At 36.5% G+C, this 72089-nt stretch overlaps 2 protein-coding genes across 3 annotated transcripts; one reads left to right on the top strand and one right to left on the bottom strand.

Moving 5' to 3' along the window:
* Nucleotides 1–24237: 24237 nt before the first annotated feature.
* On the top strand, nucleotides 24238–39866 carry LOC110925309 (trafficking protein particle complex subunit 8). Of its 2 annotated transcripts, none has more exons than XM_022169265.2 (28): nucleotides 24238–24520; nucleotides 25698–25792; nucleotides 27214–27313; nucleotides 27431–27535; nucleotides 27604–27766; nucleotides 28733–28853; nucleotides 29380–29442; nucleotides 29537–29617; nucleotides 30134–30228; nucleotides 30318–30468; nucleotides 32540–32626; nucleotides 32711–32836; nucleotides 32935–33063; nucleotides 33880–33977; nucleotides 34078–34201; nucleotides 34295–34402; nucleotides 34544–34685; nucleotides 35306–35410; nucleotides 35710–35770; nucleotides 35873–35948; nucleotides 36167–36349; nucleotides 36475–36585; nucleotides 37220–37384; nucleotides 37467–37625; nucleotides 38351–38584; nucleotides 38673–38813; nucleotides 38908–39023; nucleotides 39209–39866. In XM_022169265.2, the coding sequence occupies exons 1-28, from the start codon at nucleotides 24358–24360 to the stop codon at nucleotides 39684–39686; spliced, it is 3780 nt and encodes a 1259-aa protein (XP_022024957.1). In that variant the 5' UTR covers nucleotides 24238–24357; the 3' UTR covers nucleotides 39687–39866. The 2 variants fall into 2 exon arrangements, with proteins under 2 accessions (XP_022024957.1, XP_022024964.1); XM_022169272.2 differs by having other exon boundaries at nucleotides 24260–24520; nucleotides 32711–32830.
* Nucleotides 39867–64155: 24289 nt separating this feature from the next.
* On the bottom strand, nucleotides 64156–66621 carry LOC110898951. Its single transcript, XM_022145808.1, has 2 exons — nucleotides 66427–66621; nucleotides 64156–66345 (listed from the first exon to the last, which is right to left on the bottom strand). The coding sequence occupies exons 1-2, from the start codon at nucleotides 66619–66621 to the stop codon at nucleotides 64156–64158; spliced, it is 2385 nt and encodes a 794-aa protein (XP_022001500.1).
* Nucleotides 66622–72089: the final 5468 nt, after the last annotated feature.

The raw sequence follows: 72089 nt of genomic DNA, 5'->3' as shown, positions 1-72089 counted from the left end.
TTGTCAATATTTTTATGTTCCGGGTAAAGTCCGATTGTTCGGTTGGATACTGATCCGTTAAAGTGCTTAATAAGCATTTAAAGTGTCCTTAATGTTATTTTTAGTGACACAATGAATTCCCGACACTTTGAAAAGTGTCTAGTATTATTTTTCCATGTTTTTGAACTTTACTAGTTAGCTTAAATGCTGAATTTTGTATTAAAGTGCAGAATTTTGTGTTTAAAACATGTTTTAGGCACATCCGGTCACTATAACTAATGCCTAGTGACGCAGTTCTATAATCCTCATTTCCCTACACTCCCTACTAGTGTAGTGATCTATTCTCGGCTCATACTGGCCTTAGAGACAGTGTCTGTCTGGTGCTGGCTATGTCAGCACGTTTACTGGGTTATCCGTTCATTGTGCTACTGTGCTATTGTGCATCAAGTTTGTCACTATAGTTCGGTGTGAATAAATGGAGTGACAGTTAATAAAGTATGATGCAAGTACATGTATGTATCGGAAATCACATAGCAGTTTAACCACAACTGTAAGCAAGCACAGTAATTAAGTATTAATTAAATATTAATTAATTCGTACGGATACCTGGTTTGGTGAGGGTTGTCACATAACGCGTCTGACCTGTTTCTTTTAGGTGATCTCTTAATACTTTATTTGGTCGACCCGTTACCATAAAAGTACCTAAATTGAGTAATTGACCCGTATCATGTTATAAGCATTTGTGTAACCCAACCAATCCATCTAACACTTGTTTTAGTTAAGTTTTATCTTGTACTTGTTTGACCCGTTATCCACATGCTTAAACGTTTTGATACTTTTCCACTTGTCGACTCGTTTGGCCCATTGACACTTTTAACACATAGGTCAGACAAACTCAAATCTTTTGGAATGAAGTTTCGAACTTATGAGTTTCAAACAGACCTGGCCTGAATATGTAAATTCGAAGTATACACTTTTAATGAAATCCATAAAAGAACAGATTCAATGGGCACCCCTAATTTAAACAACTAAAGTTTGGACACATGATACGATTATGAGATAAGTATAACATTATATTAACAAACTAATCAAATATGGCTTCAAATTTTTTATACCAAAACAATCACACCTTTATTTCATATTTGCTTACAGCAATTTTGAAAGCATACATAAGTTAGATATCCACTTCTACCAAGGCCACGCTGTCAGGCGATGATTGTTGATCAAATACATAACTAAACGATCAAACATATTGGAGAATGAATACTTAAAAAAACCCTAGTTTTCAAAACGCAGATAGAGCGATCGAACATACCTGGTTGTGATCGAAATTTCGCTTGGAATCGGCAGTTGATTTGCTTGGATGGTGGTCGCCAGAAGAGAAGATGAGAAGATGCAAGGAACGTGTTAAGTACGTGGGTATTTAGGTCTTTGTTTCTCATTCAGCGATTGTTTTAAAACTGAATCGGTCAGAGGCCCATGAACCATTAAGAGGTGTTCACTTAACAAACCAAACACTCTTAACTCTTACCTATTCAGATGTAGCCTCTTAATGGAATCATTAAGAGGCTACCAAACAGCCCCTAAATTATGGTTAACCTATGTGAATAAAAAAAATTTGTTTGACATGTGTCATATACAAAAGTTATATATTACTGAAAATCAATCTTATTAGACCATGTGTAGTGGTTAAGCCAAATAATGCCTCCACCATGGGGCGTTTTGCGACACGTGGCAGTCCAGTCAGCATGGAGCATTATTGCAAAACTGGCGTAGTGGGAATAATGCCCACCATAGGGCGTTTTGCGACACATGGCAGTCCCTTTTTTTAATTTAAAACATAAAAAAACTTCATTAATTAAAATAAAAATTACACTACTTGAAATAAAAATAAAAAAAACCCGAAAAAAAAAACAGAAAATAAAAAAACCAAAAAAAATAAAGTTAAAAAAAATAAGATGATCTAGAGTCCATATTTTTCTCGAAATTTTTGGCGATGCATTTGCGCAAGGGTCAACGCATCGCCTTAGAGGTGGTCGATCGGTTTGGACAAAAACTCAATGTCCTTTTCCATTTGCCTCGCCTCTTGCATCTCGTTAAACTTTTTTGTTTCGGCCACTCGTTCTTTCGTAATCTCATAACGTTGGTGGCCGAGGTCGCGAATGTCTTGGAGACGACGGTTCATCTCCTCGAAATCTTCCTTCAATTCGAGATCGGAAGACGACTCCAACGTTTTTTTCCCGGTTCGCTTATCCTTTCTTCTACCGGGCGGTCGGGTAAACTCTTCTTCAAGTTCCTCGTCAACGTCCACCCCCTCATTTAGATCGACATTGCGGGCATCCGATGTCGGTGTTTCAGGGTCAACGGAGGATGATGTTTTTGACCGTTTAGCTCGATGTCTACTACTAGACGTCATGGTACCTACTAGCGCCCACTTTGAACTTTTTCGTAGTAGATCCCAACACTTATAGTACGGGAAATGGCATTTCGTTTTCTCGAACTCGTCCAAAGTCTTCGTTAAAACCCCGACGTCACCTTCACCGCTCGAGCGATTATCGTAGTTACATTGGTACACTTCTTGGAAGGCATGACACTTGTTGTTGATGTCGGTCCATTTGCTAGAAATGGAATCTTTGTCCCGATGTTCGCCTTGACCCCACGTGCTATAAAGAGTGCACAAACCCTATCCCAAAAAATGAGGCCCTTTTGAAAGTTTGCTACAAATTGAAAAAATAAAAGTAAAAATATAAGTTGTATGTTAAAAATAAAAGTAAAAATATAAGTAAAAAATAAAATATAAAAGTTACTAGTTTCGTGGTCCTCCGAAACGTCGAGCCACGCCCGAGTCAACGTGAATTCCTTCTCCTTCGTCCATTTAAGGTGAGTTTTTGTACGTCGATGTTTGTCCTTTTCCTTCTTCTTATGCGACCTTCTGCCGCGTTTCGATTTCTCTGGCACCGGTTCGGGTTGCGTCTCCTGCACGACATCGACATCGACATCGGGTTCGGCTTGTTGTTGTGAAGGTTGCGACCCGCCGCTTGACCATAGCCGAAGGTGGGAGGCATTAACGGAGTGGCGCCACTCAAGTAAGCCGCGTACGTTAAAACGCTCGGGTCCAAGTCTTGAAGGTTATACGGGTGTTGCTGTTGGGTTGTGTTCGGGTTCATGGGTCTTGCGGGGACACCAAAGGGGGGTCGGAATGGATGCATATTTGTATAAAATATAGAAGAAGCAGGAGAGAAAGTGTGATTTTTTTATAAAAAATAGGAAGAAGTGGGTATTATTTATATAGTGGGTAAATTTTAGAATTAAAAAAAAAAATAAAATTATTAAACATTTGACCGTTCTCAACGGTCATCTCTTGGCCCAAAGCAATTTTCAGCGTTTTTTTTAAAACGCCAAGTTCAATTTTTTTATCAAAAATCACGCCAAATAACGCCTACCATAATGGGGGGGCCGTTTTTGGGCCTTTTTTCCAATTTTTTTTAAAAAATACCGCCCCACTACGGGTGGTCTTATTTGAACTGTCGTTTACGTTACGTTGAAAAGGTTGATTTAAAATTTTTATTTAAGTACATTTTCATAATATGTGGTCGTGGATATTCAAATAATGTCCATTTTCAAATATTTCTTGAAGTTTCGAAGACAGCCTAAACTCGAAAGTCTTGAGAATTTAATAAAATCCACCGAAAGAAATTTAACACTCGAGAAAACTAATAAATAATACAACACATCTTTACGAGACAAATTCCAGCTATAAAGTTCGAGAATATGTGATGTAATATTTTAAGACTTCTTTTGTACCGAGAATATGTGCTCTAATATTTTAAGACTTCTTTTGTAAAAGCATGTATATAATTTTAAGTCTTTTTGTTCAAGAATCTGTGTAACAAGTAATATCACGTGTGCTAACAACAAACCGCAAGTAAAAGCATGTATATAATTTTAAGTCTTTGTTCAAGAATATGTGTAACAAGTAATATCACGTGTGCGAACAACAAACCGTAAATTAAATTGAATTTATACCGTACAATCATAACGTATTATATGTGACCTGACTTATACACAGGAAATGTATAAACTTAGATGTGTTATCAAAATGTATTAAAGAAAACTTACATGTGTTATCAAAATGTATTAGTTATTGTGACAACTCGTATTTTCGAGATCGTTTCCTTTATATTAAATGCCTTCGTGAACTGTTTTAAGTTGTATTTATATGTTCGTTGTGTGAAGTAATAAGTTGTTGTGTGAAGTAATAAGTTGAAGAGTTTTTTCCCAAACTAGTGTAGATACAAAAAATATTTACCTATTTTGGTACTTTAAAAAATATTTACCTATTTGGCTACTTTTCTATATCTCTTTAATTTTTTTACCTAATTTATACTTTTCTTTTTTTACCTATTTAACTGGAATCTGTGAAAGTGCAAACTAGTAGAAAAACTAGAATCGAAGAACTTTAAACTGGGAAAAAAGTAAATATTTTTTGTATCTACACTAGTTTGGGAAAAAAGTCATAAGTTGAATGATTCTATTTGGTTTATTGTTTACTATATGTTGTGAGTTATTAAATAATTACGTTTTAATATACTTAGTCGCACAAACCTCTGGGTCGCACACTACGCCATTGACTGCATATATCCTTCTCTTGTTGTTAACATGTCTCGGCCCAAACCCTCCCCATTTGTGCAGTGAGACACGGCCCAAACGAAGCCCAAAGGCTGGGCCCTAGCTCACGAATGTATCGAATACAAACACATGATTGGTGTATAATCCTCGTAATCGCCAAAAACACAAACATAACACAAAACCCTAGCTCTTTCCTACCTCTCATTCGAACCCGACGACAGCCCTCTCCCCTTCTCGAATTTCTTCTTAGCTCTATCTTGCATTCCTGTTAGTATGTTACCATTGTTTAATTATACATGGAGATGACTTCATGATCGATACATGATTGTTGTTATTGATTATGTTCTCACATGATGATATGTGTTAGGATTTGCATGATAATAGAACTCTTGATGGTTAGTTAAGTGATCATGTAAATCGCTATGAGAGTTGTGGTTTTATTAAGATGAAACAGCTTCGGATTCGGGTTGGTGGTTATCGATTTCAGGATGTTGATGAAACGATGATCTGTGTTATGTGATGTTAATAGGAAAATCGATTTCGATTAGCGGTTAGTTGATGATTAAGAATTTTTGAAACAACTATGTTAATTGATTCGGTTTGAATGTCGTTCAAGTAATGAATTAGGACTCATAAGAATTAATGAAAATGTTGGTGACTGCTTGATTTCATCGTGCAAACATGAATGTATTAACGGATATAGTTTATAATTGTTATGTATATATTTAGAGATAGATATTGTATTTGTTCCAGATTTATCTCTTTCCTTATTTAGTGCTAGGGTTTGTTTATTCTTTGGATCCTTTATATACGATCCTCTCCTATGTATGATCATTCATTCAGATTAATAAAGTTTCTGCACTTTTATGGTATCAGAGCCTCGGCTCTCTACCAAATCGCTGTTGCTTCTTTTTTTCGGTTCCCTACCCAGCTTCGGCTGATAACCCTGCAACATCTCTTTCAATCCCTGCCGTCGCAATCCCCTGTTCTCGAACACTACCATGGACGGCGATGGCAAAACTGCTCAACCAGACTCCTCCCAATCTGCCATCAAATCCAACCTACACCCCGCCTACTCGGTTACCAACATACAAAGCAAAATCCGAACCTTGGATGGCAAGAAAGTTACATACAGTGCCTGGATAAAACTTTTTCGGTTACATGCTACGGCATATCAAGTTCTCAATCACATCTCAGATTAATAAAGTTTCTGCACTTTTAGAATGTGTAAACTGATTTCCATGATTTACGGTAATAATTAAACCGACCGCACACTAGTGAGTCGTACAAACTAAACTACATGCTGAACAATTATTTGACGCACAGAAGTCGACCGCACATTAAGCTAGTTGCACACTCCTATATAATACACATGAAACTGCACATTGTACAAACTAATATTACATGACCGCACACTATAATGGGCTGCACACTCTCACGTGCGTCGCACACCATATTGGGTCGCACACTTCAATCGGACTATTGGACTAGTAAGGACTTGGGCCACACACTGGGCTATATTGAAGTTGGGCCGCACCTCCAATGGGTCGCACACTCGAGAGGTAGCCGCACACTCTCGAATGTGGGTCAACAGCTAATGGGCCGCACACTAGTGGGCTCGTACACTCGTATGAGAGTCACACACATATAACGGGCCCTTATGATTGGGTCGTACCCCTTAAACTGGATATCTTTGGGCCTTCGATGTAAACTTATGTGCCGACTGTTATGCAATACGTGTTACGTGATGACCATGCCAGTATGGAACGTGTTAGAATACGTTTAGAACAATACGTGTGTTATATGAGCATGAACCTGACTTGTATGGTAACCATAATAGGACGTGGTTGACCACGTTAGCTCAACCGACCTTTATCTGCCAAGCTAAACTAAGGTGAGTTCACACTTTTTATAAAAGCATGTATTGCCGGTGGATTGGGAACGGAAATAACAACAATTATCTCCTTGTGTGGGATACGGGCAACCTTGTCTCCTTGTGTGGGACAACATGTTAATTTACTATTTATACTACATGTCTTAAGCGAACTAGACGGAACTCTATCTGAAAGTCCCTACACATTTTATACTGATTAATCGTCGGGCCAATGGCGAACGGGATATTAATTGAATAGCGCTATTAGGTTTAACAAACCTCACACCGTGCCGCAGAGGAGAGGCATGAACTAGTATGCCTAGGCACTAGTCAATGACGATAGACATTGACACGGGGCACTAAACATAACCATAGTTAGTTTCGGTATGGCAACGGGTTTAGTAGCTTAGAAAGGTGGGGTATCTCCATATGACATGTTTATAAAAACAGAGTAATTTAACAAACTTATGTTTTTGGAACAAAACTAAACAACTATGAACTCGCCAACATTTTGTTGATACGTTACAACATGCTTTGCAGGTCGTTAGGTACTTTGCTGGAGCTTGCATGGGGGAATGGTCGTTGTGGGAACTGAACCATTGTGGGGTTCATCATAAACACTATGAGATTCTAAACTTTTACTTTGGTTTTGAACTTAATGCTTCCGCTGTTAACTTAGACTTGTTTTGAACTTTTAGACACTAATCGTATTGATTGTGTTGGGTTTTATTTACTTTATTAAATTGTTCAATATGATTGGTGGCATGATCCTGGTCAGTCACGCGCCTCGAGGTATTACCCCACATGTGGAATTTGAGGGTGTGACAGATTGGTATCAGATCTATTGGTTATAATGGTGAACTAGGTTTTAAAAAGGGAAAATCTTTTTGAGAAAAAACCAGACTATAACCTGCTAAGTGCTCAACGATCCACAACGACACTTCGCTCCACGTGCAAGGCTCAACAATTTAGGTGGTATGATTTATGTTTATATGCCTACTTGATAGTTACTTGGTGTGTTGCTTATGGTATGCTTAGTTCTTAGGGTTGTAGTAGCAAGGTATCTATTAGCCCTAATGTGCTCTCGTGATCACTCGATTGCTTACTTGGAACCGTATGTGCTTTGGTCTAAACTCCCTTTTGTCATTCTTTTCATACCCCTACATCATCGTTCTCACTTGTGTTTTCTGGATGTGAAGATCATGAGTGGACGTGGCGGAGGACGTGGTAGTGGTATCAACTTGACTCAGGACCAGTTGACGCCCCTGATTAATGCTCGGGTTGCTGAGGCTTTAGCAGCCCAACCAGGAGGTAAACCTACCTTTCCGAACCATCTTATGATGTCTAGATCCTACTCTTGTGTCACTTTGCCACCTTAGCTCACTGAACCTATTCTACGTGACAAGTCAACCTGCTCAACCTCGAGCATGCACATTCAAGACTTTTATGGATTGCAGACCTAGCTCTTTCAACGACACTGAAGGGGCCGTGGGTCTTCTTCACTGGTTTGAGAAGATTGAGTCCGTTTTCGAGATGTGTGAATGCCCTGTCCACAATAGGGTGAAGTATGCTACAAGAACACTCGAAGGAAGTGCGCATTCCTGGTGGAACGCACATGTGCAGATGCTAGGATTGGCGGCTGCTAATGCCACTCCTTGGAACGAGTTTAATGATTTGATCAAAGAGGAATATTCCACAGGGATGATATTCACAAGCGTGAGGTGGAATTCTACAATCTGAAGATGGTGGGGGTCTGGGATAGAAGCATATACAAAGAGATCGAACGACTTGGCAGCACTTTGTCCAGGGGCGGACCCACCCCCATGCCAAGGTGAGCGGGCGCACCCCCGGGAAAAAAAAATTAGTGTTATTATCCGACCAAAATCCCGTCCGCACCCCTTGGATTTTTTCGTCCGCACCCCTTGGAATTTTTCGTCCGTACACCTTAGGTAAAAAATATTATGGATTATATTAAAAAAAATTAGTAAAGTCTGATTTAAAAAAAACTGCCTATATTATATAAACTTATACTACCTAAACCCAAACCAAACCCATTATATAAACTTAACTCATCTAAGTTAAAACTAAAACAGTTAAAGTAAACCCAAAACCCCTTCGATTCCTCTCCCACCCTCCCTCTGTGCGACTGTGCGTGCTCTCTGCCTCCTGTCCTGCCAGAGATCTTCATCAGCCAACACAGCAACAACACTGCAGCAGGCCGATATCAGCCGGAATCCGACATAAACGTGACTGGAATCCGCTCCAAACCAACCGGACACCGACAAACGGTAAGTTTTTATGTTTTTTATATGATTTTCTTGATATTATATGAGAAAAGGGGTAATAAAAAACTTAAATAGGTATGAAAAATCGTATGTTTTGATGTTGCGTATGGTCATGGATCACTTTATTTGTGATAGGAATCATGAGTAGGAATGTTATGGCGCAATTTCTCAAGAGGAAAGTGGTTGTACCACTTTTTTTGCCGAATTCTTCTAATTATAGACCAATGTATGTTTTAGATAAGTTTTTTTTGTTATTTTATTTAATGATTAAGAGAAATAGAAGTAGGGAGGGTTTAAACTTTGATGCTTTTTTGTTTGTTAATGTGATAGGAAGGTAGGAACTATGGTTTGATTGTTTGAAAATTGAAATTTACCCGACCCGACCCGATCTGATCCGACCCGCTATGAAACTTTGTTTGTTTGTGTTTACTTGTTTTACATGAACCGACCTGATCCGACCTGCTATGAACTGAATTTTTTTATATAGCTAGGGGTCTAAAATCTTTAAAAAATTTCTGCACCCCCAGGAAAAAAATCCTGGGTCCGCCACTCACTTTGTCCCAACATGGCTGATCCCGCTTATAAGCGCATCGAGCTCTACATCAAGGGTTTAGTACCGGAGATAGAGAGCATGGTAACTTCAGCAAACCTTCCCACGATTCAACGTGTTTTATGACTGGCGCACCGCCTCACTGATCAGACAGTCGAGCAGGGCAAGCTGCCCAAGCGGGTTAGTGCTACCACTGATGCACCAAGCGAAAACAAACGTAAGTGGGATGGAAACTCAGGTAAGGCTTCTAGCTCCTCGCAACCCCAGTCACAGCAGAGAAAGATCGACGACAACAAAAGCCCCAATTAACAGGCTGCGACCAATCAAAATCAGGGTGGGTACAAGGGAAATCACCCTAAGTGCAATCGTTGTAACTTGCATCACAGTGGATTCATGCGATAAGAACCGCTGTCAAAGGTGCAACAAGCCAGGACATGCAGCAAAGGATTGTATGAAATGGGAGTGGGAAAATTGTCCAACTGGGTGACGCGGGCAACACACCAGTGGATATCATAAACAACCGGCTATGATGCTTGAAGCGGTTGCATCACAAGATCTTTGGATTTGGCATGAATTCTTTTGGGGTAAATTACTTTTTGAGTCCTTGTGTTTTAAGGGTTTTAACCACTTGAGTCCAAAATCAAAATGTTTAATGCCCTGAGTCCCTATAGCCACTTTTCTTAACCATTTGAGTCCAAATTTCTAACTCCATCCACCAAGTCTGTTAACTATGAGGGTAATTTGATCATTTACACACAAAGTACAACTCTTATATGCACAAGTGTATAAGAAACAAGTGTCTAATGCATAAACTTCTAATATATAACATATATAAAAATAATTACATATATATATAATAAAACACACACCTATACACACACAACCATCATCCCCATCACTGCCACCACCATCCCCACCACCGCCACCTCCAAACACCCACCACAATCGTCATGTCCCTAACAATAAAATCACAAAAGCTCAATAATCTGTTTAATCACACATCCAAACACCTTAATTAGCATCTCATTTCACATACATTCCTAAACATTTCACAATCAAATCAGAATAATGAAACATAATTGTTTGTACTAACTACTAACCAATATCACATTCAGTTCTAATAGCAAGCACAATAGCCAAATACTTAGTATCAGATCCTTTTTTCTTCAACCTTCACCTGCGCATCGACGACACAACCTTCCCTACACTCTCCGAAACAACCGATGTGATGTCATACTCTCCAACACCTCATTCGAATCAACATCCTCTGTGTTCAGCTCAATAAACTCCTGCAGACCAATGAATCCGTCACCGTCAGCGTCCACAGAGTTGATCATGTTCTCCAGTTCGTCATCTGTTGTAGTTCTGTCTCGATCTGGATGCGAGAATTGTTGACAGACGGTGAAACGACGTCGTTGTGGCTGTTGTCAGTGCCGTATTTCTTTTTTCGGTGGAATAAGTTCTTCAGTCCCATGGATGTGACGCTTGAAAGATGAATTTGTGAAATTTGAACGATTTGAGATGAATTTGAAGCAATTTACAATAAATTTGAGTCGATTGTGATGAATTTGAACGATTGGAAGGACTTGGATTTGGGGATCTGGGGATATATAAAAGAGAGAGAGAAATCTACGAATAATTTATCTTTTTATTGTTTTAACTGAATGGAGTTAGAAATTTGGACTCAAATGGTTAAGAAAAGTGGCTATAGGGACTCGGGGCGTTAAATATTTTGATTTTGGACTCAAGTGGTTAAAACCACTAAAACACAGAGACTCAAAAAGTAATTTACCAATTCTTTTGTATGCCTACTGCAAATAACGATTTAAATATTCTTAACCAATCCAACATTTTCATCGGCAATATAAATGGTATTGGACCGAAGGCTTATATTTTTGAAACCGGTGCAGAGTACAAATACGTTTATTACCTAACAGGTGGTATTTACCCGGATTATGTCGTGTTTGTAAAATCATTTACAAGGGGTACAACGTTAGACGAAGAGAAAACTAAGTTTAATGGTGCTCAAATGGCGGCACGAAAAGACGTCGAATGAGCATTTGGTGTTTTGTAGAAAAATGGCACATTTTGAAGATGCCGTGTAAGATTATGTAAAACCTAGAATTCGAAATGTGATGTATGTATGCGTTATTTTACATAACATGATTTTGGAGGATGAGGGACGCGCAATTTACGAGTACTATGAGAAGGGAAGTCAACCAAATAGTGTAAAAATAAGTGACAAAGAGAGAGAAGCGAACACAAATGATCTTTATGACAATGTTACACATCAGAACTTTTGAGCAAATTTGATTAAACACGTTTGGAGCGTTCCACACGAAATGACGCTGACGAAGACAATAATTAAAGGTTTATATAATTTCTCTTTTAACTTTATGTCATTTTGTTTTAACTTTATGTATTTTATTTTAAGTTTACTAGGTTAGAACCTCGTGTATTACACGGGTTGAATAAGTGTAATTTTATGTACTAAATGGTAATACAACATATCTTTAAAAATCTCGTTTATTATACGGGTTAAACAAATATAATTTCATATATTAAATAATAAAAAATTATATTCAGTTGAACAAATATAATTTCATATATTAAGTAATAAAAAAATTATATTCATCTCATAAATTGTTTATATGTTGGGTTAATCTTAATTAAATATTAAAAAAATATAAAGATTTAAAGTTGGAGATTGATGATACCGAGAGGTATAGTTAAGTTTTGAATTAATATTTATGGGCTTAGTTTAATTGTTCTCTTATAGGCGGATTTATCCATTAGTATACATAAAAAAATATACTTTTAGTGTGATCATATGATTCATATTTACTAAGCTCTATTTATCGATTATATTCTATTTAATTAATACGTTGTGCATACTAATACTAATTGTAAATCAAATAAAAATTAACAAATATTTGATATGAACTTTGATTTAAAAATTTGGTATTGTTTTAGAAACGATATTTGAATTCTGATACGAAGAAGCTATATAAGTATGTAAGATGTCTTATAGTAATTACTATCGTTAATTATGACTTAGGATATAAACAAATATCTTTTCTTTTAGAATTCTAATGCAATATATATATATATATATATATATATATATATATATATATATATATATATAGTGGAGGGTTCAAATGAGAAGAAATTCTTTGTAAGAATAAAAAAGAAGAAATTTCAACCAATAGAAATACTTCATTAGACTTTATTTAATATTTGTACTTAATGTAACTATAAGGGTATATTAGTAAACTTACATACATCATTAATTGGTAGTTTCATCTTTAATAACTAACTATATTAAATTTGTAACTTATTTTTAAGATATATATTTTTCACAAAAAATAAAAATAAAATTTCATTTATAGTGTAGGATAAATACGAAGCGTGTAGGATAAATTACGAGTTGTGTAGGATAAATTTCAATATGTGTAGGATAACTTTTGATGTGTGTAGGCAAAAATATTTAGTGTGGAGGATTATAGTCTTAATGACTAATTAATTAGTCAAACATAACAATAAATGAGATGAGAAAAAAACTATTTAATATTTTACAATTATACCATTTTATTCTTTTTCTTCTCAATAAAATTTTCTTCTCAAATGAACCTTCCCCTATATATATATATATATATACATATCAATTATAATCCTCAATATGCAATTTAAGATCATGTTCCGTATATTTATAAATGGAGATTAATTATGTAACTTTTCAATTTATGACACGTTAAACGGAGAACTTATGAAAGATGAAAAGTATATTTTTTTTGAATGGCTAACATTACTCTCCCACTACTATATTTAAAAATAACTCACCTTGCTTGGGATTGAACCCAAGACCTCTCACTAAGGTTAAACGTAGTGGGGCGCGACCAAGGGCCATAGCGCCGCTATGGCGCCGCCCACACCGCCCCCCCCCCCCCCGGCGCCATGATAAAAAAAAAAAACAAATGGCGTTAAAAATTTCGCGGCGCGAGGAAATGAAGATTTTTAATTTTTGACCGTTTGATAACGGTCATATATTAAAAAAAAATCAATTTTTTTTACTTTTCACACTATAAATAACCTTATATTCTTCCATTTTTTTTACAACTCAATACATTCTCATTCTCATTCTCTATATATTTTTAAAAAACCTAGTGTCACCTTATAAAAAAATGGGTTCCCCGTCGGAAGAGTCTTTCACCGAAATTCACCGAAGATATTTTTCGCCCGACGAAGACGCGGCCGAGGAAGAAGCGGTTACGAGTGCATGTACTTTTGTGCTACAAGCATTTGAGAACATTCGGCCTACTCCCCCTCCACGACCCATCTTGCGACGCACCTATATCTTGCGAGATCGTGAAGCCGCGAACGAGCGTTTGATGAAAGACTATTTTGATGCGGCACCGGTTCACGGACCGAATGTTTTTAGACGACGTTTTCGGATGAGCCAAAGGTTATTTTTGCGCATTAATAATGACTTGGAAAATACGTATGATTTCTTTAAGCAAAGAATAGACGCACGAGGATATCTAGGCTTCACCTCAATTCAAAAGGTCACATCCGCCTTACGCGTATTATCATACGGAAACACGTACGACATCAACGACGAGTATTTGAAGATGGCGGAGAAAACAACCCGAGATACCTTGGAACATTTTTGCTATGGTAATTTTTTATTGTCTTTTATTTATTTACTTTTATACATTTATTTTTTCGTAACTTATTAGTAAAACTTTTGTATATTAAATTATATTTTAGGAATATGCCAGTTATATGGAAAACGTTATTTGAGAAACCCCACTTGGAACGACCTTCAAAAAATATATGAGGTGCATCTAGAAAAGCATGGAATACCCGGCATGATTGGTAGCTTGGATTGTCGTCAATGGCGTTGGTATAATTGTCCAACCGCATGGCGAGGTCAACATACACGGGGTGATCAAAAAGGGCCAACTTTGGTATTACAAGGTGTTGCGTCATACGACCTTTGGGTTTGGTCGGCCTTCTTTGGTGTAGCCGGGTGTTTTAACGATATTAATACGTTAGAGACTTCACCATTAATCGAGGGCTACATTTCTGGAACTATACCAAAGGCCGGTTTCCATGCAAACGGGAACGATTACGAGCATGGCTACTACTTGGCCGATGGTATCTACCCTGAGTATTCGATTATTGTTAAAACATTTTCCGAAACTTTCGATGAAAAAAGAAAGTATTTTAAAAAATTACAAGAGTCTTCGAGAAAGGACATCGAGAGGTGTTTTGGGGTTCTACAGCAACGACGGCATTTTATCAGAAATCCTTGTCGCATGTGGCATAAGGATAAAATACGAATGGCCATGTATGCTTGCATCATTTTGCATAATATGATCATTGAGGATGATGGAAAAGCGATATGCCAAAACTATATTCCCGAAGATTTGGTCGAACTACCCCAAGCGACAACGGAAGAGAGACTCGCGAATGCTCAACTACTGCGATCTAGAGAAATACATAACACGTTGAAGGCGGATTTGGTTGAGCATGCTTGGGCGATTCGCCCAATTCGATTCAACAATGATCACGACGAAGATTCCGAGGAAGAAGTGGTTGAGGAATTCGAAGACGGGAACTTTGAAGACGTAGGTTTGGATGCTGGAGAAAACGAAGAGGAAGAAGGAGAGAACGAAGATGACACCGAAGAATAAATTTATTTTTTAGGTGTAATTTTTTTTTAGTGTAACTTTTTTTTTAATTTTAATGTAGTGTTTTTAATTTTAATGTAGTGTTTTTTATTTAATTTAATGTTTTTTTATTTTATAAAACTTATAAATTATTTAAAAAAATGAAAATTAAATTAATTGAGTAATGATTACACAGGGGCTTTATGACTACGGCCTCAAATTGCATAACGCCCCATAAAGCCCCTTGCTGACGTGGCGTGCCACATGTCGCATAACGCCCCTTTGAGGGCTTTATGACTACACATGCCCTAAGAGACAAGAGCCTCTACCAAGTAAGCTAGCCTCACTTGGCATGAAAAGTATATAAAAGACTAAAGTTGAAAGTAAAAAAAGTGTTGAGATTAAATTGCGAAAGATGAAAAGCTTTGGGTTGAAAGTGAAAAAAATTAAAGGGGTTAAATTGCAAAAGATGAAAACTTTTGAATTAGAAGTGAAAAATCAAATTAATCAAAGGGGTTAAAATATCAAAAATTGAAACTTTAGACTTAAATTACCAAAGATTGAAACTTTAGAGTTAAAAAAAAGAAATCAATTTCAGATTATGTAAACAAAAGAGATAAATAGATTTAGTTAAATTGATGTTTAATATTATTATCATTTAATAAAAGAGATAAATAAAAAAAATAAGAGTTAGAAATTACCAGAGAATGACACGTGTCCAAAAAAGATTTTTGTTTATTAGTATAGAAAGATGTAGTTTTTTAAATTTATGTTATTTATCTAATTACTATTTATATTTTTTATCTATGTTTAATAGATTGTTTTTTTTTTATATTTATGTCACGTGTTGCATCACGCCTCGTCTCACTCCCTTCTTTTTTGCACCACGGCATTTTTTAGACACTTGTTGACATGGCTGCCACATGAGCCTTCACGACTCCTTTTCAAGCCCCTCCACTCCGTATGATCTTAAACAATGATTCTTATACAATGAGTCAAAAACAAGCTCCACAATGACAAAAACCAATTGAAATGGAAAAACGAGAAAAAGGGGTGCCAAAAACGTCTTATTGATCATGTTGTTAGTTGACAACCATATGTATGTAGGGATCTGTTTGGGGGCTCAAATTTTCATTTTGGTCAAGTTGTTAAGAGTTTTAAACACGTAATCCAAGTTTCATTTTGGGAGCATGTCCAGTATCCAAGTTAGTTTATGACTACGTCTAAAATATTATGTTATCGACCAATATCCCAAATATTTACTAATATTATTAGAATTGTTTTGCCGTTAAAAACAAATTGTATGAAGGGAAAGGGGGTTGATTTTTATAAACATAATAAATCATATTGATAGGTATGACTTAAGACATGATCGTTGAATTCAACAGTGAACCTAGCTAGCTGCTAATTTTTTTTTTTAATTCAAACTTTCTTGAAAAAGTATTATAAATCTTCCAGAAAAATAGTTCAAAGAACCGTATGTTTTATTTTTATTTTATACAACAAAAGGTCAGGTATGTTGTTTGTATAAAAATGTCATTCAAATTTTCAAATGTGTGGCAACGATGACTAATCATCCTAGCATTATTAGTTATTCTAAAGACCAATAAAACGTGCAAGACGTTTGTTTGACATATATAAAAAATATCAAAAAAAGTAGTGATGTTTATAAACTCATATACAAAAAGTTAATTTTGGATTCTTGTAAATTAAAGGCACATGACTATTCTACATGGTTGTGTCATGTTTTAAATAAAGTTAGGATTTTGGATTGAGAAGTATGCAATTGTGAAATATTCATTCTTCGAACAATTTGAAATGTGTGGTTAATAAATATGTCTTTGTGCTTTTTATCTACATTATGAAATTTCACATGTTTGTTTACGAAGATAAACCCAAATTACGAACTTGTGATGTTGTCTTATCGTTCAGGAGTATAAGCGTTTTCACCGAGTGTATATGATGTGTAGTTTTAGAGTTCCAGGCAACGAACTAGTACAAGACTAATTGTCAAGCGACCCATTGAGGATTAGAAGATTCTCTTTGTTATATCTTTTGTATTTGTTTAACACGTAACCTAGATAATGGGTCATGTGATCAACTATCTACATCATTTTTGTTAAGAAACTTTAATTTCCAAGTAATAAGTGTATTAAAGAACTTTTTAAATGTTGGTTTTGTTGTATAATAACTAGAACCTATTAGCAATGTATAGAAGAGAATGGGAGTACAAGAGATGAATTTCTTATTGATATCACATACAAAATACATGAGCCACTATATATATAGGCTATAACATTAATACAAACATAAATATGACATGGGGGGTTAGATATGTGGATAGTCACTAATAATGGATGCATTCATAACACTCCCCCTTGACTATCGACATGATGATATACTATTCTTTAATACGCTTGGTGATGCTGCCTCGTTAAAAACCTTGCTAGGAAAACCCAGTGGGACAAAACCTCAGCTAAGGGAAAAAGAGTGCAGCTCGTATTGTCTCCCCCTGATACTTCTGGATCAGGTATGTTGCCTCATTAAGGAAAAAGAGTACATACACTGTGTATATTATTATTGGTACATTACTCCCCCTCAATTTTACTTGTATATCTTGATGATGTTGAATCCAATCTTCTGTGACAATTGCTTGACTTGATATTTGGCGTAGTGTTCTTTGATTTAAGTGTTGTTGTCTGCATTGTCTTCATACAGTATGGCTTGAGCTTCTCTTAATCAACTCTAATCTACATACTTCTTAAATATGCTGAAATCTTCGACCGTCATAACTTGTATCTGGATTGAGATCGAACTCTATGCAAGTCTAATATATATCAATCATAACCCAGGACGCCATATTGTTCTTGTGGAACTATCCCGTGTCTCGAGATTGTAAATATGTCAAATAATTATTTAATGCGCTTTATAATTCTGCCTCGTTAAAAACCATGCCAGGAAAACCCAATTGGACAAAACCGTAGCTAAGGGAAAAGAGTGCACTACGCATTATACATAATTAACAACATGATTTATGATGATGTTAAATTAGTACTTCGGGACCTATAAGATAAACTGATACTACTGGATCAGTTATGTTGTCTCGTTAAAAACCTTACCAAGAAAAACCCAATGGGAAAAACTTAGTGAAGGGAAAAAGAGTGCAACATTTGAGATTAGAACTGTAATCTTACCAATACAACGTAATATCAGATGTCGTCTTGTTTGCAAGATACGTCAATGCTCTGATCGCAATTAAGTATGGTACTTCTTGACTAAGTAGTTTAACATCCTTTTCTTGGGGTTGATAAGAATAATTTTTCTATGTCAATCGATCAGACAATCGTTCATGTTCTCAACGAATGAGCTTTTTCTATATAACATATTCTAGATGTAGTCAGATTGATGAGCAAAAATAGTACATATATACTCGAAACTACAGGTCGAGGATAACTACACTTTGTAAAGGTCATTCAAAATTTTCCTCTTTAGTTTGAGAGTTCCCTCTCGATAATGTTTACATTATCACTGTAAGAGTGAAATCTTGTTAAATAGATCTAGCTCATTTTATCAAAATTATACCTCTCTTTTCAGAGTATAGTCGAATGTACCACATACGAGTAGTTTCCTTTAAGATTCATATATATAACACATATGGGGTTATTGTTTCATAATGCTTTGAGCATTTTTAATCCTTCAGGGGTTTTCATACAGATGCCATTTGCAATTGTCTCGTACATGTATACAGTGATGACATCCATAAGTTGTTTTATCTGAAGTCATTCTGAGATTGCGAGGCCGCTTAAACATCTAAAGATTATCGCATCCACTACAGGGGTATACGTTTCCTCATAATCAACTGCTGGGATTTGGGAAAAATCTTTATGTTAAAATGCGTGCCTTCCATCGCAAAAACTCATTATTTACCTTTCCTTTTATTTAAAGACACCCATTTATAACCTACTGGTTTGACGTCTATGGGTGTTCGAACTGCTGGTTCGAAAACGTTTAGTTTGTCGAGCAAATTTAGTTCAACCTTAAGTCATGTAGCCATTTTGACTATTTGTGTGCATACACTCTTGCACACTTTCTATATATGTAATCCTTTTCTTCATTGATTACATCTATTGCTATAGCATAATCAAATATATCATTTTACACGTGTTTCATTACGGTTCCATAGTGTACTTATTTTGTACATAATTCATCGCGGTCTCATATTTGTTTGGTACTAGAGTTTCTTTTAGAACTCCATTAGCCTCTTTTGGGGTTTTGACAACAACCTTCTTTAAGGTTTAGTATGCAACCACTTCTGGGGTTTTGTATGCAACCACTTATGGTGTTTTGTGTGTCACCTCTTTTGGGGTTACACCAACTGCGTTACTCTGCTCTTTTTGTGTTTGTGGGTTTTGTCTTTTTGGAACCCATTTATCTCTCACAATTTATTAATATGATAATCATTTTGTGAGTACTTCCATTCGAGCAGATAAGTTTAAGCTGGTATATGTGACTTTGTCACCTTATTTGTGTTAGTGAATGCATCTTGTATTTCATTTGTTATTATTTACAAAAACACGCTCTTTCTTTTGGACTTCAGATTTGTATCGACCACTTCAGGGGTCGATATATAATATGATGCATTTTTTTTATGTTACCAGTCTTTCATTTTCTTGTCTCCCCCTAAGACTGGGAATACGATGTACATATCCCATTTATATGTTATGGTGGTGCTATTGGTACATAGGTTGCACAACAAAATATAAAAAAAATGGAAACTTGGTTCTCTTCAGGAGACCAGTTGTAATGGGGAGTATTTGTGATAAGCAGTTGGTTTTGAATTGATATAATCAATCGACGAATTCCATCTCGACTACGTATGCCTCTCATTATATTTCACATTGTGCCCAACAATGGTCCCTACAATTGGGTTGTCAAAGAACAATGTTAAACCATGTAAAAAAAATAACGTTCCATAGTGTTGGGCATATGCTACATACGGGTAGCTAAAAACTCACATGTAACCATGTATGAATGCCACAATCCACACAACTGTACATTTCAATGGTCCCATATAAGAGGGATTGTTTGTAGGAGTCTATTGTTTGGAAGGGCATAAAAATTTATTTGCCACAAAAAAAAAAAAAAAACTAACTAAACATATGATAAGGCATTTTGGGAGCAATGTTTTTAGATTACTTAGAGGTGCTAAGGTACCGGTTAGCATGTTTGATTGTTTAGCATATCATGATGCTATCTTGATGACCTATTTGGTCATGCCATGTGGTGAACGTATAAATATTCTAGTAACTTCTGGTTACTCACCATATTTGATTTAATGGAATATTGTGGAAAATTAGTATCATTTCTAGTAACTTCTAATATAGTCTTCTGGCCATATTAGCTATATGATATATTTTAGATATTTAGTACATTTTCTTTTACACCATTCCAAGGTGATGACTTTTCATTCAAACATAGTGGAAACTTAATAAATTTCTTCGGTATACATTACAATATGATGCATTATGAATTACAAAATTCGATATCAGCGGGTAAACTATCGATGCTCTTCTGGAGCATTTAATATGCTATTAACACGTGAAATAGTATCAATAACGTTTCTACCACGTGAAATATTATAGTTTTAGCCTTTGTTTAGAGGGAAAACATGTACTATTCATAAGGTTTTCCATCACTAGGCTATATGTTAGCCAAAAACGCCAAGTGCGATGAACTAAAATTTGGGTTAAACTTGAAAAATCATTGTTAAAAACAAACGGGACTTTGTATACTTTTGGGAGAACTTCGGGTTCTCATCATTGATTTAGGATTCATGTGAGCATCAACACTAACTCAAATGAATTATTATCTATCAATTTAAGTAACTAACATCAGAGTAGTTTACTTAAGCTAAAGTCCATTAATTATTTTCATAGCTATTTTTCATCATTTTCATGTGAGGACTCATTTCTAATGACTATATCAATGTCTATTAATATTTGTTTAGCAACAACAAACAATTAGAAGAATAACCATACAATTAATTATGATGACTATGCATAGCATTGTAACAAGCTGAAATATCAAATCACTAAAGCATAACAATGTTTATCTCAGCGTAGTTGTTTTGGTAACCAGCTACCAATGAAATTTGTATTAATTTATTTAGCACATTTAACTTGTCAAAAGGCAATACATATAACATATATGCTATCTATAACAATGAGACCAACATAAGTATTGCTAAACAAATGAAATCCGTAATATCTACCCATAAGCAAGTTATATGCATGTTAATTATTCACAATTTATATGCATATCAATTACATATATAAATCACACACAATCCTAGGACATTATACGTATACATATATATGTGTGTGAGTGTTAAAGAGATTAAGTTCATATTAATTTGCTTGTCATGTCTAGAAAAAAATATTAAAGATCATTTAAAGTAATAAGAATTAATCAAATTTCTAATTAAAAGATATTAATAAGAATGAATTAAAATTAATAAAGAATGAATTAAATGAAAAAAATGATATTTAATGATTTTAATTTCTAAGCATTAACCAACATCATATATATTAATATCTATGTTCATAACTCCATATAATTTAAGATTGTAATTAAATGAATATTAAAGATCATTTAAAGTAACGTACCCATTTGTTTATGATGTGTTGTGTAATTTATGCATAAATGTAACATGATATAGCCAATCATAAGTATATCATATATACACATATTTGTCACTACAGTTTAAAACATAAACAAATGTCACTATCAACTTTCTCGATCATGTAATAACATATGAATCTTTATTACTCGTAAATGAGCTTTCTTATACTAATAAATTTTGTTGCTCAAGAAAATATAACAGGCATCTTGAGAATTTTTGTGTCATGTTAATCTGCAAATAATATCTTTTACCACACAAATATTTTATAGAATCAACTCACATATTTAAATATCTAATAGCAACTAAAGGACTTATACAATTGCAATAACAATGATATACAACAAAGTTGACTAAGTAGTTGTCATATTATAACATATTATCATATAAACATGTGCATTATTGTAATACCAATTGTATTTTGGTAGTTCATCATAAATTGTCTAAATTCTAATAACAAAAAACTAATTAATGGACTCAAAACTCATAACCATAATAATAAAAGCACATAATGATTTAGAATTTGTAATGTCTCTTTGAAACCCCAAAATCTAATTAATGGACCAATCAAAACTCATAACCATAATAATAAAAGCAAATAATGATTTAGAATTTGTAATGTCTCTTTGAAACCCCAAAAACTAATTAATTGACCAATCAAAACTTATAACCATAATAATAAAAGCATATAATGATTTAGAATTTGTAATATCTCTTTGAAACCCCAAAAACTAATTAATGGACCAATCAAAACTCATAACCATAATAACAAAAGCACATAATGCTTTAGAATTTGTAATGTCTCTTTGAAACCCCAAAAATAATAAAACCACATAATGATATCAAAACTCATAACCATAATAATAAAAGCAAATAATGATTTAGAATTTGTAATGTCTCTTTGAAACCCCAAAAACTAATTAATTGACCAATCAAAACTTATAACCATAATAATAAAAGAAATTTATCCCACAAGTAATAAGTTGATTACAATTCAAAAACCAAAACTAAATCTCCCAAGAGTTAGTTGACATACAAGTAGAATTATATTATTAAAATCTTTAGAATGGTTTCAAAATGAACAATTGTGGAGATTTAAATAATTGCATATTTAGGACAACTAAATTAACGCATAAATTCACTAGATACTTCAACTTTTCAAACCGTTAATGAAACATACCTATTCAGTTTAGTGTACCAAAACTTCTCTTGAAATCCAATAAAATATTTAATGATAAAAGGGAGATAACCAAGAGGTGTAAGAAATTAGTTACAATACTGTAAATAATCAATTAGATAAACTAGAAAAACCATTGTGTTTCTGGTTTACTTTTACTTTCTTTTCTTCACATCTCAATGTTTTTCATAGGTGTTTGTTTGTGAAAAGAAAACTATCCAGATATGTTAACACATAGTAAAGTAAACAAAGAAGTAAAAACATTATGATCCTGGTTAAATAAGGATGATATCAATGTTGTTCATGATAATTTTAATCTTAAATCATAACCAATAAAAAAAAATCAAGAAAAGCGTAAGTTAATTTTAGAGTTTTATCATACCAACAATCGATGAGAAAAGAGGAAATAAAATTAAAACAATTAAGGGTTTTCATACCAGATCAACAATTTTGTCTTTTATCTCTTTCGCCATCGTTGATACGACATGGTGTCTTGTGTTGATACAATCCAACTTCAAAAGCAATCCGTGCTGATAACGTGTTGTATAATAACTAGAACCTATTAGCAATGTATAGAAGAGAATGGGAGTACAAGAGATGAATTTCTTATTGATATCACATACAAAATACATGAGCCACTATATATATAGGCTATAACATTAATACAAACATAAATATGACATGGGGGTTAGATATGTGGATAGTCACTAATAATGGATGCATTCATAACAGGTTTGTATTTTTTTAAATGTTATGCTTGTATTTTATTGGATGTAAAACAAATTCCTTATACACACTTTTACAAGTTCTAAGCATTCAAATTGACTTGTGAAGCGTAAGAAAGAGTTAAACCTAAAATTAAGAATGTAACACATACAAGGACTATAATAGGTTCATAAGTAAGTCTTGATTTTATAAACACAATGTATTCAAATTCAGTAAATATCCACAATTAAAATTGACTGGGTAAAACGCAAGTTAAAAAAATTAGATTATGTTACAAAGGTGCAAAAATAAACGGTTGGGATCTAAACCCATCCTGTTTTTGAACTCGGTTTGGACCGCCCGACCTGTAGGGCAGAAACAACCCGTAACCCTATACTCTAAAACCGGTTTGAACCTGGTCAAACCCGACTTGAATAGGTCAAAACCCGGTTCGAATCAGACCCTGTTTAGCTGAAACCCGATGTCGATCATTGTTGACCCAACCAACCCAGCTTTAACCCGACCCAATTTCAACTCGAACCGGTTTGGGCAAATAACCCAATTTGTGCACCTCTATTGGATAACAAGAAAGTAATGATACTATTGGGCCATGTGCAATGGACCTAAAGCCCATTAATTAAATTAAATCTCAAATTGGGCCATCAGCTAATCGTTAGCTTACTCCAGAACCACCATCACACACAATAGATCAAGAAGCTCTGTGGCTCTTAACTTCCAACAACTAAACAAGATCTACCGGAATCCGGTAACTGAGTTGACTCGTCCGAGTTTCCACCACCGTATCATGGCGGATCCGGCCTACTTTTCTCTCAGAAAAATGCTACTCGACGAGATCACGCCGGTCGTTATGGTTCTCCCTACGCCGCTAGTCGAACAACGATGCCAGAAAAACGGACTCTCCTTTGTTCAAATGCTCACTCCGTTCTCCGTTTTCAACAATATCGACGGTGAGAACGCACTAACGTATTCAATTTGATCGGTTTTGTGATTGTATGTTGTGTATGGAGGTTGATGATCGGCTGTGATGTGCGGTTTTGGTTGATTTCTAGGGTTTGGTAGTTGATTTAAGGAGTTAGGTTAAAATTAGGTTGAAATTGGATGTGATTTTGTAATTAGAGTAGCTGAATTTATCTGGATAGTGTTGGATGTTATGGCATTTGTTAATTGATCTTACTAGTTACCTGTTACTACTTCACTCGGCACCGAGTGTTTAACGATATTGACGGTGAGAAGGCACTAACGTATACAGTTTGGTTGGATCGGTTTTGTTATTGTATGTTGTGTACGGAGGTTGTGGATCGGTTGCGATGTGTTGTGTTGGTTGATTTTTAGGGTTTGGTAGCTGATTTAGGAGTTAGGTTAAAGTTAGGTTGACCTAGGGTCTAACGTTGTGATTTGAGTAGCTGAATTCATCTGGAATATGTTGGATGCTATGGCATTTGTTAGTTGATGTTACTGCTTCACTTGGATATTGTTTTCAGTCTACTGTGTGATTAAGTTGAGATGTGAATGTTTGAAATACAGGTTTAGTATATTGAGCAATCGTGTATAGGAAGAACTATTGTTTTATTAGGTGTTTATGTAATAACTAGATTCATTAAAACTTGAGACAAATGAAAGAACCAATTAAGTTAGTCACACTCGAATGATGATGATCGGTTGCGATATGCCATTTCGTTTAACTTTTAGGTTAAAGTTAGTTTGACCTAGATGCTGGGTGATACATTGGGAGTTAGAGTAGAAAAGAATGTAGAGGATGCCATTGATGTTATGGCATTTCTTAATAGATTTTACTGTTTACTTGAATATCGTTTCCGAACATTAATAATGCAAAGGAAGAACTTCAAAATGTAAACAATGTTTTATTAGGTGTTCATGTGATTCCAGATTCTTCAAACTTGAGGAAAAGACACCATTTAAGTTGGTTAAAAGATTGTTTAGTGAGTTAATTGTCTGCTTTCGGGTTCTCATAGGGGAGTGATTTTGGATACATATGGAGTAATTCATATCACCCCCATTTACTTCAAGAATTCAGATTTAGCCTGTTTGTTTACACAGTAAAGAACTGTTATTAAACACATTAGGTGATAGGGTCATAAGTTTATACTTTTTGTTGTTTTGCAGTTCCTGTTCGTACAGCAAGTGACCAACCCTACAGGCTTCAGAAGTTCAAGTTACGAATGTTCTATGCGTCAGATATTCGACAACCAAACATTGAGGTATTATTTTGTCTGTTTGCATTTTCAGTATATTCATGACATGTTACAAACTTACAATACCCTTGTAGCGTGACTTGTTTTATAGATAAGTTAGGCATGTAGAAGTGTTAGTTGTCTCTGAGATTAAACCTGCAAAGGAATTTGATAGTGAATATCACAATTAAGAAAAACGGTCCAAAAGGTTAGCAAAAATATAATAGTCTTCAGTATATCAAATTTTAGATACTTTAACTTTCACCTCTAATGGTCTGAAGAGGTTTGTAAGATTATATGTAAATGGTTACACACACACACACATATATCCAGGCTTGGCCGATTGTCCTAAAGTGCATATACAATAAGCGACCACAAACTTTTAGAGACTGTTGTTGATGGCATCGTATTATACAATTTTATCCCTTTAGGCTAAATATAAATTCATTATAATTTTCTATGCTCATGTTGGGGAAATTTGACAAAGCAATGTAACCTCAATTTTAGGTTTAAGAGTGGTTCAACATGCAAAAAACTAAAAAGCTAGGATACACAATCGGATACACCACCTTTTGAAAATTATAAAATACCACACAGACATAGTACTTTATATATATATATATATATATATATATATATATATATATATATGCTCTCACATGGAGTCACATAAAGCTAAACTAACACATGATGGATTTAAAGAAATATCCTTAAAATGTCTATTTGCAAATGTTTGATATTATATATATCACATTTGTAATTTCTTTGGTTAACCTTTTAGGCCCAGTTATCCATTATCTCTTATTCCCACTATTTTTATTATGTGACGTTCTCGCCCAAGCATGAGCTACATGTCTACAAATAAATCAATCATGTGTTATTTTTCTTTAGAGTAAAATGCCATTTTCGTCTATGAGGTTTGACCAGTTTTGTGACTTTCGTCAAAAGGTTTGTTTTTTCGCATCTGGATCCAAAAGGTTTGAAATCTTACCATTTTCATCCGACTCGTTAACTCCATCCATTTTCCTTTGTTGAATCAAGGGGTATTTCCGTCTTTTTTGTTAACTTAAAGGGAAATTTGGTCTTTTTCACTTTATGTACAAGCATTTAGCATAATGTACAAGTATTCAAAAGACCAAATTACCCTTTCAGGTAACCAAAAAAACCGAAAATTCCCCTGACTTAACGGAGAAAAATGGATGGAGTTAACGAGTCGGATGAAAATGGCAAGATTTAAAACCTTTTGGATCCAGATGCGAAAAAACAAACCTTTGGATGAAAGTCGCAAAACTGGTCAAACCTCAGGGATTTACTCTTTTCTATATGATAACTCGGTATGGTTTTCACTTCTCTGATAGTATTCTAATGAGATAGAATGGAATGTTATTTTTTATCTGGAACTTTTAAACAGTTCTCTCTTAAAAATGTGTTTTTTTTTACTCAAGTAGGTTACGAAGAAGCGTTTAGAACAGGTTATTGCTGATGCAGGAAACAACGAAGATTCCGAATTGTACTTAGATCCCTCATCTCTTGAAGCTAGGTCCACCTGTAAGTTTATCTACTGTTCTAATTAAACCATGTGAATCATTCTGACAACTCATATTTTTCCAAAGGCAATGCTACTTGCTTTTTTTATTTTAATTATTTATTTACCTATCGTTGCAGCTTCTGAACCTGAATTTGTACCAACATGGTTTCAACATTTCAATAAAGAGCTTGTACGCAGTGTATCCTTCTCAGATCATGAAGCCTTTGATCATCCTGTTGCTTGTAAGTTTTAACAATGCAATTTGAGCTTAACTTACAATTATATGGCTTAATTTATAATGAACGTGCAGGCCTTTTGGTTGTTTCATCAAATGATGAGGACCCCATCAGCAAGTTCATGGATCTTTTTAACAAGAACCAGTTGCCCCCACTTCTTAATGATGGTGCAATGGATCCAAAGATTCCAAAATATTATGTTTTGGTACACGATAACCAAGACGGATCCCCAGAGAGGTATCTTCACTTCTTAATGCCAGTTTTTTTTAATTATCAAAGAAACAGATTTATGTCATAATTTCATAATGCAAAATGACCGGTTCGGCTGCTAGCCCTAGGTGATGTTTACATATGTAATCAGAATTCACCATGAGAAAGGTTATGCATAATTTAAAATGATAATTTATAGGATTTTGACTTGCAGTCTTTATGACACAATCTATGCAGTTAATGCGGTAAAAAATCAGATATCGGTCAAGGACGGATATTTGAGATATAGGTGGGATATCGGTAATTTTAATATCATGCAGAATTTATATATATAGAGATAATTTTAATATCATGCCGAATTTATATATATAGTGAGAGAGAGAGAGAGCAATTTAACACTAACAATTCAGTATACTCTCCTACTAGCCTTTCGCAACTTGCAAAACGCTAACAATTGTAGCAAGTAGGAACTGATTAAGACTTAAACACTAACATTTAACACTAACAATTAATAATTAAGACTTAAAACGCTAATAGTAGCAATAAGAAGATAGAAGAATGGTAGAACTAAGAAGAAAGGTACTGACATCGGGAAAATCAGTGATATATCGGTCTAATATTAGTCAAATATCGGTCAATATCGCCAATAATATCAGTACCGATATTTGACACCGATATATTACATGGGGACTGATAATCGATATATCGGTGATATATCACCGATATTTACTGCATAGGACACAATACAATGATAAATCATATAAGCGTTGTTTTAGTGGCTTATCCATATCAGGACTGTGTTCAAAACGATACTTACCTTTTCCTTCAACTGTTTAAAGTATGGGTTGTCAAGTTGCTATAATAGAATTATAGAAGTCACTTTTAGTATCCTTTGCTTAGGTAGCCATATACAGCATTCCGCTTTTCGGTTGCCTCTTCATTAATACATCTATCAAATCATAAGATTGCGGTTTTTTATTGCATGTGGTTCAGAGCAACTAAGATATTGGCAGAAATGAGAAATACATTTGGGTCAAATGATTGTCGTTTACTTTGCATTAACTCTTCTCAAGGTCAATCAGTTGATCACCAACCGAATCCATGGGATCCTTATGTAAGTGCATTTCCAGTAATGCAATTTGTTTCCAAGTTCTCATAGATTTTGGAGTAAATTGCATTTTATGTCCTATAAGTTTGAGCCAAATTGCATGTGCTGTCCTTTAACTATTGAAATTACACTGGATGCGGCGTCCTTTTGCCCTAACCCAGTTATTTTTTTTATAAACTCTTAACACGTGCCACTCACATGAGGGTGTAATGGTCATTCTCACTTATTTTGTTGTTAATGTATATTCTTTTTAATTAATTTTGTCTTAGTTATTAAAATGAAAATGACCATTATGCGGTCAAATGAGTGGCACGCGTTAAGAGTTAGCAGAAAAGAATAACTTGTTTAGGGCAAAAAGACACCGTCCGATAAGAAACAGTAACATAAAGAACATCCGGTGTAATTTCGTTAGTTAAAGGACAACACCAACAATTTGGCTCAAACTTAAAGGATGTAAAATGCAATTTACTCTAGCTGTTGAGATAGTGATTTGTACTGGTAAGGATTATGAATGGGTTGCATTCTTTGGCAGGGGTCAAATGCATCACCTGGTCAACATCTTGGTTGTTTACTTAACAATGAGGATATGGATGAGGTATATTTTAAATAAAACCAGTTTTGTATTAGGGTTATCTCTGTTTGTTATTATGTTATATGACCTCTCTTCTACTTTATATCAATTGCAATAGTTAAGGAATTTTGTTCGTGATCTATCATCCAAAGATATAATTCCTAACATGGAGCAAAGGATCCGTGTTCTAAATCAGCAGGTTATTTTTATCTCTACTCAAACTTAGTTATATTGTTAAGAGTAAAATGCCATTTTCGTCCCTGAGGTTTGGCCAGTTTTGTGACTCTCATCCGAAGGTTTGTTTTTCTGCATCTGGATCCAAAAGGTTTGAAATCTTGCCATTTTCATCCGGCTCGTTAACTCCATTCATTTTTCTCCATTAAGTCAGGGGCATTTTCTTCTTTTTTTGTTAACTTAAAGGGCAATTCGGTCTTTTTCACTTTATGTAAAAAGACCGAATACCCCTGAAAAAGACTGAATTGCCCTTTAAGTTAACAAAAAAGACGGAAATACCCATGACTTAACGGAGAAAAATGGATGAAGTTAATGAGCTGGATGAAAATGGCAAGATTTCAAACCTTTTAGATCCAGACGCGGAAAAACAAACATTTGGACAAAAGTTGCATAATTTGCCAAACCTCAGGGACGAATATGGCATTTTACTTGATTCTTAATTTTGAATATGGACTCATCTTACTTTTGTATCCTATTACAGGTCTCAGCAACGAGAAAAGGTTTTAGAAACCAAATAAAAAATTTATGGTGGAGAAAAGGGAAAGAGGATACTCCAGAGGTTCAAAGTGTTAACATGTATGTTTGGCATGTGTATTTTATGGTTTTACCTTAAACATTGTAAACTTCCTTATGTTCTAATTTAGTTTCTCTAATGATGTTTGAAGGTACACCTTTAACTCCATTGAATCTCAAATAAGGGTTTTGGGTGATTATGCATTCATGTTACGAGATTATGAACTTGCTTTGTCAAATTACCGCCTGCTATCCACTGATTACAAGCTCGACAAAGCATGGAAACGATATGCTGGTGTACAGGTAACTATAGCCATTCATGTCTTGTTTTGAAAGTAAACTATTAGACGAAAGTTCATGCATTAACATTAGATATCTATATACTTACTATATATAATGCATAAGACAAGGGCATTTTAAGATACCCAAAAGTTAAAAACTTTTTTTTTGCTTTAATGTCATGCATAAGGTACAACCTAAAATGAGGGTAAATTGGTCTTTCAAACACCAGTTACACTTTATCCGCTCATCTTAATACTTTAATTCTCTAATCTTTAACACAGTTATAGATTATTAGTTAGTAGTTACACTTTATCCCCTGATAAATTCTCTAATCTTTAACACAGTTATAGATTATTAGTTAGTAGTTACACTTTATCCCCTGATAAAAAAAACTAACTACCCCCAGGATTTTTAAAGGATCATAATTTTTTTGTATGTTAATATTTAAAAAAAAATTACACCATAAGAACGACTATTTTATTCTCTTTAATTGGAGTATAGCATTGCTGTTTTTTTAATTAAAAAATATGATATGTTTTGTGCTTAACAATGTCTAAGGGTGAGCAATAACTGAATCATTAACCGAACCGAAATTAACCAAAAATTGAATTAACTGAAAACCAATTAACCGAAACCCGAATTAACCCAAATCGGTTATGGATTACACTCGTTCAACCAAAATTAACCGAACCATTCATATTTTCGTATATTTCTAGCCATAGTCACATAATTGCTAGGCAAGCCACGATCTACAATCCAGGTTGTCTGTACCAAATAGCGGTACGAACGTGTTCTAGGAACGCTTCAAATCGCGAATTCGGCATTAAAGTTAGTGTTCCCAACAACTAACGTCGTACCTGTTGATTTAGTGATCATGAATTGCTAATTTGCGAAACACCTTTCGTTATTAAACGGGAACATTGAACTCAATTAATTGTTCGATTAATCGATTGGAAAGTCGCCGGATGCGGAGAGGATGAACGGAAAGCAAGAACAGCGGCAATTTCTGCCGGCCAGGAAGAGCAGCGGCGTGTTCTTGCATTTAAGCCTTCTAGGGTTTAAATGACTTTAGGTGTTTTAACATTTAACCCCTCTATATTTCACTAGTTCACATTTAATCCCTAAAACTTGTAAACTTTGTATAAAAAGTGTAAAATTAGTTTGTGTATTTTAACATTTAACCCCCTCTATCTTTACAAGTTTACATTTTCTCCTAAAACTTATAAATTTATAAAAATAGCACAAAGCTTAACCGGTACATCGTACCGGAGCGATCCGAAATGAGCCTACCCCCACTCGTACCGAATTTTAGAGACCTTGCAAATTGCGATCACGGTCCACGTTCCCGTACCGCGAACCATGTGACTATGTTTCTAGCTTTTATACCTTTAGTTCATGTATTTCATATTTTATACCTCCATTTTATGTATTTATACTTTCATTTCATGTATTTATACACCCATTCAATGTATTTATAGCTCAATTTCATGTATTTCTAAGCAAAAGTTTAAGCCTAAGTTTGGTTTTGGATATAACCGAAATTAAACGAATCAAACCTTAAACCGTCAATCTAACTGAATAAACCAAACTGATTAACCGAAAACCGATTGGTTAATAAAATAGACTAATCGATGACTTCAGTTGAGGTTGAAGATAACAACCGAATAACGCACACTCTAGCAGTGTCCGTGTTTCCCACCGCATCACGCGGGCACTCTTCTAGTATGTATTATAGTTATGGTATCATCGTAGCTCATGATTTGGAGTTGTAAAAATACAACGAATTAATTTAACTGGATGTTTTTAATCTAACACAAACAATAGATATAATCAGAAAGTAGTGTGAACTGGATAATTTACCTGGTTTAGCGTGATCTTCAGTACGCCTTTTAAACGTAAGCTCTATGTGCTTTTCATTCATTTTGGCTTGGGCGGTATATTTGTGTCTGACTTAGACATTACGTCTGCTTGTTATTGTCTTCATTTTTATTTATCTTGTTGCATTTCTGCTAGTTAAGCCCGATTTAATTCCTTGATGCATCATTTTAAAACGGCTTGCATGCCTTAATCCTCCTTTTCTCCCTGATTGCAGGAAATGATGGGATTGACATATTTCATGTTGAACCAATCAAAAAAGGATGCCGAGTATTGCATGGAAAATGCCTTTACCACGTATTTAGTGCGTTTGGGAATTCTTTATAAATATATATATTTTTATTTTGTTCTCTGTATCTCCAATTTAGTAAATGTGTTTATTATACAGAGAATAGGGACATCAGGTAAGGGAAATGCCACACGATGTGGTCTTTGGTGGGTTGAAATGTTGAAGACAAGTAGTCAGTATAAAGATGCTGCTGGTGTTTACTTCCGTATCTCTGGTGAGGTAATGGTCAGTTCAGTTCTCTTTCGTGGACACGCATTATTTTATATATATGTGTGTGTGTGTGTGTGTGTTTTACTTTTTAGTAAAAACTGTATATTGTACAGGAACCACTTCACTCAGCTGTAATGCTTGAGCAAGCATCTTACTGCTATCTTCTAGCCAAACCATCCATGTTACGGAAGTATGGATTTCATCTCATTCTTTCTGGTGATCTGTACAACAAATGTGATCAGGTACTTTCAGTGTTGAAATAGTCTTCTTTAGATATAATCGATACACTGCTGAATACATGAAAGTTTTCTTAGTAAATATTTTATTGCGAATAAAAGGTAATCTTTTATTAAAGTGTAAAATGCCATTTTTATCCCTGAGGTTTGGCCAGTTTTGCGATTTTCGTCCAAAGGTTTGTTTTTCGGCATCTGGATCCAAAAGGTTTAAAATCTTGCCATTTTCATCCGGCTCGTTAACTCCATCCATTTTTCTCCGTTAAGTCAGTGGTATTTTCATCTTTTTTGTTAACTTAAAGGGCAATTCGGTTTTTTGAATACTTGTACATTATGCTAAAATCTAAATGCTTGTACATAAAGTGAAAAAGACCGAATTACCTTTTAAGTTAACAAAAAAGACGGAAATACCCGACTTAATGGGGAAAAATGGATGGAGTTAACGAGTTAGATGAAAATGGCAAGATTTCAAACCTTTTGGATCCACATGCGGAAAAACAAACCTTTGGACGAAAGTCGCAAAACTGGCCAAACCTCAGAGACGAAAATGACATTTTACTCTTTATTAAAACTTTGCATTTATTTTGGGATGAAAAGGTAATCTCTCACTTGACATCAATAAAGTTTTATATGAACTACAATTCATAGCATGAACTACAATTCATAGCGTGTGCATGTTAGTAGTTTATCTTCCATTGCGTGTATAATGTTTCTATTAAACACTAGTAGTTTGTTTGACATCAAAAGGGGCACACTTAGTAAAACTAAAACCACACGAACATTTCATGTTTGTTTTCTCTCACAAATTCTGCCTTATTATATCAGATAAAACATGCAATTCGTGCATACAGAAATGCACTGTCCGTATTTAAAGGAACAACATGGAGCCATATTCATGATCATGTTCATTACCAGATAGGAAAGTAAGTTCTAAAGGGTTTGCAAAGATGCATCTCAACGTGCTTATTATATTTAGATAAAATAAGCTAAAGTTTTTAATTTTTAATTATACTATCTTTACAGGTGGTATGCTTTTCTTGGAAGGTTTGATGTGGCCATGAAACATATGCTGGAAATATTGGCTTGTAGCCATCAATCAAACGCAATGCAAGAGTTATTTATGCGGGATTTTTTTCAGATTTTAGAGGTTATCCTTGTTGATTGACTCGTATTCTTACCGTTAACTCGTTAAGCTGTTTATCTACTATATATTTATGTTCTCCTGTTATGTTTAATGTAGAAAACAGGAAAAACGTACAATATTTCCCGACTTCAGCTGCCGATTGTTAATATCTCTTCCCTCAGCATTGTTTCTGAAGATCATCGAACTTATGGATCACCTGCTGCTGTAAGTTAATGCACACTTATGGATCCGTAACCATGTTATCATTTCAATGCGATATTTTATTCGTTTGTTTGCGGGATCTGTGTTTTTGTTTATTGATGGCTTTGAGCTGAGTTGTTTATCTTTTGCTGTTCTTCATGCCAGGTCAGCGTTAAAGAAAGTGTTTGGCAGTCTTTGGAAGAAGAGATGGTTCCGTCTTTATCGAATGCCAAAACTACATGGTTGGATTTACAGTCAAAGCTTCTACCAACGAAGCTTAAACAGTCAAATGTCTGTGTGGCAGGAGGTATGAAGGTGGACTGTACTTTGTAGTTTGTAATTGTAAATTATGGTTGTATACGATAAATAATTCTTGGAGTAAAATGCCAGTTTCGTCCTTGAGGTTTGGCTACTTTTGCGACTTTCGTACCCAAAGGTTTGTTTTTCCGCATCTGTATCCAAAAGGTTTAAAATCTTGTCATTTTCATCCAACTCGTTAACTCCATCCATTTTTTAACGTTAAGTCAGGAGTATTTTCGTCTTTTTAGACATTTTTGTGATGATTAAAGGGTTTGGGTGGGGAGAAAATCAACAGAGGTGGATCTTTATTTCTTATAGTGTTTTTATTTTAATAAAACATGTCTAAAAGACGGAAATGCCCCTCATTTAATGGAGTTAACAAGTTGGATGAAAAAGGCAAGATTTCAAACCTTTTGGATCCAGATGCAGAAAAACAAACCTTTGGACGAAAGTTGCAAAAGTGGCCAAACCTCAGGGACGAAAATGACATTTTACTCTAATTCGTATAATATTGATATGTGCCATTGGTCATAATCTTTGTTTTGAATCTCAACAAAGTTGCCAAACTCTTGTTTCTTATCTGTTATGTATACATGCTCTAACATTTATGTTTTTTTTTATTTGCAGAAGCACTTAAGGTGGAAATTTCTTTCAGAAACCCTCTTCAATTATCTATTCCCATTTATAATGTTACCTTAATGTGCGAGTATTCAGAAAACGAGACACCCCCTGGTATGTTATAACTTGTAATTCCTAAAAAGGTTGGCTAAATTGGGAACATGTCAAATGGGTCAAACAGGTTGAAAGTCAACAAATGTCTTTTCTTAAGCATACAGCCATTAAATGTTCTTAATGCGTTTTTTGCTGTATTAACACTGTCATTTATAATCATAATTAATGCGTCTATGATTGATTAAAAATTTACAAAAGACGTAAAAAGTGATTGCGGGTCAACTCAACCTGGCCCTGCTGGCTTTGACCCACACTATAATACATACACTTCAAAAGTTGATGACCGTTTCGTTGGTCAGATGCAAACAGCTCGTCTTCTGTAAATCAAGGTGTTGAAGATGGGAAAAAAGCAACTGGCAGGTATACTATTATTGCAGTACTCACTACATCAAATTTCCACTGGTAATGTATTATTATTACTACTATTATTGTTTTATCTTTTTTTTTCTTTTGTGATTTCAGGGAGTCCAACTCTGACACGTCTCTTTTTACATTATCTAAAGTTGACATAACACTGGAAGGTGGTGAAACGACAGTGGTGAGTTTACGGTTTTACAGTGTTATCTTAAATTTATTGGCCACTTGATTATTGTTTATAGATCATGCATGCAACAAAAGTCGACGGTTTTACTACACTTTTTTACCTGATCATTTAACATTCATATCATTTTATTCAATCCTTTATTTACAGGTTATTTTCTTTTATGTAGTTAACATGTATTTGTATTTGTATTATATTTCGTATTTTAATGACAGGCTCAGCTAAGTGTTATTCCTAGAAAAGAAGGCCTTCTAAGAGTAACCGGTGTGAGTTGGAAACTTTCCGATTCAATGGTTGGCTTTTACACTTTCGATCCAGACTTGATAACGAAAAAATTGTCGAAACAAAAAAGGAAAGCCAAGCAGAACGCCAATAAACTTGAGTTTTTGGTCATCAAGGTTTTTGCATTTTCTTTCTTATTTGTTCTTCAGGGTGGCTTTCTGTTTAATTTTGGTCAGTAATATTTTTGATTTTTTTTTAAATCATTCTCTAACCGTTTCCTAAATATGCAATTTTCTTTCAGAGCCTACCCAGACTTGAGGGTGCTATTAATAATCTTCCCAGTACGGTTTATGCTGGAAATTTACATCGTTTATCACTTGAACTGAGAAACTCATCAGAGATTCCTGTGAAGGTATGCCTGAATATTAGCAACAAATTTCACTTTGTTTACATGCAAATGTCACGAACGGGTACATTAATCTTTTTTATTTTTGTTCCATTAAGTAGTGAACTTAATTTTTTTCCATAAGCTTAGAATCAATTAAAATACAGTCATTAGTCATTGAGCTTCTCACAGGTTACATGTTTCCATCATGGTTGTAAAATCACGCCTAGCCTCCGGTTAATTGCTAGGCGGTCAACGGTGGTCAAATCCGGTCCTAATCGGCCACAAACTGGTGGCAGTCTAGCGATTTCTGGCCAAAACCTGTAAACTAAATTCCGGCCAGATTCCGGCCAAAACCTGTAAATTCTGACAATTAATCTTATCTACTTCAAAATATGGGTTGAAGAAGGTGTTCAAACATGTCTACTTAAAAAATTTACATATAAAAATGTGTGTATATACAAATATAAAACTAAAAATTACAGATAAATTCCTAATCTGATTAATCCCAATTAATCGCTATTTGGTACCCCACCGGCCAACTAGCGCCTAGCGATTCTTACAACACTGGTTTCCGTTAACTTTTTGATATAATGAAATGGTTAATTGGTTATGTTCTTTAGCTTCTTAAAATTTCAATGGTATTTGCATCTGACAACAGAATTTAAAGATGAAGATTAGTCATCCTAGATTTCTAAACATAGGAAATCCCGAAGTATTGGATGTGAATTTTCCATCTTGTCTGGAGAAGAAACAATCCTATGCACATAAAGATGCAGATCTTGACGTCACTAAACAATCAGAAACCGTATTCCATTTCCCCAAGGTCAAAGTCATTAATTGATTTCACATACTATAGCTTAAACAGTGACCACTTATGACTTATTTTATTCTCCCTTCACTTGCAGGATGTAGTTATTAATAACGGAACTCCCTTTCTTTTGCCACTTTGGTTTCGGGCTGCTACACCGGGAAACGTGTCATTGTATCTCACAATATATTATGAAATTGAAGACAAATCTACTACTATGCGATATCGCACTTTGCGTACAAATCATATGTTAGAGGTATCTCTTGTATATTTTTCCAAAAAAAGTTATCTATATAAACTAGTGAGTTACACCCGCGCTCCGCAGCGGGTTCAAAACGTGGATGATAATAAGCAAATCGCGAGAGTTAAAGTTGTTTGATGTTTTAGTTAAAGGGGGCTAAACATGTCATTATTAAAGTTGACGGGCTAAAGTTGTTTATTGTAAAGTTGAGGGGCTAAAGTTGTTTAGTTAAGGGGCTAAACATGTCATTATTAAAGTTGGGAGGCTAAACATGTCATTATTAAAGTTGAGGGGCTAAAGTTTATTAATAAACTTGAGGGGCTAAAGCTGTTTTAGTTAAGGGGCTAAACATGTCATTACCAAAGTTGAGGGGTTAAATATGACATTATTTAAGTTGAAGGGCTAAAGTTGGTTGATGTGACAAAATAGCATATATGAGAGGCTAAACATGTCGTTATTAAAGTTGAGGTGCTAAAGTTGTTTATTAATAAAATTGAGAGGCTAAAGTTGTTTATTAATAAAATTGAGGGGCTAAAGTTGTTTTAGTTAAGGGGCTAAACATGTCATTACCAAAGTTGAGGGGTTAGTTATGTCATTATTAAAGTTGAGGAGCTAAAGTTGGTTAATGCCAAAGTTGAGAGGCCAAAGTTAGTTGATGTGACAAAATAACATTTGTATAGTATATATAATATAAGTTGTATAATTGAATAATATTGATATATATATAAAATGGTTTACAGGTGCTACCATCTTTAGATGTGTCATTTTTTATCAACCCGAGTTCTTCACGGTTACAAGAATACGTTGTGCGAATGGATATTATTAACCGAACAAGTTTGAGAAATTTTAAGCTTCATCAACTATCATCCGTTGGGAATGAATGGAAAATCTCTTTAATCGAATCACTTAATCACATTTTCCCTTCGGGAATCTTGGTACCCGGTCAAGCTCTTACGTGCTTTCTTAAACTCAAGGTGGGTCTCACAAAAATCTACATATTTAATATTTATTACTTTTTATTTCCTAAATATTTTTCATGACTACTATTGTTGCTCGCTACAGAATGTGAAGACATCAGAAACTGACACTGAAACAGATGTTTGGTTGGGTGATGTCAGCAATGAAGCGGTTTTCGATACGCAACGCGCTCCACTTGTTAATTTTCATCATTATGAACGTTTGCATCAGAAAACAGCACATCAGGTTGAATAATAATTTACCGTATAATTATATTACAGAAATTAGTTATCTTTTTTATTTTTTTCTGACGCAATTACTTTTTTCATCGCTGTATCAGGAAAATCAAAGCACGGTAGATTTCATGTTGATATCCAGAATGGAGGAAAGTGAAAATGTTCCTTCTGATGTTCCTACCCCTCCGCAAATCTTTTCCCACCACGCCTGTCATTGCAGGCAAGTCGACTTAAATCTATCACATTGCTTATTGAGTAAAATGTCATTTCGTTTGCGACTTTCGTCCAAAGGTTTGTTTTTCACCTTTGGACGAAAGTCGCAAAACTAGCCAAACCTCAGGGACGAGAATGGCATTTTACTCTTGCTTATTTTACTTACCGAATAGCATTTCTCCCGTTTTGCAGTGTTTCAACCAAGAGACCAATATGGTGGTTACTAGATGGTCCGCGTGTCAACCACTACAGCTTCTCTAATTCCTTCTGTGAAACAAAACTCAAAATGACAATTCACAACTCTTCATCTTTTGTCGCTTCCGTTCGCATCAACACGTTCGATTCCCCACCCGGCGGTTCCCCATCGGGGAACAAAATCGGTTGGCACGATATGTCAACTCCACCGTCTTTAGACGATGCAACCGGTGGCAGAAAGCTACTGGAGTCGGTCCCACCTTTTATTTGGTCCGGGTCAAGTACAACCCGGGTCAAACTTGAGCCCAATGCCACCACAGAAATCTCTCTTCTGGTCACGACTTTTGCACCCGGTACTTATGATCTTTCTAACTACACGTTAAACTGGAATCTTTTAGACTCGAGTGATTCCGAGGAAAAAGAAGGGGTGTGCTATGGGCGTCCGTTTTATTTGACCATATTGGGTGAGGAATGAAATGAGCATATTTTTGTTTTGATTTTTGTGAAATTAACCGGGATCTTGTGTACTAATTCAGTTGTAAATTTTGTTGTTACAAATGTGTTTATAGAACAAAATAGGGAAGATTGATGGGAAATGGAGATTTATTTTTGTTCACAGGTTAATAAGAACAATGGGATGATGGTTCATAGTTTACTTGATTCTGTCAGTTGCAAATTCATAGTTTTCAAAGGACTACAATACAGATTTTTATATTTTTAAGTTTATGTAACAGAAAAATGTTACTCTACTATCGAAAAGGAAATGAACATTTACCTGTAGATCAAATAAACAATCTAACTTTGATATTATGGTATCAACCAAGTATTTGGGTATAGATTTGATGATCCAAATTGTAACATATACTTCGTATTAGTTGATTACTTATCCGCGTGTACCCACTGAACTGACATAGTATGCAAAAGGCTACTCTATGTTGGTCTGCTTAGACGAGTTTGGTCGCCATACACGAATCATAAGATGACCTTTTAAGTCCCAAAAGATCTTCCTTGCTTATTATCAAAAGCTGATAGCACTACATTTTCAAGTCAGAAAATAACTTACGGAAGTCTAAGAAATATTCGATATCAGCTGTTAAGACAACGGGTCAACGTAAAAGACTTGTATATGTGAAGTTTGACGGATGTACTATAGACAGTAGACACATGATATCGGGGTAACCCTTTACCAAAAAAAAGACAGTAGACACATGATTCAAAATGTTTATTGTTATTAAGATATAGAAAGAATTTAATTCACAAAATGACAAAATGATTCACCAAATCAAAAAAGACTTTACACACAAATGAATGAGTTAAAAAGTTGTCCCCCACACATGCCTTTCGAAAAACCTATCTTCAGTCGTGGGTATAAGTTTACGAAAAGTGTTTATAAACACAAATGTTTATTATAGAGATGAGTAGAGGTCTTTTGAGGTTTACTATTAGGATTTTTAAAGCAATGTGCTTAAATGCTTTTGTGAGAATCCGTAATCATACTCGTCACTATCTGCACCTTGCAGGATTTGAACTCTCAACCTTTTAGTTGCAAAGTACATCACTTACCACTAAAAACGTCTCAAGGGAACAAGTGGTCATAGGTTGTTCTAGAAGTTGGTCGCCATACACGAATCATAAGAATCATAAGATGACCTTTTAAGTCCCAAAAGATCTTCGTTGCTTCTTATCAAAAGCTGATAGCGCTACATTTTCAAGTCGAAGAAAATAATTAACGGAAGTCTAAAAAGTATTCGATATCAGCTGTTAAGACAACGAGTCAACGTAAAAGACTCGTATATGTGAAGTTTGACAAATGTACTATAGACACATGATTCAAAATGTTTATTGTTATTAAGATATGGAAAGAATTTGATTCACCAAATGACAAAATGATTCACTCAATCAAAAAAGACTTTACACACAAATGCATCAGTTAAAAAGTTGTCCCACACACATGCCTTTCGAAAAACCTATATTCAATCGTGGTTATAAGTGTTTATAAATACAAATGTTTATTATTATAGAGATGAGTAGAGGTCTTTTGAGGTTTACTATTAGGATTTTTAAAGCAATGTGCTTAAATGCTTTTGTGAGAATATGTAATCATACTAGTCACTATCTGCACCTTGCAGCATTTGAACTCTCAACCTTTTAGTTGCAGAGTACATCATTTAACACTAAAAACATCTCAAGAGAACAAGTGATCTTAGGTTGTTCTAGAATGTTAGGTTAAGGCTAGGTGGTATGGAATGGTTGCGCCATATCAGCGTCAGGTGTGCAGGAGGGCTCCATTGTCTTCTCTCAATAACACTCAAGCAATGGAATAAAGCTCCCTTCAATCATTACTTCATTGCCTCCACCCAACCAATATTGAATTGATCTAGCTTCACATACCACCCATTGTTCCTGTTAATGGGTTGGCGAAATGGTCAATGACACCCAAAAAACGGGAAGGGGGCGCTACTGAGAGGGGCAAGAGCCCATACCACCCAACTTAAGAGTATAACTTTTCCAATTCTTTGATGTTAAACATTTTAGTTTGAATAAATCATAAATCAAGAGTTGCACACTAAAAAAAAAAGTTAGGACGTACAAAATTAGTGCCTAAAACCTCATTCCTCCGCAAACTTTATTCATTCCAAGAAAGTAGGACACTCCCTATTGCAACCATGGTTGTAAAACAAGGTCTCCAAGGCTGAGTACTCCCCGAGTAGTCGCTACAAGGTAGGCTGCCGAGGCGACTTTCTTCAACTCCGACTAATTACTCAGAATTGATCAAATGCGGTCATCATTGGCCAAAATCGGATCTAGTAGGTCAATTCGGGTCGAGTTTGACTTAAAATAAAATAAAACGTAATTTCTATGCCTATCATATTAAAGAATGAATATCAATTTCACGTATTTTGTTATAAATATTAGTAAATTTATGTTATTTGACATATATTTCATTTCCGAAAACTAATTTCTTTATAATTTTGCATCTCCGAGTACTCCCCGTGTACTCTCCGCCTAGGCTGAGTACTCTCAACTTCCCGGTCGACCGACTAGAGAGCGCCTAGCGACTTTTACAACCATGATTGCAACAATTTCAAGACTTCAAATACTGATGCTTAATTTTTTTTAGAGTAAACTATCATTTTGTCCCTGAGGTTTGAGGTTTGGTCACTTTTATCACTTAGGTCTAAAACCTAAACCTTTTAAATCTGGGTCCCTGTGGTTTTACTTTTATTGCCATTTTGGTCAAAAAATGAAATCAGCTGATATTTGGCTAATAAAATCCTGTTATTTTGTCCTTTTCTCTAGGGGCAAAATGACCAAATATCAGCTGATTTCATTAATTTAATTAAGGGGTTGTTTGTTTATATCTTAATAGTTCAGACCTCTTACTGGTTCAACACTTAATGGTTCAGACTGTTTGTTTCATGAGCAGATGTCTGATTGGTTCAGACATTTGGCTCTGAATGGTTAAGACCTCTAATCTGAACTGGTTAGACATTTGTCTCTGAATGCTTAAACATTATACATGCTCTTAATGGTTCAGACCACTTACTGGTTCAACACTTAATGGTTCAGACCTCTTACTGTTTCAGCACTTAACCATTCATATGTTGCCAAACAGCCTCTAATAATGTGTTATAATAAAATTATATTAACCGTTTGTCCCTGAGGAAAAAGACAAAATAACAATATTTTATTAGCCAAATATCAGCTGATTTCATTTTTAGACCAAAATGGCAATAAAAATGAAACCACATGAACCCAGATTTAAAATGTTTGAGCTTTGGACTAAAGTGGCAAAAGTGACCAAACCTCAAGGACCACACGGCTAAACCAAAGTCCCTTTGGTACTAAATGTTTAATTAGCTCAATTCGTAACAAACCTTACATATAAATTTACTTTATAAATTAATCTTTTCTTAACCATGGTATTAACAATAATTTTTCTATACTAATAAACAAAAATCTTTTTTGTACACGTGTCATTCTTTGTTAATTTCTCACCCTTATTTTTTTATTTATCTCTTTTATTAAATAATAATATTAAACATCAATTTAACTAAATCTATTTATCTCTTTTGTTTAATTGATATCTTTTTAAACTCTAAAATTTCAATCTTTTGGCAATTTAAGTCTAAAGTTTCAATCTTTGGTATTTTAAACCCTTTAATTAATTTGATTTTCCACTTCTAATTCAAAAGTTTTCATCTTTTGCAATTTAACCCTTTTATTTTTTTTTTACTTTCAACCCTTATTATCTCTTTTATTAAATAATAATATTACACATCAATTTAACTAAATCTATTTATCTCTTTTGTTTAATTTATATATTTTTAAACTCTAAAATTTCAATCTTTGGCAATTTAAGTCTAAAGTTTCAATCTTTGGTATTTTAAACCCTTTAATTAATTTGATTTTCCACTTCTAATTCAAAAGTTTTCATCTTTTGCAATTTAACCCTTTTAATGTTTTTTTTACTTTCAACCCAAAACTTTTCATCTTTTGCAATTTAATCTCAACATTTTTTTTACTTTCAACTTTAATCTCTTATATACTTTTCATCTTTTCTAATTAATTATAGATAACCATCCTACTAAATATTATTTCGTTTAATATCTTATGGATAATTATTATTTAGTTTAAATTTAATGTATACTTCTCATTTATAACATTACAAAATATTAGTTACTAGGTTATAAATTATATCTTAATAATTGAAACAAATATCGAGCATTTTCATAACGAGGGTGGAGGGCGCAATTTTCTTGCTTAACAAATAATTTATTTATTTAATATATTTAAAATACAAGAAGAATAATAACTACATTTATCATACTAATAAATTTATCAAAAAAACAACCATCCTTTTAAGATGCAACTCAAGTTTATATATTTAAATTTTAAAGTTATATAACTTAATAATTACCGATAATTTATACTTATCTAATTAATTTAAATATTATTTTGTAGCTATAGGCTAATTGCTATACGCCTAATCTAAACATTTCAACAATATTTTTAGAACTAATAAATTAAGACCACTGTTATTTAAATAAAACTTGGGTTCACGTCGTGAGAAAGTCGATGATACAGTTTGTCTTCTAATTAATGGTTCAAATGCTTTCATAATTATAAACTTGACAAACATCACAAGTTTTGATCATACATAAAACAAAATTTTGTTCGGATATCAGAAAAGTGTCTTAAAATATCGTTTTATAATTGTTAAATCTTCGTTATTAACTATTTGATATTTTATTTACTTAACCCGTGTAATACACGAGGTTATAACCTAGTTAAATAATCAAACAACACACACTTGAATCGAAAAAGATTCTATTTTTAATAAAATTTAAAATCCACCAACTCTTAAGAGTATAAAAAATCTTATTCATCCCTTAATAATGTATACAAAAATATATTTTAGTAACCTGGTGACATTTCTTTTATTTAAATAAATTTCGACTTCAACCATTTTTGGCAGCATATTCGGTGTATGAGAATCGACTAATATTTAACCACCCACACGTAATCATTGAAGTAAAATTACATGAAAATCTATACATATAACAAAAGAAACCATGTTAGGGACACATGACGTTTTATGAGGCAGTCTTAATTATTTTTCTAAATATTTATTATGGAAAGTCAATTGTTGATAATATTAAATTTAAAAAATAAAGTGAGATGTTACAATAAGTAAATAGTACCTCAAAGTTCCTTTTGTTAGAAAACACATCTTGATAATTAAATGTTTTAACGGATTACATTATTCGTGTAACACATGTGTTTATTCAAATCATGCAATACACGAGTTTTTAAAAGATGTAACTATTTTATTACTTAGTATATAGAATTATATTTATTCAACCCGTGTAATACACGGAGTTCTAACCTAGTAATAATATATTTGTATTAATCGTTTAATAGAACTTTAATATTATTGACATATTGCAAACATGTATACATGGGTCTACCATATCATCTTTACCGTTTTTGTAGTTAACATATCTAGTTCTTTACATTCTTAACTCATGGATTTCAAGCAAAAACAAAGGGTTAGGTGGCAAAGGATGGCGATGAGAATCTTACTTTCACAATGTGGTTAACACAAACACTAGACATAACCGCATTGCATATTGATGGGGTTTGGTCGACTTTCACACGGGTGGTTAAGGATTATGTATTTTCTTTTTTAGGGAGCCGTTGTTGGATGGACCGAAGCTTTTTGAGCATAATTTCGGATGGTGACACGTGGTTTATGGTGAGTCCTTTTACTTTGGTGGAAATTAAATTGGCGGTTTGGGATTGTGAAGGGGACCGGGCTCCAAGCCGGATAGGATAAATTTTAACTTTATAAAAAAGTGGTGGGATAAGTTGCAATATGATTTTCTAAATTTGTTCACATACTTCCATGAAAATGCCTTATGTCCTCTTTTGTGGCTCTTATCCTGAAAAAAAAAAAAAAAGATCACATGGGACTAAATGACTATCCCCGATTAGCTTGGTAGGGTGCATAAATAAGGTCATTTATAAGGTATTGGTGAATAGATTAAAACCGGTCATCCAAAGTCCAAACTCTAGTGTCGAAGGAGTAAACGACATTTCTCTCGGGGCGTAGTATATTGGATGGGGCTCTCATTTCAAATGAATAGATTCCATAGATGAAGCGAACTAAAAGGAATGGTATGATCTTTAATGTGGATATTGAAAAGGCATGTGATTCACTTTCTTGGGAATTTATTGAATCAATTTTAACTCAAATGACTTTTCATCAAAAGTGAAGGAGGTGGGTGATGAAGATTATTAGGGCGGCCCGTGCTTTGGTTCTAGTAGGGAATTTGTGTAAGATTCATGAGTTGTTGTGATGGCTGATTGTGGAATAGTAGGGAATAATCCAGACACCAATTGTGATGGATTAGTAACTATATAATCATGATCATTAAGAATACCATAGAGTTCCTTATATAACAACCCTAAACCGACATCCTCGTAATAATTTCCGACACCCTAAAAATATTTAAAATATCCCAATATATCCCTAAAAACACCCCATACGTGAAAACGGACCTCGAATACCTTAAATATTATTAAAAATAATTACAAATTAATATTTTGGGTTTGTCGCGGGCCGCATAGAACCTTTAAGGATCTTACGCGGGCCGCTAGAGATCAAAAGTGTGGCGCAGCCCGGTGCTGACACGTGTCCGACTCGTGTTGAACCTACTAGCTGACCCGGATCACCTATGCCGTTGACCAGAGTTGACGCGGGCCGCGTAAGCCTTTGCTTACGTTTACGCGGGCCGCGAGAAAGTGAGAATCAGGCCTTATAAATAGCATGCATCGGCCTTCAGTCGAAATTCGTTCAGAAATCTTTCTTTCTCTCAATTTTCTTACAGTAGGCATTATACACGGGTATAATACCCCCCTAAATAGCGAGATTCTGCTCCGTTGTAAGTATCATAACCCCTGGATACGTATTAGATACTCTGCCCGATTGATCTAGGGTTCCGTAACGGCTGTTATGGTTCTGCCCGACGTAGTCGTTGGAATGCCGTCTCGGGGAGGGTATTGCTAATGTTAAATGGGTTATTATACTAACACGTGTGCATTTGTGTAAATTATAGATTATTCCCAGGAAGTCCTTACTGAAAACCTAAGACAGCAATGTGAGTAATCTCCTTTTTGCAAACTGTTTTTACAAAACCTCACTTAATTAATTATATACTAAGCAGTTATTGAGTATTTGTAAGGATACAATTATCGTCGGTAAATTTGGGGTTTTGTATACAAAATTTGTTACTGCCTTGTGATGTGTGAAATATATATTAATTAAATTCAACAAGTTTTAAAAATTGGAAAAACTCGTAAACCACACACTACCGGCAAGTGTACCGGTCGTAAGTAGTAAAACAAGTAAGTCCGAGTATCGAACCGTGGACACAATCTAGCGACTCTTGATACTAAACCTCTATCGAGCCCTAGCCTAATAATTTGTTTGTTTGAAAGATTGGTTTTAACTAAATACTAAATAAGCAAATAAATAAACTCAGACAAAAAGAAAGCAGAAAACTTAGGAAACTGAAGGAAAACTCAAATGCTAGGAGAAAAACAGCTACCTAGGTCTAGAATCCTAACCGTAACTTACAACTCTCGGAATTGGATAATGGAATGGCTACCGGGTTCCTAAAAATACGACTAACTCAAGAAAATCCTATAAACTGCTAGATCACCTCCCGGTCTCACTAACACCTCTCGGACAATCCTAAAGTGGACGTGTAAATCACCGGTTACTAGATCAGATCACCTCCCGGTCTCACTTCACTAGGGAATGCTAAGGTACCCAAATGACTCGCTCACCTCCCGGTCTCGCTAATCACAACACACCCTAAAGTATGAAGGGGTAATCTAGGGTTGATGATAACAACTCAAATTTGCTAGGAACTAAGGAAATCAAGCTAGGTTCACCTCCCGGTCTCACCTTTACCTGTGACAACTGTGCTCTGTAATCGATGTACGATGTAAAACAATGTTGATTATTAATAAAACAATGTGCTTTGGTGTTATTATATGTGTTTTGGTATTATTTTGTGTGTATTTGTGTTTGGTGATTTTACAATTCGATTCGATTCCAATTTCAAGCTTTAAATCGCTCTCTGGAAGGTTATACGCGCACTGAGGCGTAAATATAACCAGTTTAATGCAACAAACACTCCGGAATAGTGACATAGGCTTAACATATCTTAAATAACCTCCACATAACTTAGAAATAAGTTCTGGATGGTTTGGTGTGTTAAAATCAACTTTGTTCGATCGCAGGGACTATTTGTGTCAAACTACGAAACTATACCGATTTTTGTAGTAACGAACACTCCGGAAATTGATCATAAGTTAAATATACGATAAATATCCTTTACATAGCTTAGAAATAGGCTTTGAAGGGTTCGGTATGCTAAAATAAACTTTATTGATCAATAGAGACTAAAAGCGTCAAAAGTGCATAAGTTTGCATTTTTGCGCATATCTTACGTCCTGAATATATCCGGACATCCAAAAATTTATGTAATCATTAAAATATTTTATTTTAGTGATTGGCATGATAAAATTCTATTCGTCGCTTAATTTGGATCGTTTTTGCGTTCGTTACGACTTCCGTCGTAATTAACCGAATAACGCAACCGTACGGCCAAACGAACCGACATCCGTGATGTCTTTGAGCATATTTTAAGTTCCCTATACTTTAATATCATTTTAGACCCTTGAAATGAGGTTAAAGGGGTTTAAAAGTGCCAAAAAAAAATCAAGTTTTACAAGTGCATGGATCATTTTTGAAAATTCTTGTAGATACATTGAACTTGGTCCATTTTTTTAGGCATCCATGGTATTTCAAAACAATGTGCCACACATGGATGGTTTTGATCCTTGTTTTGCAATACCATTTGATGGTTTTAAGTATTCCCATGGTTTTTAAAACCATGTGCCCACATGTAAGGTCTAGATCAAAGCACATTTTTCGACGAACGATCTTAACGGTACTTGAATTCCTATAAATACCCAAACCCATTTCACTCCCAAAGCACACTTGAATCTGATTTTTGCTCTCTAAGTTGAAGTTTATGCTTCATACCTGAGAGTAAATCGGATCAAGAGCTTGCGGGGACCTTTTGTAAGTATTCCTTCGTTCTTTTCGTTCATTTCCATCGTTAAAGTCAAACTGTGTTTGACTTTCTGCTTTGACCAGTTTATGGTCAACGCGAAGTTCGTTTGAACTTCATAACGTGAGCGTAATCACGATGGTTATAGTCCCTAGTGACTATACCTACTGATTACCACGTTATCTAGGCTCAGTGACGAGTCGTAGTTTCGGCCAAAATGCGTTTTCTCGCGTATTTTATAACCAAACTACTCTAGGATATCAAAACCGTTTGTTTTGATATCAAAACTTGTTTTCTAACTTAACTAAACATGTTTCGACATGTTTAGCTCGTCACTTGTTAGTTTAGTGCTTGTGTAGAGTCGTAAGTCAAGCGGACTAAACACCCGCTTAGACTTTCGAACACGACCCGTTTGGTCGATCATTAGGATCCGACCAAACATGTTTAGTGACCATAGTAGCATAGGGAATAACCTTTCGAGGTTATACCTTATGGTCACTTAGGTTTAATTAGTCGCATGATAGGTAGTTATATGCCTTTGGTAAATTACCAAAATACCCTTTTCATACATAATTGGTAATTAAGCATATGTAACCTAAACTTTTGACACGTAACTAATTATGTAACATAATTAAACATGTATGGGCATATAATACTTGTCATAGGACTAGTTAGACGTCTCGAACACGCTTTTGCGTGCACGACGCGTTAAAGTAGCGTAAGCTACCTTAATGGGTCGCGATGGGTCGAAAGCACTTAGGTTAGGTTCCGATTTAGGATGTAGGCTTTGTTAAACCATATCACATGAGTTCCAACACTCATTTGGTTTACAAGACCTCATTCTGTCCGATCTTCCGATTTAGGCGTCTATTGTTTGACTAGTGGTTCGATTACTAGGAGCTACTTGATTTCTCTGGTTTGCTCGAGTTTGTTGAAGTTCTATTTGATCGAGGATACTTTGCACTACATGTGAGTACATAGTTCCCCTATTTTACTGTTTTTAAATGTTTTGGGGTGATTCATATGTACGAAATGTTTTCAAAGTTTAAACGATGATTTCAAAAACGATTAAAACGATTTTAACTAAACTAAGAACGATTTCGATAAAGTGAACGAACTTGTTGGTTGTAGTTACATAACGAATGACATTCATTAGCATTGATCAAGCCGACTAGTATTAGGTTATGGTACCATAGGATCTGACAAATCCCGTTACTTTACTACACCCATGGTTATGTGTGGGGGTTGTGGGTAGCGACTGAATCTGATGTTTGTTAACTTACCCTTTGGTGGTTTGTTAATACGAGAACGAGTTGAACGATGGACGAGTCACAAAGGTTTGAATGTTGTTAACGAGACGACCATATATAAGTTTTCACAATTAAAACGATGCCGATTTAAACGATTTAGGAACGAGTAAACGATTTGAGAACGATTTGGAAACGATGTTAAACGATTTCGATAAACGATTGGTTTTTGGTTAAGTGTTTAGATAACAAGACGGGGGTAATGTGGTGAAAACATGGTAGATACGCCGTTGGTACTTCTTATATATAAGTGTTTTCATCATATTACATATCGTGGCGTTATTTAGTTCACTTGGGTAAACGATTTTGATACGATGTCACACAACGATGTTTTTCTAAGAGATATAAACTATACGAGTTTTTAACGAGTTTTTACAAGATGTTTTACAAGTTGGTTTCTAAAGCAAATGTTTTTGGGTTAAGAATCATGGCTACGAGGTTTTATAAACTATAACCCGCTTGATTTGAGTTGGTTAATTAAGTTGCAATATTATACTCTTTTCAAAACAAAGTTTTTAATAAAGTATTGCAACACTTAAACTAGCCATGAATTCGACACTCTTATAAAACCTATGTACTCGCCAGCATTTCTTTGTTGACTAAGTTTTTACATATGTTTCAGGTGTGGTTGAATGATGTGATTTTCTAGGATGCATGCGTCACATAGGATCTGGACGAGGCCTTAGTGACTTTAAAACTATGATAGTCGATATGAAACTTGTTGTTCTATGTGTTAAAACTATGTAATGTTTAATTATATCAATAAAACGAAGCACTTTTTGTATCCATGGTTGTGAAACGATATCTTCTGTTACAACACTCCCCGACGTTTCCGCCACGGTTTGTTGTCCTACGTGGTCGGGGTGTGACAGAAGAAAGTTGGTATCAGAGCCAATGGTTATAGGAAATTAGGTTATTAGTAATGCTTTGACCTAGACTATAACTTTTAGGACCCTAACACAAGTTTCTTGCGTTTAGATTTTAAAACAATACTGTCACCTACCCTTAGGTGATAACCACAATGAGAATGCTAAGTTCGAATCTGCTTTGAAAACTAATCATCTGTTCTAGGATGATTGATTACTAGCTTTTGAACCCTTCGTTATAAGGTTTCGAACCCTTTAAGTTTTCAAAATCTCGTCAAAGTTTGGGTCTAAATAGTGTGAACACGTGCAAACTGGAAGAGTGGGTGCCTGTACCCTGGGTCTTCTGTCTAAGGCTAGAGTGTTCGTACAAATCCGCAGTATCGGACCAGTCACTCTTACCTGGGAACTCTTAGGGTGAGTGTCCACTTATAGGCGAGCATGTCTTCAGCGATACATTAGTTTGACCCATTTACTTTGATTAGTCTCTGCGTGTCGTTTGTTTGTTCGAGGTAACGAACGAATGACCGCCTCTCTTGCGTTTTGTTGATGCCTCTTGTGTTTTTTCGAATTGTCGATCCCACTCATGGAGGAGCATTTAATCCAAATGCAAACGAGGCCCGAGCTGACCACCTCGTTGTCGATGGTACCTTTCTTGTCAATGGTACGTTTCTTGTTAACAATCGACCCGCATCTATTCTTTTTGATTCTGGTGCCGATAAAAGTTTTGTTTCGTTATCTTTTGAGCCTTTGCTTGCGATACCTAGAACTAAATTGAGGAAACCCTTGTCTGTCGAAGTTGCTAGTGGTAAACCTCTTGTTCTCGATTCTGTTATCCGTGATTGTCAGTTGAACCTTGATAACCATCTTTTTCCTATTGACCTCACACCGATGCAACTTGGGAGCTTCGATATTATCGTTGGAATGGATTGGTTAACCAAACACCACGCTGAGGTAGTTTGTTTCGATAAGATTTCTCGTATTCCTTTGTCTTCTGGCGATGTTCTGGAGATACGTGGTGAGAAGCCATCTGGCGGTTTGAAGCTTATGTCATGTACAAAGGCCCAAAGTTATTTGAGAAAAGGATATGTTGCTTTTCTAGCACATGTCACCGAGGAGAAAGACAAGAGTAAGAGTATTCAGGATATTCCGATTGTTCGGGATTATCCAGAGGTGTTTCCTGATAAACTGCCTGGTTTGCCTCCAGTTCATCAAGTTGAGTTTCATATCGACCTTGTACCCAATGCTAACCCAATTGCGAAAGCACCTTACCGTCTTGCACCATCAGAGATGCAAGAGTTATCGAAACAGCTTCAAGAGTTATCTGATAAAGGATTCATTCGTCCGAGCTTTTCACCTTGGGGAGCTCCTGTCCTCTTCGTGAAAAAGAAAGATGGGTCTTTTCGAATGTGTATCGATTATCGTGAGCTTAATAAGCTTACCATCAAGAATCGATATCCCCTACCTCGAATTAATGATCTCTTTGACCAGCTGCAAGGTGATTCATGTTTTTCTAAGATCGATCTGCGTTCTGGGTATCATCAACTTCGTGTTTTCGAAGAAGATATTCCCAAAACTGCTTTCTGCACGAGATATGGGCATTACGAGTTCACAGTCATGCCTTTTGGCTTGACGAATGCTCCAGCTATCTTTATGGACTTAATGAATAGGGTCTGTAAACCTTATTTAGACAAGTTCATTATCGTGTTCATCGATGATATTCTCATTTATTCGAAGACTCGAGCTGATCACGAGCAACACCTTCGCTTAACGTTGGAACTCCTTAAGAAGGAACAACTTTTCGCTAAATTCTCCAAGTGTGAATTCTGGCTTAAAGAAGTTCAGTTTCTGGGTCATATAGTCAACGAGCAGGGTATTCATGTGGATCCATCCAAGATTGTTGCTATTAAGGATTGGAGTACGCCAACGACACCTACAGAGATTCGATCTTTTCTTGGTCTTGCTGGTTATTATCGTCGATTCATTTCTAATTTCTCGAAGATTGCGGTTCCACTCACTGCTTTGACTCAGAAGAATAAGCCTCTTGAGTGGGGACCCAAACAAGAAGAAGCGTTCCAAACGCTGAACCAGAAGTTATGTAATGCTCCTGTTCTATCTCTGCCCGAGGGAAGCGATGATTTCGTTGTCTATTGCGATGCATCCAACTTAGGCCTTGGTTGCGTCCTCATGCAACGAGGTAAGGTTATAGCATATGCATCTAGACAGTTGAAAATCCACGAGAAGAACTATACGACTCATGATCTTGAGTTAGGAGCTGTGGTTTTCGCACTTAAAATCTGGAGACATTACCTCTATGGCACGAAGTGTGTGGTTTTCACAGACCACAAAAGTCTCCAGCATATTCTTAATCAGAAAGAGCTGAACATGAGGCAACGATGTTGGGTTGAACTCTTGAACGATTACGATTGCGAGATTCGCTACCATCCTGGTAAGGCGAATGTCGTGGCCGATGCGCTTAGTCGAAAAGAGCGAGTCAAGCTTCATTCTGTTCAAACACTATCTGATCTTCAAACTCGTGTTCTTCAAGCTCAGCAATCTTGTGTCTCACAAAATTTGATGGGTATGGAATTGCCACATCAGCTTGAGCTTAAACTCGAAGCAAAAGGCGATGGTTTGCTTTATTTCAAGGATCGTTTGTGGGTCCCGAAACAAGATGATCTTCGCGCCCTAGTGATGGATGAATCTCACAAGTCTCGATATTCTATCGATCCTGGTGCTGATAAGATGTACAAGGATCTTCGTACTAAGTTCTGGTGGCCTGGTATGAAGAAAGATGTTGCCTTGTATGTAGCGAAATGCCTAACTTGTCTTAAAGTCAAGGCTGAACATCAACGACCTTCTGGTTTGCTTGTACAACCAGAGATACCGGTTTGGAAGTGGGAGAGCCTTGCGATGGATCTCATCACTAAGTTACCGCGTACATCTAAAGGTCACGATGCTATTTGGGTTGTTATCGATCGATTAACGAAGTCAGCTCATTTTCTTCCGATTCGCGAGGATCTATCTGCTGATAAACTTGCAAAGATTTATGTTGATGAGATTATATCACGACATGGTGTTCCTTTGGATATCATTTCTGATCGTGATGCTCGATTTTCATCTCATTTCTGGAAGACCATGCAATCTGCTATGGGAACCGAACTAAATCTAAGCACTGCTTATCATCCCCAAACAGATGGACAATCCGAGAGGACAATTCAAACTTTGGAGGATATGCTTAGAGCATGCGTGATAGACTTTGGTGGTAATTGGGATTCTCATCTGCCAATGATCGAGTTCTCTTACAACAATAGTTATCATGCTAGCATCAATATGGCACCATTCGAAGCTCTCTACGGTCGAAAATGTCATTCACCTATCTGTTGGAACGAGACCGGTGAAGCTCAGCTTACTGGACCTGAGCTCGTTCTGGAAACAACAGATAAAATCAAGAAAATCCGCGATAATCTTGTGACAGCTCGAAGCCGTCAAAAGAGTTATGCGGATATGCGACGCAAGCCCTTGGAATTTCAAGTCGGAGACCGTGTCCTACTCAAGGTTTCACCTTGGAAAGGAGTCGTGAGATTTGGAAAGAAAGGAAAACTTGCACCTCGATATGTGGGACCATTTAAGATTGTGGAAAGAATTGGGAAGGTTGCTTATCGACTAGAGCTACCTCCAGAGCTTGGAAATATTCATCCGACTTTTCACGTGTCCAATCTGCGAATGTGTTTAGCTGACGCTGATCTTCACATACCTCTCGATGAGATCCAAATCGATGAAACGATGCACTTTGTCGAGAAACCCGTGGAGATAGTGGACCGTACTTTCAAGCAGTTGAAGAACAAACGGATTCATTTGGTTAAAGTTCGTTGGGAGTCCAAACGTGGCGCATAATTTACTTGGGAACATAAGGACCAAATGATGACCAAATATCCGCATTTGTTTTCACAAGCTTCCTCTAGTTAAAATTTCGGGACGAAATTTCCTGAAGTAGGGGAGACTGTGACAACTGTGCTATGTAATCGATATACGATGTATAACAATGTTGATTATTAATAAAACAATGTGCTTTGGTGTTATTATATGTGTTTTGGTATTATTTTGTGTGTATTTGTGTTTGGTGATTTTACAATTCGATTCGATTCCAATTTCAAGCTTTAAATCGTTTTCTGGAAGGTTATACGCGCACTGAGGCGTAAATATAACCAGTTTAATGCAACAAACACTCCGGAATAGTGACATAGGCTTAACATATCTTAAATAACCTCCACATAACTTAGAAATAAGTTCTGGATGGTTTGGTGTGTTAAAATCAACTTTGTTCGATCGCAGGGACTATTTGTGTCAAACTACGAAACTATACCGATTTTTGAAGTAACGAACACTCCGGAACTTGATCATAAGTTAAATATACCATAAATATCCTTTACATAGCTTAGAAATAGGCTTTGAAGGGTTCGGTATGCTAAAATAAACTTTATTGATCAATAGAGACTAAAAGCGTCAAAAGTGCATAAGTTTGCATTTTTGCGCATATCTTACGTCCTGAATATATCCTGACATCCAAAAATTTATGTAATCATTAAAATATTTTATTTTAGTGATTGGCATGATAAAATTCTATTCGTCGCTTAATTTGGATCGTTTTTGCGTTCGTTACGACTTCCGTCGTAATTAACCGAATAACGCAACCGTACGGCCAAACGAACCGACATCCGTGATGTCTTTGAGCATATTTTAAGTTCCCTATACTTTAATATCATTTTAGACCCTTGAAATGAGGTTAAAGGGGTTTAAAAGTGCCAAAAAAAATCAAGTTTTACAAGTGCATGGACCATTTTTGAAAATTCTTGTAGATACATTGAACTTGGTCCATTTTTTTAGGCATCCATGGTATTTCAAAACAATGTGCCACACATGGATGGTTTTGATCCTTGTTTTGCAATACCATTTGATGGTTTTAAGTATTCCCATGGTTTTTAAAACCATGTGCCCACATGTAAGGTCTAGATCAAAGCACATTTTTCGACGAACGATCTTAACGGTACTTGAATTCCTATAAATACCCAAACCCATTTAACTCCCAAAGCACACTTGAATCTGATTTTTGCTCTCTAAGTTGAAGTTTATGCTTCATACCTGAGAGTAAATCGGATCAAGAGCTTGCGGGGACCTTTTGTAAGTATTCCTTCGTTCTTTTCGTTCATTTCTATCGTTAAAGTCAAACTGTGTTTGACTTTCTGCTTTGACCAGTTTATGGTCAACGCGAAGTTCGTTTGAACTTCATAACGTGAGCGTAATCACGATGGTTATAGTCCCTAGTGACTATACCTACTGATTACCACGTTATCTAGGCTCAGTGACGAGTCGTAGTTTCGGCCAAAATGCGTTTTCTCGCGTATTTTATAACCAAACTACTCTAGGATATCAAAACCGTTTGTTTTGATATCAAAACTTGTTTTCTAACTTAACTAAACATGTTTCGACATGTTTAGCTCGTCACTTGTTAGTTTAGTGCTTGTGTAGAGTCGTAAGTCAAGCGGACTAAACACCCGCTTAGACTTTCGAACACGACCCGTTTGGTCGATCATTAGGATCCGACCAAACATGTTTAGTGACCATAGTAGCATAGGGAATAACCTTTCGAGGTTATACCTTATGGTCACTTAGGTTTAATTAGTCGCATGATAGGTAGTTATATGCCTTTGGTAAATTACCAAAATACCCTTTTCATACATAATTGGTAATTAAGCATATGTAACCTAAACTTTTGACACGTAACTAATTATGTAACATAATTAAACATGTATGGGCATATAATACTTGTCATAGGACTAGTTAGACGTCTCGAACGCGCTTTTGCGTGCACGACGCGTTAAAGTAGCGTAAGCTACCTTAATGGGTCGCGATGGGTCGAAAGCACTTAGGTTAGGTTCCGATTTAGGATGTAGGCTTTGTTAAACCATATCACATGAGTTCCAACACTCATTTGGTTTACAAGACCTCATTCTGTCCGATCTTCCGATTTAGGCGTCTATTGTTTGACTAGTGGTTCGATTACTAGGAGCTACTTGATTTCTCTGGTTTGCTCGAGTTTGTTGAAGTTCTATTTGATCGAGGATACTTTGCACTACATGTGAGTACATAGTTCCCCTATTTTACTGTTTTTAAATGTTTTGGGGTGATTCATATGTACGAAATGTTTTCAAAGTTTAAACGATGATTTCAAAAACGATTAAAACGATTTTAACTAAACTAAGAACGATTTCGATAAAGTGAACGAACTTGTTGGTTGTAGTTACATAACGAATGACATTCATTAGCATTGATCAAGCCGACCACTATTAGGTTATGGTACCATAGGATCTGACAAATCCCGTTACTTTACTACACCCATGGTTATGTGTGGGGGTTGTGGGTAGCGACTGAATCTGATGTTTGTTAACTTACCCTTTGGTGGTTTGTTAATACGAGAACGAGTTGAACGATGGACGAGTCACAAAGGTTTGAATGTTGTTAACGAGACGACCATATATAAGTTTTCACAATTAAAACGATGACGATTTAAACGATTTGGGAACGAGTAAACGATTTGAGAATGATTTGGAAACGATGTTAAACGATTTCGATAAATGATTGGTTTTTGGTTAAGTGTTTAGATAACGAGACGGGGGTAATGTGGTGAAAACATGGTAGATACGCCGTCGGTACTTCTTATATATAAGTGTTTTCATCATATTACATATCGTGGCGTTATTTAGTTCACTTGGGTAAACGATTTTGATACGATGTCACACAACGATGTTTTTCTAAGAGATATAAACTATACGAGTTTTTAACGAGTTTTTACAAGATGTTTTACAAGTTGGTTTCTAAAGCAAATGTTTTTGGGTTAAGAATCATGGCTACGAGGTTTTATAAACTATAACCCGCTTGATTTGAGTTGGTTAATTAAGTTGCAATATTATACTCTTTTCAAAACAAAGTTTTTAATAAAGTATTGCAACACTTAAACTAGCCATGAATTCGACACTCCTATAAAACCTATGTACTCGCCAGCATTTCTTTGTTGACTAAGTTTTTACATATGTTTCAGGTGTGGTTGAATGATGTGATTTTCTAGGATGCATGCGTCACATAGGATCTGGACGAGGCCTTAGTGACTTTAAAACTATGATAGTCGATATGAAACTTGTTGTTCTATGTATTAAAACTATGTAATGTTTAATTATATCAATAAAACGAAGCACTTTTTGTATCCATGGTTGTGAAACGATATCTTCTGTTACAACACTCCCCGACGTTTCCGCCACGGTTTGTTGTCCTACGTGGTCGGGGTGTGACATTACCAAAAACCCAAGAACTAGACAAATTGACACTCTATCTCCTCCCGGTCTCAAGAGTGGCAAAACACTAATTTCAAAGACTCACAAGGTTGCTTATAGGGTTATCTAAGACAAGAAACCTCTAGATTATACCACTAATACAAAGTCTATAGAAAATCACGTGTAACCCTAGATCTGAAACTACCAAAGTAACAAATGTAGAGAAAACGCAAAGCAACAATCAAGTAAACCGATTACTATAAGCATTCATACGCATTATCATCAACAACACAAAGATATTTTACCAAAACATTAAACCAAAAATTATATTATCCAAAACCGAAAGTTATAAGTCACAAAATATTCATCAATACGACCTAGGTAGCATAAAAGTTTAGCTACTCATGTTCAAAAACGAAACAAGCATAGATTCTAAGTTCAACATAACAAAAAACATGTCCAAACAATTTATCAAAACTAGGTTCAACATGAAAGCTATGAAGAAACTATAAAAATATACGTGTAAAATCGAACCCGTAGCGTCTCTAGCTTTAATCTTTGACCTCCTAGCTTTTTCTTTTTTCTTTCTTGCGTGCCTTCTGCCGTCAACTGTCCTGCTCTCCTTTTGTGCCTCTGATGTCTTCTGCCGTATGTTGTCTGTTCCTAATTGCCGCCAAGATCCCCCTCTATATAATTCGTTTAGCCGTAGGGTTTTTTTTCCTTTTTGCGATGTGTATATACAAGTTCAGCCATAACAATTTAACTCTGACTCAAATCCCTAAGTTTCTCGATTCTGGCCCATCATGCTCCATTGATGGCATCATTGTGTAATTATAATATTTCATTAAGGGCAAACTTGGTATTTTGTGTGTATAATAAAGCCTCACAATAAAGAGCAGCTACATTCATCGTTTTGCATTTATGATTCCTTCAAATTTTTTTTGATCACCTACGATGCATATAAACAAATATCAAATAAATTTCTTATCATGAAATTAATAGCATTCAACAATTCACTAAAGCACAATTATGACTTTGTTTTCATTAGAATTCTACCACACTTTTCTTTAAACCTCTAAAAATTCTATTATGAAACAAATAGGAGTGAAATTTAATAAAAATTTACTCTAAAGTTACTCAAAAGTGTAGGAAATATTATACAAAAATGTGTATATTTTAGAGCTTATCAAATATCCCTACACTTTACCTTTTGCTTGTCCCTAAGCAAAATCCCAAGCACCATGTCCAACTTAAACACTTAACAATAACGCAAGTCTCAAACAAATTATAACGCGAACTACGAAATCATCAAACACATCGGTTTCGCAAGGCTTACAACGTTCAAAATGCTGACAAATCATAATATTTAAATGAAAACGGGCCTACCTAATCAAGTTTTTCTTACCTTCAATCAATCAACTATGCAATGTCAATACCACTCACAATGTCACTCATCTCTCGGCTAATATATATATGAAATTTCAAGTGAACTCTCAAGACCGAACTATGCAACATACTATCATAAGCTTGTACGTCAATCAGATCTCCACCTAAATGTTAGAATTTAACACGGATCAAGAGGGCTTTATTGGGTAGGTAAGGGCTAAAGGTAGGGTTTTTTTTTTTTTTTTTTTTTTTTTTTTTTTTTTTTTTTTTTTAGGAATAAGTGGCTAAACACATAATCACATGATAAACCGGATAAGCACGAAACAAATACTAACATAATGGTCATTTTGACCCACAACTTTATTCTTTTTTTTTTCTGTTTCTTCTTCTTTCTTTTTTTTTTCTTTTTCTCGTTTTGTTTTTTCTTTTTCATTTTCAAGATAAAGATAACAATAACATAACATGATCCGGCTATCAAATTAACAATGGGTAACAAACGAATGGTTTCAGGCTCAAAGTGGTGTCTAAAGGTAATGGCGAAACGGGTCAAACACATAGGCTACACAAATAGGGTGATCCTAATGCCTCTATCACATCCATGCCAAATACTAACCGAAGGTCTCAAACTGTATCAAAACGCACAAGTTCTAAAGTGATGCAACAAGTCGGTAAACACACATGAAACGAAAATAGTGATCATATATATATATGAAACATATAAAGGCTCAAATCTCACTATCATGTGGAATATAAAGGCTACCGATATTGACAATGCACAACTAATTAACTCTCCGGCTCCATCCACTATCCTAGGCATCCCAAAACCTTTTACTCCCAAAAACCAATTCAGTCAACCTACTATCCCGCAACTTAAAGAAACATGCGCTCTCGACTCGTAAATTCGACAATTAAACCGCTTTTGACCGACGTTTTGAAAAGGTTTTTGTTTTCTATGCGCTAAAGGATCGGGACTCGCAACAAACTCACTCTTTTTTTTCGATTTTTTAAAAAAAAAAAATTTTGAATTTTTTTTTTTTTGGATTTTTCATTTTTTTTTTGGATTTTTTTTCGACTCAAATCTAGCTAAAAAGACGTAGTCTCCCATCCCCACACTTAAAATTACATTGTCCCCAATGTAGGATGAAAGACAACTAAAAATAAATAAGAAATAAAACCTAATATAATATACAAAAATAAAAAGATAACGAGTTGGAAAGGACTTAGCTGGTTAGGATAAAAATCAGTGCCAGCTGCGCGTGTCATCAATCCGAACCCGTACACGATTGTATAGCATTTCCGTCGCAATCGTATCCAAAACCAATATACTGGGGCTGCCCTTTACAATATAGTATAAGCTCGAAATCGCCGTCCGAATGGAGATTGAGTACGGACGGTATCCTCCAAACCTGCACAAACAAAACAAAGCAAACCCAAGCATAATATTGACTCTAAACAAAAACTGACTCAAGACTGACTCAATAATGAAATGAATATATATATATATACAAAACTCTACAACAAATATACCTACACCTCACGTGCTAACCTTTGGGGAATCAAACTGTCATCCCCTGTGTCTCGTCAGCTCCCTCGGATGGATCGAGATAAATCGTTTCGTCCTCTCGATGATCTAACGTCCCTCCAAAGTAGTGCTTAAGACGGTGACCGTTCACCTTCCAAGCACGTCCATCGTCCGCCTCGATCTCTACCGTCCCATACGGGAATACCTCTCTAATCACAAACGGACCGGACCATCGGGATTTTAACTTACCCGGGAATAACCTCAATCGCGAATTATAAAGCAAGACACGATCCCCACACTTAAACTCTTTCACCTTTTTCAAGTGGCGATCGTGTAATTGCTTTGTCTTCTCTTTGTAAGCCCATGATTTCTCATACGCTTCGTCACGTAACTCCTCCAACTCATGTATCTGGAGAAACCGTTTCTTACCTGCGACGTCCATATCAAGATTTACCTTTCGCAAGGCCCAATACGCCCGGTGCTCCAACTTAACCGGCAAATGACATGCTTTCCCATAAATCATCCTAAAGGGTGTGGTCCCAATAGGTGTCTTATATGCAGTGCGGAAAGCCCAGAGTGCGTCATCTAAATTGTCGGCCCAATCAATGCGACTCTGTCCGACAGTCTTCTCCAGGATAAGCTTAATGCCACGATTGGCATTCTCCACCTGTCCACTCGTCTGAGGGTGATAGGCAGTCGAGAGCCGATGGGTGACCCCATAGCGTTTCAACACCTTCTCCATCTGCGAGTTACAGAAATGGGTGCCACGATCACTAATGATGGCCTTAGGAGTGCCGAACCTAGCAAACAACTTTCTTAGAAACTTCACTACAACCCTAGCACTATTAGTGGCCAAAGCTTTCGCCTCTACCCACTTAGACACATAATCGATAGCTACAAGGATGTAACGACTCCCACGTGACATGGGGAAGGGTCCCACGAAATCGATGCCCCAGATATCAAAAATCTCAACCACCTGGATGGGGTTTTGGGGCATCTCATTCCGGGATGAGATGTTGCCGGCTCTCTGGCAAGCATCACAACTACGAACAAACTCGTGGGCGTCCCTAAAGATGGTGGGCCAATAAAACCCCGAATCAAACACTCGCTTAGCGGTATACGCTCCCCCAAAGTGGCCACCAGCGGGCCCCAAATGACAATGCTCAAGAATACTACGAGTCTCGGGTGTAGTCACACACCTCCTAACCATCTGATCCGCACCTATCCTAAACAAATAAGGATCCTCCCATATGTAGAATTTAAGGTCGGCAAAGAATTTCTTCTTCTGCTGGTATGGTATCTCGTGTGGAAGCTCTCCTGTGGACAGGTAGTTCGCAAAATCTGCGAACCAGGGATAGCCCTCCTCCTGGGCCCTCACATACATCAACATCTCATGGGGGAAGGAATCGCCTATTGTCCCCCCGCTAGACGGCTCACTCTCTGAATTCTCAAGCCTAGATAGGTGGTCAGCAGCCACGTTCTCTGCTCCCTTCTTATCCCTAATCTCTATGTCGAACTCCTGGAGCAAGAGAATCCACCTAATCAACCTGGGTTTCGCGTCCTTCTTCGCGAACAAGTACCTAAGTGCAGCGTGATCGGTAAAAATAATGGTCTTAGAAAGCACTAAGTAGGACCGAAACTTGTCACATACGAACACGACTGCTAACAACTCCTTCTCAGTCGTGGTGTAATTCTCCTGAGCATCGTTTAGGGTCTTGCTAGCATAATAGATGGGATGAAAATGCTTCTCCCTACGCTGCCCTAAGACGGCTCCAACAGCAGAATCACTAGCGTCACACATGACTTCAAACGGAAGGCTCCAATCGGGAGCCACAAGGATGGGAGCAGTAACAAGCCTCTCCTTCAACAACTCAAAGGCCCTAGTGCATTCGGCATCAAAAACAAATGGCCTGTCCTTCTCCAACAATTGGGTCATGGGTCTAGCTATCTTAGAGAAGTCACGAATAAAGCGGCGATAGAATCCTGCGTGACCTAAGAAGCTCCTAATAGATTTCACAGAAGTAGGCGGTGGGAGTTTAGAAATCGTATCAATCTTGGCCTGATCCACCTCAAGCCCCGCGTGTGAAATCTTGTGACCTAACACAATCCCCTCACGAACCATAAAATGACACTTCTCCCAATTAAGCATCAGGTTCGTCTCCTCACAACGAGCTAGCACTCGATCTAGATTACGCAGACACGAATCGAAGGAACTCCCAAAAACAGAAAAGTCGTCCATGAAAACCTCCATGGAGTCCTCGATAAGCTCGTGAAAGATGGCCACCATACAGCACTGAAAAGTAGCCGGAGCATTACATAGTCCAAACGGCATGCGTCGGTACGCAAAGGTGCCATAGGGGTATGTAAAGGTGGTTTTCTCCTGATCCTCCGGTGCGATGGGAATCTGGAAATAACCGGAAAACCCGTCAAGGAAGCAATAGAATTGCTGCCCCGACAGTCGCTCAAGCATCTGATCAATAAACGGCAAGGGAAAGTGATCCTTGCGGGTGGCATCATTGAGTCTGCGGTAGTCAATGCAGACTCTCCATCCGGTGACTGTCCTGGTGGGTATCAGTTCATTCTTCTCGTTCACCACCACAGTCATACCCCCTTCTTGGGAACTACCTGGACAGGGCTAACCCATGCAGAATCAGAGATCAGGTAAATCAGGCCGGCGTCGAGCAGCTTCAACACCTCCTTCTTCACCACATCTTGCATATTGGGATTCAGCCTCCTCTGCGGCTGTACCACCGGTCTATACTCCTCCTCCATAAGAATTTTGTGGGTGCAAAAGGAAGGGTTAATACCCTTGATATCTACTAACTTCCAGGAAATAGCATGCCTGTGCGCCCTCAAAACAACCATCAGTCTCTCCTTCTCCTCCTCCGTCAAACTCGATGAAATAATGACGGCAACTGAGATCCCTCGCTAAGGAATGCATACTCCAACTGAGATGGCAGTTCCTTCAGCTCTAGAGGCGGGGGTATCTCCCTTGATGGTTTCTCCTCAGGAGTCTTTCTCTCTAACACTTCAAACACCTCAGAAACCTTAGAACATTCGGATCCTATGGATGGCTCGCTGGATGGTAATGGTGAATCCTGCTCTAGGTCGAACTCGGTCAACTCAATGCCCTCGACATCTACCCCTAACATTTGGGTCTCTATAGACTCTCTACCGCAAACCTCACCAAGAAAGCTACCCACATGTGACATAAGAGTGTCTATAAAGTAAAGAGTGTCGTCATGCTGCGGCGTATGCTTCATCGAATGCTGGATGTCAAAGGTGACCGCATCATCGTCGACGCGGAGAGTGAGCTTACCATCAAGAACATCAATAACGGCTCGGGCAGTGGCAAGGAATGGACATCCTAAAATGAGCGGGACTCTAGAATCCTCGTCCATATCAAGAATGACAAAATCCACCGGAAAAACGAACTTGTCAACCTTGACAAGCATATTCACTATGATACCACTTGGAAACTTCACAGATCGATCTGCGAGCTGAAGACTCATGCGCGTAGGAGATGGCTCGCCTAGATTGAGCTTAGCGAAAATGGAGTAAGGCATGAGGTTAATGCTAGCTCCTAGGTCGGCCAGCGCATGGCTGACAGTAAGATCTCCGATCAGACACGGAATGGTGAAACTCCCTGGATCAGTCATCTTCTTAGGAAGCTTGTTCTGCACGACTGCAGAACACTCCTCACTAAGAGTGACACTAGACAACTCCTCTAGTTTCTTCTTGTTTGTGAGAAGATCCTTTAGGAACTTGGCGTACTTAGGCATTTTAGATAGAGCCTCAATGAAAGGAAGGTTCACATGGAGTTTTTTCAGCATCTCCAAGAACCGTGAATACTGCTCAGAATTGCTCTTAGCTAAAAGCCTACCAGGGTAAGGAGCTGTGGGTTTATAGACTCTAAGTGGCTCCTTCTCCTTCTTCTTCTCTCCCGAAGACTTGCTGGATTGTGTTGTACTTGCTGGGCGCAGCCTAGGGTGCACATCGCCAGCAGGAGTCTCCATCTCAATCTCCTCATCAACCGGTTCCTCGACCTCATCGACCGGCTTCTCTACTTCTACCCCTCTACCACTCCTAGTAGTCACTGCCTTTGCAGTAGCGTTTGGGTTAGTCTGGGTGCTACTAGGGAATGTACCTACTGGCCTCTCAGTCATCCTGTTGGCAATCTCTCCTACGGTCCTCTCTAAACTCTTTATGGTGGACCCCTGATTCCTAAACATGAGCTCAAACTCTTGATTTTTCTTGACCTGCTCCTGATGTCTAGCCTCACCCTGCATCACTATCGACTCTAGGAGTTTATTCGCCCTACTCTGACTCTCCTCATTCCTCTTCAAAAACTCGCTCAGCTCAGATTTAGACTCTCCACTGTTCTGTCCATCAGCAAGGGTCTGAAACAGACTCTGGCGAGGCTGGAATCCAGGGGGATTCCTGCCCTGCCAGTTCGAGGTTTGGCGTGACTGCCATCCAGAGTTGTAACCCTGGCCTCGTCCCTGGTTCTGGACAAAACTCAACTCCTCCTCAGATCCTACCGGGCAATCTACCGTCTCATGCCCACCTCTACACACCTCACACTTAGAGCTAATCTTAACCTGAATGTCCTTGACCATCTTTGTCAAGGATTCAACCTGGGCAGCTAAAGCTACGCTAGAATCTACCATATGAATACCCCTAGAGGCAGCAGTAACGCCCTCGAAGCCTGGCTCGGTATAAGTACTGGTGGCTAGATCCTTCATCATCTCAAGACACTCAGCAGCAGTCTTGGTCTTCATCATGTTGCCTCCTGCTGTGGAGTCAAGCAGTCTCTTAGTCGCTTCAGAAACTCCATTATAGAATTTCTCCACGACTCTCCACTCCTCAAGCCCATGGTGAGGGCACTTGTTCAGCAGCGCCTTAAACCTATCCCAAGTCTCGTAGAAAGACTCCCCTGGCTGCTCAGTGAATGCATAGATGAGATTTCTAAGACGAGCGGTTTTTGCAGGTGGGAAGTATTTCTGTAAGAATTTAGATTGAAGATCATTCCAAGTGGTGATTGCTCCCTGTGGGAGGGAGTCCAACCAGATAGCAGCCTGATCAGTGAGTGAGAATGGAAACTAACGAAGGTGAATGGCCTCCTCAGTAACGCCCGTAAGGCGGAAAGTACTACAGACCCTACCGAATCTAGTCAGATGAGCATGTGGGTCCTCATCTCGTAAACCATGGAACTGGACCGAATGGGTAATGATGTTGATCAAGGTGGGTGGGATGGTCCAGTTGTTCGCCTCTACAGCAGGAAGTGTGATGCTCGAGCGAACAGTGGTGGGAGCAACACTAATGTGATCAGCAACGGTCCTACGATCAGCCATAACTACAGAAAAGACAAGATCAGAACGAAGTACCTGTGGCTGGCGTAGACGACGATGGAACTCGCGTTCGGGTTCAGAGAATGGTGAATTATCAGGTGGTCCCGAGGAACGTGTGTGCATACACTGAAAAGCAAGTATAAAATGGTACGAATCACAAACAAGCTAGCTAAACAAGTAGGCACACAGAACTAGCAAGTATCCTAAGAAAGCAAACAACTATTTTTTTTTTGCTTTTTATTATTTTTTTATTTTTTTAACTAAGAAATAAAACAAACAACTAATCTAAGAAAGCAGTAAAATGGCTAAATCCCCGACTCGGGTCGTCCTCAAAAGCGCACTGTGTCCCCGGCAACGGCACCAAAAACTTGATGTGTGAAATATATATTAATTAAATTCAACAAGTTTTAAAAATTGGAAAAACCCGTAAACCACACACTACCGGCAAGTGTACCGGTCGTAAGTAGTAAAACAAGTAAGTCCGAGTATCGAACCGTGGACACAATCTAGCGACTCTTGATACTAAACCTCTATCGAGCCCTAGCCTAATAATTTGTTTGTTTGAAAGATTGGTTTTAACTAAATACTAAATAAGCAAATAAATAAACTCAGACAAAAAGAAAGCAGAAAACTTAGGAAACTGAAGGAAAACTCAAATGCTAGGAGAAAAACAGCTACCTAGGTCTAGAATCCTACCCGTAACTTACAACTCTCGGAATTGGATAATGGAATGGCTACCGGGTTCCTAAAAATACGACTAACTCAAGAAAATCCTATAAACTGCTAGATCACCTCCCGGTCTCACTAACACCTCTCGGACAATCCTAAAGTGGACGTGTAAATCACCGGTTACTAGATCAGATCACCTCCCGGTCTCACTTCACTAGGGAATGCTAAGGTACCCAAATGACTCGCTCACCTCCCGGTCTCGCTAATCACAACACACCCTAAAGTATGAAGGGGTAATCTAGGGTTGATGATAACAACTCAAATTTGCTAGGAACTAAGGAAATCAAGCTAGGTTCACCTCCCGGTCTCACCTTTACCCAAAACCCAAGAACTAGACAAATTGACACTCTATCTCCTTCCGGTCTCAAGAGTGGCAAAACACTAATTTCAAAGACTCACAAGGTTGCTTATAGGGTTATCTAAGACAAGAAACCTCTAGATTATACCACTAACACAAAGTCTATGGAAAATCACGTGTAACCCTAGATCTGAAACTACCAAAGTAACAAATGTAGAGAAAACGCAAAGCAACAATCAAGTAAACCGATTACTATAAGCATTCATACGCATTATCATCAACAACACAAAGATATTTTACCAAAACATTAAACCAAAAATTATATTATCCAAAACCGAAAGTTATAAGTCACAAAATATTCATCAATACGACCTAGGTAGCATAAAAGTTTAGCTACTCATGTTCAAAAACGAAACAAGCATAGATTCTAAGTTCAACATAACAAAAAACATGTTCACACAATTTATCAAAACTAGGTTCAACATGAAAGCTATGAAGAAGCTATAAAAATATGCGTGTAAAATCGAACCCGTAGCGTCTCTAGCTTTAATCTTTGACCTCCTAGCTTTTTCTTTTTTCTTTCTTGCGTGCCTTCTGCCGTCAACTGTCCTGCTCTCCTTTTGTGCCTCTGATGTCTTCTGCCGTATGTTGTCTGTTCCTAATTGCCGCCAAGATCCCCCTCTATATAATTCGTTTAGCCGTAGGGTTTTTTTCCTTTTTGCGATGTGTATATACAAGTTCAGCCATAACAATTTAACTTGGACTCAAATCCCTAAGTTTCTCGATTCTGGCCCATCATGCTCCATTGATGGCATCATTGTGTAATTATAATATTTCATTAAGGGCAAACTTGGTATTTTGTGTGTATAATAAAGCCTCACAATAAAGAGCAGCTACATTCATCGTTTTGCATTTATGATTCCTTCAAATTTTTTTTGATCACCTACGATGCATATAAACAAATATCAAATAAATTTCTTATCATGAAATTAATAGCATTCAACAATTCACTAAAGCACAATTATGACTTTGTTTTCATTAGAATTCTACCACACTTTTCTTTAAACCTCTAAAAATTCTATTATGAAACAAATAGGAGTGAAATTTAATAAAAATTTACTCTAAAGTTACTCAAAAGTGTAGGAAATATTATACAAAAATATGTATATTTTAGAGCTTATCACCTCGCGAGGAGTAACATGACCATAAGTCGGAACGACAGTACCGTGGGTGTTAATTGATATGACTTGGAAACAAATGTAATTGTGGAATCACCCTCAATACTGTACAATGGTTTTTATCGAAACTTGATTGAACTGGGATTCACTCACCAGTATTTCCCACTGACAAAATATTTTTAAACGTGTTTCAGGTAACAAAATAGGAAAGCCAAATAGAAGCCAGCTGAACAGCACTGAAGGCTTGGAAAAGTGGCAATAAAGTTACCTAAAATGTATAGGTGTTTTTATTAAATAAAAATAGGATTTATTCCTATGAAAAAGTGTGTACTGAAAACTTGGGTTTTATCATGTGTTTAATATTATGAAAGTGTGGTATTTTACTCTGATAAAATATTTCCTAACTACGGTCCTGATGTAAATTCCGCTGCCAAATTAGACAAATACAGGATACCACCGAAACTGGTCGCGGCCGCCCGTTCCTGTCTTTGTATAGGGGGACGGGGGTTGCGACAGAAGGTGATATCAAAGCTAAGCCACTGATTTAGCCACAGAAGTGTTCTGCTAATACCAAAATTCAAAGTGTTAGGAAATAAATTACGGAAATACGTGCATAATTGTATTTTCTTGTTATGTGTTATTTGACTATTTGTTAGTTTACAGTATGAGCGACCAAGGACCATCTGACGCGTACCGTCAATTGTCTGGTTCGCCTAGAAGCGAAGGTGCCTCTTCTCAGCCTGCCCTCTCAGGGTACTCTGCTGATACGGAAGAAGGAATATTCGTATTTAAGGCTCAATCTGAAGAGCCATTTCCTCAGAAAAAGAGGGGATGGTTCAGTAGGGGAGCACACGAGCGTAGAAAGCGTATGAAAAAGTTACAAGACCAGAGAGCACTAGCCGCAGCTAAAAGAGAAACCGATGCTTATGCCCAGGATATGCTTAATAGGGGTATAGCCAATATTCACATTTTAGCAACCACTGCAGTTGACCCAAACTTGGAGCAAATGTTAGCACCCCAACCCTAACCACAACCACCAATTCCTGACCAACCGATGGAGATAGATCCTCTAGATCCCTATTACGATAATGACGTATTACGATAATGACGTATTCATTAGGGAGATTCTAGAAAATCCTTACCCATACCAGGCCCCTACACCCCCTACCAGGAACCCGCACCCCAGATTTCAAACCCAGTCCTAGAACCTGCACCCCCAATGAGTGCAGAAAACGTACAAGAGCTTAGGACATTTGGTGAAGAAATCTTATAAAATAGTGAACGGATGCGACAGGTGGGAGATCGACTCGTTTGGAAGTACGACGAGCGCAATATCTATTTCTGGAAGAATCCATATCCTTAGAAGTGATGGTGGAGAAAGTTATAATAATCATATAATATAATAATATATGATATGTGTTGGTGCATACGTCTGTCGACTTCGTCTTGTATTGACTCTTGCATCGTTCATGGCACGAAGATCGAGAAAACAAGACAAAAAGTTAATTCCGCTTGAAGAGCTAATTCCTTGAAGGGGCATCAAGTAATTCCGTGCGGAATTAGTAATTCCGCTTGTAATGATGTAATTCCGTTTGAGATGTATTTTCGTTTGAGCATGTTCAAACGGAATTAGGTTGCCTATATATATGTGTAGTTCAGTTTCATTTGAAACGGAACTAGGAAGGGGCTTTCCGACGGCGAAGCTCTGTCGAAGTGTCTACAGGCTGTAAATTGTTATCTGATCAATAAACAAGACAGTTTAAGTGAATATCTTGCTGAATCACACACAATATGTCGGTTTCCGCCTTTCATATTATGTAGAACGCCTCTGATCGAATCGTTTCGGGTCCGTACACGATCCTACAAGTGGTATCAGAGCTCAGGAGGAGGAGTTCTACCGATTTCAGCTTGATTTCATCTTATTTTCTAACTTCTATACATTCTTTTCTCAATTAAACAAGTTTTGATAGTTAAAATGGCCTAAATTTTTCACATCATAAGCGTAATTGTGTTTTAATCAATCCTTGAAAGAATTGGACCTTAATTCGATCTAAAACTGATAAAATTGTAATTCCGTTTGAAAAGTTGAATCGAAATGATGACGTACGCATAATTCCGTTTGAAATTGTACACTAATTCCGCATGGAATTACATCGTTTTGTCTAGTTTCGTTTGAGATTGCATCTAATTCCGCCCGTAATTAGAATTCCGTTTGAGTTAGTTCGAACGAAATTACAATTTCGTTTCAAAGTGTGTAATTCCGTTTGAATTGGAGCCTAATTCCACGCGGAATTAAATTCCGTTTGGCAAGTACAAACGAAATTCCTAATTTCGTTTGAAGACCTTAATCTCGTTTGAATCTTAATTCCGTTTGAAGTTGATTGTGCAGGTAAATCTCGTTTGAAGGTAATTTCGCTTGGAAGTGATTTCGTTTGAAGGACATAATCTCGTTTGAAAGTGTCAGTTTGTGAAATTCTTTACCGAATCATGGAAGAAGAGTTCTACAACGCGTTTGCTACATCTCCGACTAGTCCAGCTTCCATTGCTCAAAACATGAACTTGGAAAACGAAACTGGAACTTTGCAAAAACCCCCGAAACTTATGGGAATTGAAGAGTACCATGGCTGGAAAAATCGTTTTGAGAACTGGGTTCAGGCAAACCATCTGAGAGCTTGGGAAAGCATTGAAACAAAGTATGTTAGACCACAGACTGCTTTGAAAGTTGATAAAATCATCTAAGAATTTACAGACAAAGAGAGAGATAGTTATAAAGGAGAGGAAATGATGATTAGTCTTCTACAACAAGCTGTCAAAGAGGATATTTTTATTTTGCTTCAGCATGATGGTAGTGCTTATTCAATATGGGAGGCACTTGAGAAGAAATTCGAAGGAAGTACAGAAATGCTCAATAGCAAAAAAAATCATTATTGAAGAAAGAATTTGAGTTGTTTACTAGTATGCCAGGTGAATCTACAAAGACTCTCATTGAGAGATATTGTCCTCTTGTGCGTACCATGTCTCAGTTGAAAATTACTAAAACTCCAGCAGAATGGGTTGAAAAGTTAGCTGACGCATTACCGCAGAAAGAATGGGGTACTTATCTTATGATCTTAAAGAATTCTGGAGAGTTTAGTAGATTGTCAATTGGACAGTTTATTGAAAAGTGTTGATACATGGAATGTCTGTTGACTGCGTCTACAAAAAGTCTGAAGTCAAGATTGATCTATAGGGGTTCAAAGTGTAAATACTATGATAGATTGATGTAG

This window comes from Helianthus annuus, chromosome 2 (genome assembly GCF_002127325.2).
Source record: "Helianthus annuus cultivar XRQ/B chromosome 2, HanXRQr2.0-SUNRISE, whole genome shotgun sequence".
Classification (NCBI taxonomy): Eukaryota; Viridiplantae; Streptophyta; class Magnoliopsida; order Asterales; family Asteraceae; genus Helianthus; species Helianthus annuus.
Note: the sequence above shows the minus strand (reverse complement) of the source record. Positions and strands in the feature narration are given on the sequence as shown.

Bases quoted from the DNA above. Each gene is read 5' to 3' on its own strand.
- LOC110925309 (XM_022169265.2), top strand. From the start codon at position 24,358: ATGGCGGATCCGGCCTACTTTTCTCTCAGAAAAATGCTACTCGACGAG. The intron at 27,767-28,732 runs GTATCTTCACTT...CATGTGGTTCAG, and splicing joins CAAGACGGATCCCCAGAGAG to AGCAACTAAGATATTGGCAG. The intron at 36,586-37,219 runs GTATGCCTGAAT...ATCTGACAACAG, and splicing joins CATCAGAGATTCCTGTGAAG to AATTTAAAGATGAAGATTAG.
- LOC110898951 (XM_022145808.1), bottom strand. From the start codon at position 66,621: ATGGCTGATCGTAGGACCGTTGCTGATCACATTAGTGTTGCTCCCACC. The intron at 66,346-66,426 runs GTCTGTAGTACT...CTCACTGATCAG, and splicing joins ATCTGACTAGATTCGGTAGG to GCTGCTATCTGGTTGGACTC.